This window comes from Rutidosis leptorrhynchoides, chromosome 4, assembly GCF_046630445.1.
Source record: "Rutidosis leptorrhynchoides isolate AG116_Rl617_1_P2 chromosome 4, CSIRO_AGI_Rlap_v1, whole genome shotgun sequence".
NCBI lineage: Eukaryota > Viridiplantae > Streptophyta > Magnoliopsida > Asterales > Asteraceae > Rutidosis > Rutidosis leptorrhynchoides.
Genome location: NC_092336.1, coordinates 58,784,968 through 58,857,056, shown reverse-complemented (window position 1 = coordinate 58,857,056; position 72,089 = coordinate 58,784,968). Strand labels below are relative to the sequence as shown.

Genomic DNA, 72,089 nt, shown 5'->3' with positions numbered 1-72,089 from the left:
TTGCAGCAACTATTCATGCAGGCGCAACAGTTTAACATGCCAAATGCAACAGAAAAAAAAAACAGGTACGGATGCAGCAACTAGGGTGACAGGTTGATTATAACAGAAACCAAATCGAGTAGTAATGGTTTCGAATTGTTGATGGTTTTCACGGAGGTGGTGATCATGGTTCTCGAACAAAACAAAGGTAAAAATAAGTTAAAAGTAGCAATTGAGTAACCCGGTTCCGGTTATGGTGTTCATGGTGTTTGAAGGTGATAATGGGGAGGATTTTGAGGGTGTTGAAGGTGGCGAATGGAAGTGGTGTGGTCCTTGTAGAAGATGAACCGAAAATGAAGTGTATTAGATGGTTGTAAGCGTGATAATCTTGGTGATTGAATAAGTGGGTTTCATGATTTAGGAGTGGGGGTTTGTGTTGGTTGATGAAAGATAATTTGTGACGGTTTGCAGTTCCATCGAAAACAGAAAACAGATACAATCAGTGGTTGGCGATTTGATTAAGAGTCAGAAAAAGAAATCCGTAACTGCGTTGGATTGTTCTTGGTTGTCGATGAGAATGAGAGAGATTTTACGAGTGGTGGTGGTTTGGTTAAGGGATTCTTGCATGTAACATGTGTGTGTGTATATATATATATATATATATAGAGAGAGAGAATTAGACGATTGGATTACAAGGTGACTCGTGGTGTTTGATACTCGGACAGGGAACAGAAAATTAGCGTAGTTGTAGCGGGGTTCATGGGTGGTTCTTGGTGGTAAACTCTTTCGATGGTGGAAGATGATGGTGGTTCGGCGTTGTTAAACAATATAGTGAAGTGGTTAAGGGATAGATGTTTTAAGGGTGGTGAGTGTTGTGATATCTCTGCAATGTGTACATATAATATAAATTGAAGTGGTTGCAAAGAATTCAAAAAGCAAAACAGTAATCAACATATAAAATAATTCAGTGATTACTTAAATCACGGATGACATGGGATAAAAGTGGAGATTTTGTTTACTTTTAATTCACGGATGTTTACTATTATAATGATATTAATAATATAATAATAGTAATAATAAACTTGTGAATTGAAAATATATCTACCGAAAGTTTTGGTTTTAATATTATAGGTACGGTGTATCGTGCGAAATCAGTGCCGGATATAAGTGTTCAGAAAAATCCCATATTTTTAAATTAACTATATTTATTTATTTTTTTGGGCATTATGGTATAAAATTTGGTCATTAATTTAATAATTAAAAATTACATCAACTGTCCCTCTCATTTATGGGTAAAATATAAAAAGTTTTAAAATTAAATAATTAGATCCTAAATATACTTTTAATAAGCCTATAATTTATATAACTCATTTTTGGATTACCTTTTATTTTAAAATTACATAAGTTCGAATTTAACTTGCTTAATATCAATCGAAACATCAAACGAGTATTAAAATCATTTAATATTTATTTTTAATATACTTTATTTATATATAGAGATATATTTTAAATAATAATTATTATAATATCCTATTTTTATTTTATTAATTTTTAATAGCAACAACATATAATACTTCAAATCATATTTCGAATTATTATATATATATACTTTACACACATATCTATTTACAATTAATTATTCGTGAATCGTCGAGAGCAGTCGAAGGTCAATTGCATATATGAAACAGTTCAAAATTTTTGAGACTCAACCTTACAGACTTTGCTTAACGTGTCAGAATTATAATAAGATTATGTTTAAATTTGGTCGGAAATTGCCGGGTCGTCACACACAATTTGCAAGCACTAGCAGTATCATCAACACCAATAACATCACCAGCCTCAGCACCAACAGCACTAGTACCACCAACAACAACATCCGCGTCACCAGCTTCGACATTTCATTCTGTACCTCGAGTATAATCATCGTTCTACATGACGTTCTACATCATTTATCTTAGTTCGACATAGTGATTATGTAACCTCTAATGTTTTAGAGATTATATATTCTTGTTCTAATGGTAAATCAGATGAGTTAATATCATATTAACTCATTAAATCCATGATTGCATCTGAAGAAAATATATATGTATATTTGTTTTCATAAAGATTGTAATTAAAAATTCTTTCGTACAAAGTGTTAATTGAGAAAATATTTTAACGGGTAGGTAATACCCGAGGAATATTTATATTTCACATTAATAAGTTACACTGTACATTCTTTGAATCTGATTCAACAGTCATTTACTATCCTACTTACATTCATCGATATACAGATCCGTTCACCACAGAATAACCATTTTCATTCAATTTCATATTTGAATTTTGACCTATCAAAATTCAACAAGTGGCATAATGAAGAAAACATTTGACAAAAATAAAATTTGTTAGAAACAAATGAATTAACTAATTGTAATATTGTTAAGAATCCACGCTAACTGTTCCTAGCTAACTGTTCCTAGCTAACTGGTTACATTTTATTTATCACAATTTAATTATCGCAATTTATATTCTCGCAATTTTATTTATCGTCATTTAATTTCTGTTATTTATTTTACGCACTTTAAAATTGGGACACATGTACACAATACGTCGGATTAATTCTGAGACAATACGTTGTACACGGGTCATGATACGTATTTATTAATTCGAATATTTAGTACATCCTAACACAATAAGTATACAATACGTTTTGATAAATTCTAAGACAATACGTCTACAATACGTCTCTGGGTTGATGCAAAGACAATACGTATACAATACGTCGTAGGATAATTCTAACATTTTATATATATAAACTGATTATGGGACTATCAACATTGAACAATTAAAAATGAATTAAAATATTGATTATAACATATGAAATTAAACAATTCTTCAAGTTGCCACTTGATTTCATCTTAAACCTCATTTGTATCTTGACGATTTCAATCTACGTTCAAACCTTTCATTATTCTTGAAAACACCTCAATCAAGAGGATGACCCAACCGCACTTCATCTACGGAAGGAAGGATTTATGCATATAGTTATGCATCTGAAAAACTCTCGGAAAGTGAGTAAACGTTTAACACGTAGCTGTGCTAATTCCTTGGCGTTGTTATTACCGAAAATAACTTTGCAATCTCTTTACAGATTGGTCAGTTTTGTCACAGCTCCAGCAAGTCAACTTCGACCTTTCGTTCGAATCAACCTTATTATAACTTTGATATATACGTTTGTCATTGATATTGTTACCAGGAAACCTTTTATATTCTTCAATATTACCAACAGACGATTCAGTACCTAACGAAATCTCTAGCGAATATCTTGCTCCCTTACTTATTCTAAATCCTTGCGGAAAAGTTCTGCAACACTCTTTAATTCTAGATATTTTAAAATTCTAAGATATCATCGTATCTTTCAGTATAAATATCCTCAACATTTCTGAAGATATTTTCATAACTCTCCTCATCCGAAATTATCTATTTCCTCGTGCTATCTATGTTACATCATAAAAGAAAATGTTATAGTTTCTATCTTTCTATAAAATTTGAGTTTAAATTATGAATGATTACTGGAGAAGTGTTGGGTATTGAAGCATGAGTTAGTATAATATAATGACATCAGGCCAACGTGGTTATATTACAGTAAGTCATGCTAAATTTCTAATGTAACGTGATGATGATTCACAGACCTTATCCTCATCATGTGCCATGTTACACGACTCTTTTATTCTACTTAAGCTCTAAGCATATCAAGGAATTATTTCCTTTGATATTCATGTTCTTCCATAATTCTAACAGTTTGCTAATAAATCGTGCTATTTCATTTTCTTTCTGAATAGAAGATTTTCTTAAATTCCTTGAATTCCGGAAATTCACTATGACTACGTCAAAAGTTAAATCTCTATCTCGATCTTTTGTGATAGCTCCACTCATACGCTTCAAGTAATCGAATTGTTTTATCCATATTACCCAAGGATGATAAAACTCTATCAACTCATATTCGTCATGAAAACATTTTTATTATTAACCATGACGATCTTTATCAAATTTCGAGGACGAAATTTCTTTAACGGGTAGGTACTGTGACGACCCAGAAAATTTCGACTAATTTTAAACCAAACTCTCGATAGGATATTGTATTTTCAACACGATAAGCAAAGTCTGTTAGGTTGGATCTCAAAAATTTTGAACTGTTTCATTTATTCGATTGACCTTCGACCAATCCCGACGATTCACGAACCACTATTTGTAAATAGATATATGTGTGTATATATATATAAATAATAATTGAAAATATAATTTGAAATATTATATGTTGTTATTTATGTAAAATAAAACAAAAATATGATATTACAATAATTATCATTTAAAACATATTTATATATAACTAAAAATATATTAAAAATAAATGTTAACTGATTGTAATACTCGTTTGACGTTTCGTTGATTTTAATATAGACCTATATATATCTATGAGTGTTTAAATAAAAGTTGGTCCGAATATTGATTAAAGAGAGTATGGGCTCGATAAAAATATTTTTAACCCTTTTAGTTTAAATTTTAGTACTCCGTACATGTTAATTGGAACACAGAATAAATAATTATCGAACCTTTTTTATCAGGTTCCCAATAGTTAATGAGTGAAATAATTAAGTATAATTAATCTAAAAGTTTGGGATTTTTAGGAACACATTTATACATTAACTGTTTAGCAATGGACACGATATAGTACTTGGTGTTAAAATTGTCGGCACAAACATACAAGTAATTGGCAGCTATACTGTTGGAAATATCTTAAAATCTTGAATTATGCACTTGGCAGTGTTTTTGTTTTAATTCTATACATTAGATTCGATTAAATATTTTAGATTATTATATATATATATATATATATATATATATATATATATATATATATATATATATATATATATATATATATATATATATATATATATATATATATTACATTCATAAACATATTCATATGATCACTACCATCAAACCCACAACCAAAACAATCCCGTACACCCTCCTCTTCTTCAGACCACAACCATACAACCATCATAAACCACCATTTAAAACCACCATTACACAACTCATCCAACTGCTGCTGAGCAGCTTCTGTGAACGTTTCTGTTTTAAAACCATCGCAACACACCATTTAAAACCCACCATCTTCATCACTACCACCTTAACCCATTTCTCTCTCTCCTCTCTCTCTCTTAATTCTTGTAACCGAAACTCTCTCATTCTCTATTTTCTATGAACAATTGGAACTCATCAAACACAAACGATCAAACTTACCACGGTTTCTGTTTCTGGGTCTGTCTTTGTTGAACACCAAACAACAACCGTAAACCAAACTATTGCACATCGGATGTTATTTTTTTTCTTATCTTTTCTATCGTTAACACCCTCATATCATGAAACCACCACCGTAAGTTACTGTGCAGCTTCTATAATCTTGTTGTTCAACCATCACACGTCATCCATCAACCATGGTTAACTGCTACCTCGCTGTTACTATTTAATTTCTGTTTCTATCGCCATTACTTGCCACTGCTATGTTTCTTTTTCTTTTACTGTTGCACTACAACAATGATCACGGTAAAGATGAGGGAAGAACATGAACTGTTTGCTTTTAGAAAGCATATTAATCAAAAAAAAGAAATTGGTATGTGACAATACCTACAAGGGACCACCTCGTTCCTTTTGAGCCGTACACTTGTGAGTGTTGTTTTTATATATACTCCGTATTTGACTCACCATGCCAAAAACCGAAACAAACTTCTATTTAATCTTGGGCCTTGAATTGCCCAAATGAAATTGGGCCGTGTTCCTTCTTCTCTTGGGCCAGCGTTTTTCTTTGGGCCGTTGCATTTGTGACCCAGGAAAGTCCCTATGCCATTCGGAATGATATTAGCCTGGAAACCATTTAAATTTGAAGTAACAAAAATCTTGTTGTTGCTGTTAATGAACGAAACCCAAAACAAACCACAAGACCACTCTAACAACTTACTACCATGTTTCTGTATTCGAGAATGCAGCTGAAAATGTTGCTGCCGAATCTCTTGTTTCAATAATGATAAAGATAATGATGTTAATGGGATTAGGAAATGATGATATTAGGATACCGTATGAGAATGATAAGGAATAACGAGGGATGATAAGTTTATGTTATGTTAGTTTTTATGGAGAAATGGATGAGAAATGTGATGATGTTATATTATGATAGCAACGAGGATGATTAGGGTGAAATCATAAATGATATAGATGATAATTATGATGTGACGATGAACACGATTATAATTATGATTAGGGTTATGAAAATATAAGAATGATGATGATGATGATAAGAAGATAATGAGATGATAGATGATGATAATAATAGGAAAACAAAGATGATGATAATAAACGAATTATTATGATGATGATGTTATAAGAATGATGATGAATGATAGTATTAGTTAAAAATAATGATGATGGAAATATGAACTAGATGATAAACGTTCCATACGGGTTAAACAACAAAAAGGACGCGAGTTATTACAATAAATAACTGGCAGATCATTGGTATGGGAGTATGTTCGGGTTAGCGGGATGTCGTGGGTTCAAACCCGGGCTTGGGCATTTTTTAAGGGCTACTCCCATGAGGTAGTTATTTATCCATTATTATTATTATTATTATTATTGTTATTATTATTAACTGTGATGACCCGGAAATTTCTGACCAAATTTAAACTTAATCTTTGTATGATTAACATTTCCGACACGATAAGCAAATTCTGTAAAACTGAATCTCAAAATTTTTGAACTACTTTTATATATTTAAATACCCTTCGGTTGTTTTCGACGATTCGCGAACAATTATATGTAAATAGATACATATATAAAATAACTTGAAAAAAAATAACAATGTATTAATTGTTTGATACCGTATAATTTCAAGTTATTTAGTAAACGATAGTAACATTCGTTTGTTAATTCGATTGATATTTAGATAAGTGAACTAAAACATTTAAGATGAACCAGTAAAACACTAATTTGCTACAGTATTTTCAAATTGCTACAGTACCCAAAATGCTATAGTGTTTTCAAAAATCACTATTTGCTACAGTGAAATTGACTTTGCTACAGTGAATTGCTACAGTAAAAATTGATTTGCTACAGTAAACACTATTTCAAAAATGAAAATGTATGTATTATATATATATATTAACAAATAGCGAGACGATGATTTATAGAAGTAAATGACCAAAACACTCAAGTGTATAAGTTACAATTCTAGTGATATAGTTTATAGATAATTTAAGGTTATATTTAGACAAAGGTACGTGTCACGAAACATAAAAAACGAGTTTTCTAAGCGTACGAAAATACATTCGAAAAATCGGAACCGGGACATAAGTCGAGTGATGACGTACGACTTATCGGAACAAAAATTACAAGTCAACTATGCACATGAATTTAATATAATATATAATTAATTATATAAATTATATATATTATATTTATATTAATTTAATATTATGTCAACAAACAAGAAAACAAAAATTTGTGAGCTGGAATCTGAGGCCATGCGATCGCATGGCCACAAGCCTATAAATCCATGCGATCGCATGGAGGTAAAAGTCTGGCCTGATGCTATAAAATGGCATTTTGCTCGACACATTAACACACACACATGCATATTACTCCGTATTTATTTTATTATTATTATTATTATTATTATTATTATTATTATTATTATTATTATTATTAAGATTAATATTATTAATAATCTTATTATTATTATTAATTAGTATTATACATAAAATACTACGACGAGGTTATGAGCTTGTCACTTTCAAAATGGTTTCCAAGCGAGCTAGAGCTAAGAAAATTATGGGTTATTCCCAAGAAAATTATGGGTAATGTTCGGGGGTATTTTTGTGAATCAAACCTCGTGTTTATCATCTCCAATGCGTCTACGTGCTTTCCTACAATATTGTATATCAATATTAAAAAGTGAGTTTCATATGATCCCTTTTACTCTCTACATTTTTGGGCTGAGAATACATGCAAATGCTTTATTAACTGATTTACAATATTTATATGTGTGAGTTTCATATGATCCCTTTTACCCTTTACATTTTTGGGCTGAGAATACATGCAAATGCTTTATTAACTGTTTTACAATAATTATATGCGTGAGTTTCATTTGCTCCCTTTTTAATTGCCTTTGCAATCTATATTTTTGGGCTGAGAATACATGCACTTTATTTTAAACGCAATGGATACAAGTACATACTAAATTCTATACCGAGTTTGAACCGAAAATCCCTTAGCTTTGGTAACTAGTAACTGCCGGTTATAAGAACTGGTGGGCGCGAGTAGTTATATATGGATCCATAGGGCTTGATATCCCCGTTCGAGCTAGAGCACTAGCCTTTTAACGGACGTATGCTATTTGAGAAGCGTACACGTTGGTTTGTGTGTATTATTAAGATGATTATACAAAGGGTATAAATTATATATACGTTAAGTTTAGTTACCAGGGTGCTCAATTTCGTAGAATATTTTGATAAACGTTTCTGGATGAAACAACTGAAATCTTGTGATCCATCTTTATATACAGATTATACGAAACATTAAAACTATGAACTCACCAACCTTTGTGTTGACACTTGTTAGCATGTTTATTCTCAGGTTTCCTAGAAGTCTTCCGCTGTTTGCTTAGATGTTAGACAAGCTATGTGCATGGAGTCTTACATGACATATTTTTCAAGGAAACGCTGCATTCACTAAATCATCACCATGTATTTTATTTTTACTGCATTGTCAACGGAAATACTGTTGTAAACTATTATTTATGGTGATTGTCTATATGTAGAAATCATCAGATGTCGAAAACCTTTGATTTAAATATTCATTTATGGTGTGCCTTTTCAAAAGAATGCAATGTTTACAAAATGTATCATATAGAGGTCAAATACCTCGCAATGAAATCAAAGAATGACGTGTTCGTCCATATGGATTTGGAGCGATCGTCACAGTTGGTATCAGAGCGTTGGTCTTAGCGAACCAGAATTTACATTAGTGTGTCTAACTGGTTATTGTTAGGATACATTAGTGAGTCTGGACTTCGATCATGTCTGCATGATAAAAGTTGTTGCTTATAATTTTTTTGTTAGAAATTACCTGCTTATCATTCCTTGTGTGGAAAATTACCTGCTTATCATTTGTAGTCTAGACACACCTTATTGCATGGATTGCATGACTAGTGTATAGACAAAATGAATATCTTAGCGTATCTGTTACTGTTACATTTACTTGACAGTTTCTGAAAGTTTCTCCGTAATTCGCGGATCCTTTGTACTATATAAAGGTATTATATGTAATTAGAATATCATCCGATATCCGAAAATCATTTCACATCGAAAATTATTTATCTAACCGTGTAAGATGAATTCTATAAGTAATTCGAGTTCTTCGGATTCCGATATGAATTTCCACCTGAGTTCCGAAAGCAGTGTAACCGGAATGAATCAACCAATCAGTCATCACCAATTCTGGATGAATTAGGGATGGGTTCGTAATCAACTTAATCAATGGAGACAAGAGGAAGGCGATCCTTTCCACCAACCGAATTCACCTCTTAGTGAGGAACCTGAGGCACTTACCGGCGAACCCGTTCGAAACACTATCTTTACCCTCATTTCCAGGATATTTCGCAACGATTATATGATAACTAGAATTTTAAACTTTATTCATCCTCTCGTACCAACCGCCAATCATCCCGGAATAATAGAAGAAGTTAACGAGCTTCGCGCTCGAGTTGTGGCTTTGGAGAATATGATGCACAATTTGCAGGCATCACAGGCAGCACCGGTAGCACCACCAGAACCAGCAGCACAACCAACAACGGTACCAGTACCACCAACAACAACATCCGCACCGTAAACCTTAACCTCACAATCTGTCCCACGAGTATCAACCTCATACGCACCGTAGACACCGAAGAATACTAATAGCCATAAACGATGAAGTATTAATTCATAACTTCATTGGAGAAATATCCTGCGACGATTATGTAATCTTTAATATAGAAGAGATTATTCGTTTCTAGTTCCAATCAAAAATCAAATGAGTTTAATAACTCATTAAATCTATATTACATCTGAAGGAAATATACATACATATATTTTCATAAAGATTGTAATTGAAAATCCTTTTGTACAAACTGTTAATGATGAGAATATTTTAACGGGTAGGTAATACCCTAGAAATATATAAATTCCACATTAATATGTTACACTATACATTCTTCAATTCTGATTCAGCAATCATTAACTATACTGCTCAAACCTATAGATATACGTATCTGTTCATCGCAGAATAACCATTTTCATTCAATTTCATATTCTGATTTCGATAGATCAGAATCCAAGTCAAGATTAAACGAAAAACATCACTCTTAGATTCCTACATCTTTCAAAACCATGCTTCGAAAACCATGCTTTGAATTCAGAACAGTACTAGAACATCATATGATTACATTTTGCGTTCAAACCCATCGAAATTCTTGGAAACACTTCAACTAATGAACAAACGAGAAGACAAACCAACTACACGATATCTACGAGAAGAAAGATTTGTACTTATAATCATATATCTGGAAAGCTCTCGAAACCTAAGTAAAACTTTAACATGTATCTGTGATAAATCCTTCGACATTATTATTACTGAAAATAACCTTGCAATTCCTTTTTAAAAGTATCCAGTATTATCACCCATTCAACTAGTCAACGACCACCTTTCAGACTTATAACTTTGGCATATACGTTTTTGTTACTGGGGAACCTTTTATGTTCCACCATATCAGCAGTAAATGTACCAGCGACTCCGTCACTCTGCCACTTAAATCTCTCCGGAAATCACTATATATACATTGAAACCCTATCATGTACTCATCCACATCTTGTAACAATAGTTGCCGTTCCAACTATCGGGAATTTGCAATCAGTATTTTGAAATCTTGCAGCACGTCTACGCCAACAGATATATGTGTACATATAACGTCTACCTCCTCGAATTACATACTTCGAATGTGAAGTTTCCGAAAAACACCCCAAACTATGAAACTAGTTCTCTGAAATTGGAACAATGCTGATGAAGCAGCAAAAACTGTAAACGACCTTAACAGTCAAAAGTTTGATGATAAAGGATAGTGTGCTGGCAAAGCTCAGAAAAAGAGAAAGTTTGGAACTGAAAAACGGATTGAGTAAAGTATGAAAGAGGCTGTGGATAAATCACAAAGACTGAACCTGCCTTCAAAGAATCCAAATGACTCAGTGACTGCTGAAACCATTAGTAAGAACCTTACTTCTTATTCTAAACCTTCACAGACAGATTTTCCGCATCATCCTCTGATATTAGAAATTCTAAGATATCATCGTATCTTTCATTATAAATATCCTCCACATTTCTGGAGATAATTTCATAATCATTCTTATCGAAAATCAATTTTCTCTTTACGATATCTGTGTTACACCATAAAAGAAACTATTTTAGTTTCTAAATTCTGAAACTTTCAAGTTTAAAATATAAATGTTTTGAAGTAATGTTGGGAATTGAAGCATGAGTTAATATAATATAATGACACTTGATCAACGTGATTATATTACAGTAAGTCATGCTGAGTTTCTAATGGAACATGATAAAGGTTCACATATCATACCCTCATCATGAACCATGTTACATAACTCTTTCATTCTATATAATCTCTAAAAATATCAAGAAAATATTTTCTTAATGATTCGGTCTTTTTCGAGGTATTCTGGTAATTTGACAAGTCAGATTGTGCTATTACCATTTCTTTCTTAGAACATTAGTTATGTTCATCTGAAACTTCATACCTACGAATTCTAGACCATTATCCGCTTGACTTAAGGTCAGGAAGAGAAAACGAAAGCATGAAGCTCCGAAATATAATGGAGAATATGAAGCCCGAAAACAACCCCGAAATTACAAACCGTGTATATCAATGCGTATAGCAATATAAAGACACGGGAGAATGAAAAACAATATAACCCCAAGGTAATAGTAGAAGAAGATAACCTCCTCTGGTGGCAGATGAAAAAGGAGAATGAATGATATGATAGCCAAGAAAATATCAAGAATCAGAACTGGATGAAGCATTTTTACAAATCTTTTGTAAGTATGAAATAAGGAAGAAGATTATAGGAATGGTGAAAATAAATGAAACGGAAGTGGTCAATTTATAAGTGAAATATCAGACATAGCAATCGAGGCAGATTACGCATTTAATCAAAGAAAGTCCTAATTTCCTCAAATTCTGAAGAATCAAATCTTATTTAGATTATGAAGATTTTCTATTCCTTAAAATCCGAAAATCAATTGTTACTACATCAAGAGATAAGACGCATCTCTATTCTCCATTTCACTTGATTACGATAACTTCTCTCATACGCTTCGAGTAATTGGATTATTTTATCCATATTATTCAAACATAGATAAAACTCTATTATCAACTCATATTCGTCATTAAAACATTTTTATTGTTAGCCATGACGACCTCACTCAAATTTCGGGACGAAATTTCTTTAACGGGTAGGTACTGTGATGACCCGGAAATTTCTGACCAAATTTAAACTTAATCTTTGTATGATTAACATTTCCGACACGATAAGCAAATTCTGTAAAACTGAATCTCAAAATTTTTGAACTACTTTTATATATTTAAATACCCTTCGGTTGTTTTCGACGATTCGCGAACAATTATATGTAAATAGATACATATATAAAATAACTTGAAAAAAAAATAACAATGTATTAATTGTTTGATACCGTATAATTTCAAGTTATTTAGTAAACGATAGTAACATTCGTTTGTTAATTTGATTGATATTTAGATAAGTGAACTAAAACATTTAAGATGAACCAGTAAAACACTAATTTGCTACAGTATTTTCAAATTGCTACAGTACCCAAAATGCTATAGTGTTTTCAAAAATCACTATTTGCTACAGTGAAATTGACTTTGCTACAGTAAATTGCTACAGTAAAAATTGACTTTGCTACAGTAAACACTATTTCAAAATGAAAATGTATGTATTATATATATATATATTAACAAATAGCGAGACGATGATTTATAGAAGTAAATGACCAAAACACTCAAGTGTATAAGTTACAATTCTAGTGATATAGTTTATAGATAATTTAAGGTTATATTTAGACAAAGGTACGTGTCACGAAACATAAAAAACGAGTTTTCTAAGCGTACGAAAATACATTCGAAAAATCGGAACCGGGACATAAGTCGAGTGATGACGTACGACTTATCGGAACAAAAATTACAAGTCAACTATGCACATGAATTTAATATAATATATAATTAATTATATAAATTATATATATTATATTTATATTAATTTAATATTATGTCGACAAACAAGAAAACAAAAATTTGTGAGCTGGAATCTGAGGCCATGCGATCGTATGGCCACAAGCCTATAAATCCATGCGATCGCATGGAGGCAAAAGTCTGGCCTGATGCTATAAAATGGCATTTTGCTCGACACATTAACACACACACATGCATATTACTCCGTATTTATTTTATTATTATTATTATTATTATTATTATTATTATTATTAAAATTAATATTATTAATAATCTTATTATTATTATTAATTAGTATTATACATAAAATTCTACGACGAGGTTATGAGCTTGTCACTTTCAAAATGGTTTCCAAGCGAGCTAGAGCTAAGAAAATTATGGGTTATTCCCAAGAAAATTATGGATAATGTTCGGGGGTATTTTTGTGAATCAAACCTCGTGTTTATCATCTCCAATGCGTCTACGTGCTTTCCTACAATATTGTATATCAATATTAAAAAGTGAGTTTCATATGATCCCTTTTACTCTCTACATTTTTGGGCTGAGAATACATGCAAATGCTTTATTAACTAATTTACAATATGTATATGTGTGAGTTTCATATGATCCCTTTTACCCTTTACATTTTTGGGCTGAGAATACATGCAAATGCTTTATTAACTGTTTTACAATAATTATATGCGTGAGTTTCATTTGCTCCCTTTTTAATTGCCTTTGCAATCTATATTTTTGGGCTGAGAATACATGCACTTTATTTTAAACGCAATGGATACAAGTACATACTAAATTCTATACCGAGTTTGAACCGAAAATCCCTTAGCTTTGGTAACTAGTAACTGCCGGTTATAAGAACTGGTGGGCGCGAGTAGTTATATATGGATCCATAGGGCTTGATATCCCCGTTCGAGCTAGAGCACTAGCCTTTTAACGGATGTATGCTATTTGAGAAGCGTACACGTTGGTTTGCGTGTATTATTAAGATGATTATACAAAGGGTATAAATTATATATACGTTAAGTTTAGTTACTAGGGTGCTCAATTTCGTAGAATATTTTGATAAACGTTTCTGGATGAAACAACTGAAATCTTGTGATCCATCTTTATATACAGATTATACGAAACATTAAAACTATGAACTCACCAACCTTTGTGTTGACACTTGTTAGCATGTTTATTCTCAGGTTTCCTAGAAGTCTTCCGCTGTTTGCTTAGATGTTAGACAAGCTATGTGCATGGAGTCTTACATGACATATTTTTCAAGGAAACGCTGCATTCACCAAATCATCACCATGTATTTTATTTTGACTGCATTGTCAACGGAAATACTGTTGTAAACTATTATTTATGGTGATTATCTATATGTAGAAATCATCAGATGTCGAAAACCTTTGATTTAAATATTCATTTATGGTGTGCCTTTTCAAAAGAATGCAATGTTTACAAAATGTATCATATAGAGGTCAAATACCTCGCAATGAAATCAATGAATGACGTGTTCGTCCATATGGATTTGGAGCGATCGTCACAGTTGGTATCAGAGCGTTGGTCTTAGCGACCAGAATTTGCATTAGTGTGTCTAACTGGTTATTGTTAGGATACATTAGTGAGTCTGGACTTCGATCATGTCTGCATGATAAAAGTTGTTGCTTATAATTTTTTTGTTAGAAATTACCTGCTTATCATTCCTTGTGTGGAAAATTACCTGCTTATCATTTGTAGTCTAGACACACCTTATTGCATGGATTGCATGACTAGTGTATAGACAAAATGAATATCTTAGCGTATCTGTTACTGTTACATTTACTTGACAGTTTCCGAAAGTTTCTCCGTAATTCGCGGATCCTTTGTACTATATAAAGGTATTCTATGTAATTAGAATATCATCCGATATCCGAAAATCATTTCACATCGAAAATTATTTATCTAACCGTGTAAGATGAATTCTGTAAGTAATTCGAGTTCTTCGGATTCCGATATGAATTTCCACCTGAGTTCCGAAAGCAGTGTAACCGGAATGAATCAACCAATCAGTCATCACCAATTCTGGATGAATTGGGGATGGGTTCGTAATCAACTTAATCAATGGAGACAAGAGGAAGGCGATCCTTTCCACCAACCGAATTCACCTCTTAGTGAGGAACCTGAGGCACTTACCGGCGAACCCTTTCGAAACACTATCTTTACCCTCATTTCCAGGATATTTCGCAACGATTATATGATAACTAGAATTTTAAACTTTATTCATCCTCTCGTACCAACCGCCAATCATCCCGGAATAATAGAAGAAGTTAACGAGCTTCGCGCTCGAGTTGTGGCTTTGGAGAATATGATGCACAATTTGCAGGCATCACAGGCAGCACCGGTAGCACCACCAGAACCAGCAGCACAACCAACAACGGTACCAGTACCACCAACAACAACATCCACACCGTAAACCTTAACCTCACAATCTGTCCCACGAGTATCAACCTCATACGCACCGTAGACACCGAAGAATACTAATAACCATAAACGATGAAGTATTAATTCATAACTTCATTGGAGAAATATCCTGCGACGATTATGTAATCTTTAATATAGAAGAGATTATTCGTTTCTAGTTCCAACCAAAAATCAAATGAGTTTAATAACTCATTAAATCTATATTACATCTGAAGGAAATATACATACATATATTTTCATAAAGATTGTAATTGAAAATCCTTTTGTACAAACTGTTAATGATGAGAATATTTTAACGGGTAGGTAATACCCTAGAAATATATAAATTCCACATTAATATGTTACACTATACATTCTTCAATTCTGATTCAGCAATCATTAACTATACTGCTTAAACCTATAGATATACGTATCTGTTCATCGCAGAATAACCATTTTCATTCAATTTCATATTCTGATTTCGATAGATCAGAATCCAAGTCAAGATTAAACGAAAAACATCACTCTTAGATTCCTACATCTTTCAAAACCATGCTTCGAAAACCATGCTTTGAATTCAGAACAGTACTAGAACATCATATGATTACATTTTGCGTTCAAACCCATCGAAATTCTTGGAAACACTTCAACTAATGAACAAACGAGAAGACAAACCAACTACACGATATCTACGAGAAGAAAGATTTGTACTTATAATCATATATATGGAAAGCTCTCGAAACCTAAGTAAAACTTTAACACGTATCTGTGATAAATCCTTCGGCATTATTATTACTGAAAATAACCTTGCAATTCCTTTTTAAAAGTATCCAGTATTATCACCCATTCAACTAGTCAACGACCACCTTTCAGACTTATAACTTTGGCATATACGTTTTTGTTACTGGGGAACCTTTTATGTTCCACCATATCAGCAGTAAATGTACCAGCGACTCCGTCACTCTGCTATTTAAATCTCTCCGGAAATCACTATATATACATTGAAACCCTATCATGTACTCATCCACATCTTGTAACAATAGTTGCCGTTCCAACTATCGGGAATTTGCAATCAGTATTTTGAAATCTTGCAGCACGTCTACGCCAACAGATATATGTGTACATATAACGTCTACCTCCTCGAATTACATACTTTGAATGTGAAGTTTCCGAAAAACACCCCAAACTATGAAACTAGTTCTCTGAAATTGGAACCATGCTGATGAAGCAGCAAAAACTGTAAACGACCTTAACAGTCAAAAGTTTGATGATAAAGGATAGTGTGCTGGCAAAGCTCAGAAAAAGAGAAAGTTTGGAACTGAAAAACGGATTGAGTAAAGTATGAAAGAGGCTGTGGATAAATCACAAAGACTGAACCTGCCTTCAAAGAATCCAAATGACTCAGTGACTGCTGAAACCATTAGTAAGAACCTTACTTCTTATTCTAAACCTTCACAGACAGATTTTCCGTATCATCCTCTGATATTAGAAATTCTAAGATATCATCGTATCTTTCATTATAAATATCCTCCACATTTCTGGAGATAATTTCATAATCATTCTTATCGAAAATCAATTTTCTCTTTACGATATCTGTGTTACACCATAAAAGAAACTATTTTAGTTTCTAAATTCTGAAACTTTCAAGTTTAAAATATAAATGTTTTGAAGTAATGTTGGGAATTGAAGCATGAGTTAATATAATATAATGACACTTGATCAACGTGATTATATTACAGTAAGTCATGCTGAGTTTCTAATGGAACGTGATAAAGGTTCACATATCATACCCTCATCATGAACCATGTTACATAACTCTTTCATTCTATATAATCTCTAAAAATATCAAGAAAATATTTTCTTAATGATTCGGTCTTTTTCGAGGTATTCTGGTAATTTGACAAGTCAGATTGTGCTATTACCATTTCTTTCTTAGAACATTAGTTATGTTCATCTGAAACTTCATACCTACGAATTCTGGGCCATTATCCGCTTGACTTAAGGTCAGGAAGAGAAAACGAAAGCATGAAGCTCCGAAATATAATGGAGAATATGAAGCCCGAAAACAACCCCGAAATTACAAACCGTGTATATCAATGCGTATAGCAATATAAAGACACGGGAGAATGAAAAACAATATAACCCCAAGGTAATAGTAGAAGAAGATAACCTCCTCTGGTGGCAGATGAAAAAGGAGAATGAATGATATGATAGCCAAGAAAATATCAAGAATCAGAACTGGATGAAGCATTTTTACAAATCTTTTGTAAGTATGAAATAAGGAAGAAGATTATAGGAATGGAGAAAATAAATGAAACGGAAGTGGTCAATTTATAAGTGAAATATCAGACATAGCAATCGAGGCAGATTACGCATTTAATCAAAGAAAATCCTAATTTCCGCAAATTCTGAAGAATCAAATCTTATTTAGATTATGAAGATTTTCTATTCCTTAAAATCCGAAAATCAATTGTTACTACATCAAGAGATAAGACGCATCTCTATTCTCCATTTCACTTGATTACGATAACTTCTCTCATACGCTTCGAGTAATTGGATTATTTTATCCATATTATTCAAACATAGATAAAACTCTATTATCAACTCATATTCGTCATTAAAACATTTTTATTGTTAGCCATGACGACCTCACTCAAATTTCGGGACGAAATTTCTTTAACGGGTAGGTACTGTGATGACCCGGAAATTTCTGACCAAATTTAAACTTAATCTTTGTATGATTAACATTTCCGACACGATAAGCAAATTCTGTAAAACTGAATCTCAAAATTTTTGAACTACTTTTATATATTTAAATACCCTTCGGTTGTTTTCGACGATTCGCGAACAATTATATGTAAATAGATACATATATAAAATAACTTGAAAAAAAAAATAACAATGTATTAATTGTTTGATACCGTATAATTTCAAGTTATTTAGTAAACGATAGTAACATTCGTTTGTTAATTCGATTGATATTTAGATAAGTGAACTAAAACATTTAAGATGAACCAGTAAAACACTAATTTGCTACAGTATTTTCAAATTGCTACAGTACCCAAAATGCTATAGTGTTTTCAAAAATCACTATTTGCTAATGTGAAATTGACTTGCTACAGTGAATTGCTACAGTAAAAATTGATTTGCTACAGTAAACACTATTTCAAAATGAAAATGTATGTATTATATATATATATATTAACAAATAGCGAGACGATGATTTATAGAAGTAAATGACCAAAACACTCAAGTGTATAAGTTACAATTCTAGTGATATAGTTTATAGATAATTTAAGGTTATATTTAGACAAAGGTACGTGTCACGAAACATAAAAAACGAATTTTCTAAGCGTACGAAAATACATTCGAAAAATCGGAACCGGGACATAAGTCGAGTGATGACGTACGACTTATCGGAACAAAAATTACAAGTCAACTATGCACATGAATTTAATATAATATATAATTAATTATATAAATTATATATATTATATTTATATTAATTTAATATTATGTCGACAAACAAGAAAACAAAAATTTGTGAGCTGGAATCTGAGGCCATGCGATCGCATGGCCACAAGCCTATAAATCCATGCGATCGCATGGAGGCAAAAGTCTGGCCTGATGCTATAAAATGGCATTTTGCTCGACACATTAACACACACACATGCATATTACTCCGTATTTATTTTATTATTATTATTATTATTATTATTATTATTATTATTATTATTATTATTATTATTATTATTATTAAGATTAATATTATTAATAATCTTATTATTATTATTAATTAGTATTATACATAAAATACTACGACGAGGTTATGAGCTTGTCACTTTCAAAATGGTTTCCAAGCGAGCTAGAGCTAAGAAAATTATGGGTTATTCCCAAGAAAATTATGGGTAATGTTCGGGGGTATTTTTGTGAATCAAACCTCGTGTTTATCATCTCCAATGCGTCTACGTGCTTTCCTACAATATTGTATATCAATATTAAAAAGTGAGTTTCATATGATCCCTTTTACTCTCTACATTTTTGGGCTGAGAATACATGCAAATGCTTTATTAACTAATTTACAATATTTATATGTGTGAGTTTCATATGATCCCTTTTACCCTTTACATTTTTGGGCTGAGAATACATACAAATGCTTTATTAACTGTTTTACAATAATTATATGCGTGAGTTTCATTTGCTCCCTTTTTAATTGCCTTTGCAATCTATATTTTTGGGCTGAGAATACATGCACTTTATTTTAAACGCAATGGATACAAGTACATACTAAATTCTATACCGAGTTTGAACCGAAAATCCCTTAGCTTTGGTAACTAGTAACTGCCGGTTATAAGAACTGGTGGGCGCGAGTAGTTATATATGGATCCATAGGGCTTGATATCCCCGTTCGAGCTAGAGCACTAGCCTTTTAACGGACGTATGCTATTTGAGAAGCGTACACGTTGGTTTGCGTGTATTATTAAGATGATTATACAAAGGGTATAAATTATATATACGTTAAGTTTAGTTACCAGGGTGCTCAATTTCGTAGAATATTTTGATAAACGTTTCTGGATGAAACAACTGAAATCTTGTGATCCATCTTTATATACAGATTATACGAAACATTAAAACTATGAACTCACCAACCTTTGTGTTGACACTTGTTAGCATGTTTATTCTCAGGTTTCCTAGAAGTCTTCCGCTGTTTAATTAGATGTTAGACAAGCTATGTGCATGGAGTCTTACATGACATATTTTTCAAGGAAACGCTGCATTCACCAAATCATCACCATGTATTTTATTTTGACTGCATTGTCAACGGAAATACTGTTGTAAACTATTATTTATGGTGATTGTCTATATGTAGAAATCATCAGATGTCGAAAACCTTTGATTTAAATATTCATTTATGGTGTGCCTTTTCAAAAGAATGCAATGTTTACAAAATGTATCATATAGAGGTCAAATACCTCGCAATGAAATCAATGAATGACGTGTTCGTCCATATGGATTTGGAGCGATCGTCACATTAGCATTATCAAAATTATTATTAATACTATCATTATTATTATTTCGAAATTAATATTATTATTTTCATATTATCAATATTATTATCATAATAACTATTATTATTATTATTGTGAAATAAAACAACTTTTAGTTATTATTATTATCAATATTATTTTGTCTAATAACTATTAGTTATATAAAGCTATATTTACTACATATAACAAAACTATATTAATATTTTAATAATAAATATTAATAAATGTAACTTATTAGGGTTTTAATGAAACACTTAATTAAGATAACAATTATATCACTATTAATATGTAAATTCGTTCGATTACAGTTATATGTGTTAATATGTATATATATAAATGATATAGGTTCGTGAATCCAAGATCAACCCTACACTTGTTAAATTTCGTCATATGTATTTTTACTACAAAATACAATAGGTGAGTTTCATTTGCTCCCTTTTTAATTGCATTTGCAATATATATTTTTGGGCTGAGAATACATGCGCTGCTTTTATAAATGTTTACGAAATAGACACAAGTACTTAAAATACATTCTACGTTGAGTTGTACCACTGGCATATTTCCCTGTAGCTTGGTAACTACTATTTACATGGGTATTGTAAACGCGAATCCTGTTGATAGATCTATCGGGCCTGACAACCCCAACCGGACTGGACGACCAGTATTCAACGATTGCATAGTACTTCGTTTCGTGACTACATTTGGTACGGTGTAGTGAGATTTCATAATAAAGGGAATATACGACGTTGATTAAATGTTAAGTATGGTTACCAAGTGCTCAACCACTTAGAATGCTTTACATACACTTGCGAGTGTATTATGTTTATGATTATGAAATCTTGTGGTCTATTAATAAATTGAAAAGATTGTTATGATAAACCTATGAACTCACCAACCTTTTGGTTGACACTTTTAAGCATGTTTATTCTCAGGTACGAATTAATCTTCCGTTGTGCATTTGCTCATTTTAAGGACATTACTTGGAGTCGATCATCGTAATGGGACCAAATCTTGATGACTTCGTCCAGGTGGATAAGGACGGGTTGTTAAATAAGTGATCAAGGTATTAAAGTCGATCCATCAAAAATCGAAGCCATTAGTAAATGGGAGACTCCTACTACTCCTACTCACATACGTCAATTCTTGGGTCTCGCCGGATACTATCGTAGATTCATCAAGGATTTCTCTTTGGTTGCTCGTCCTCTAACCGCGTTAACTCACAAGGGAAAGAAATTCGTTTGGTCGACCGAACAAGAATCCGCATTTCAAATCTTGAAAACAAAGCTAACCACCGCTCCTATCTTGTCACTTCCCGAAGGCAACGATGATTTTGTTTTGTATTGCGACGCCTCGAAACATTGTTTTGGGTGTGTGTTGATGCAACGAACGAAAGTCATTTCTTATGCTTCTCGACAACTCAAAATCCATGAACGAAACTACACGACACATGATCTCGAACTAGGAGCCGTTGTCTTTGCACTTAAAATGTGGAGACACTATCTTTATGGAACCAAGAGTACCATCTTCACCGATCACAAAAGTCTCCAACACATCTTTGATTAAAAAGCAACTAAACATGAGACAACGACGGTGGATTGAAACTTTAAACGATTATGATTATGAGCTTCGTTACCATCCCGGAAAGGCAAACGTAGTGGCCGATGCCTTAAGTTGAAAAGAAAGAGCGGTGCCTCTTCGTGTCCGAGCCTTAAACATCACCATCCACACAAACCTTAATAGCCAAATTCGGGTAGCCCAAGATGAAGCTCTCAAGGATGAAAACGTTTCACACGAGCTCTTGAACATTCTCGTCTCTCGATTCGAAACTAAGGAAACCGGACTCCGATATTTCACCGGAAGGATTTGGGTGCCTAGTTATGGGGACCTACGAAGTCTTATTTTAGATGAAGCCCATAAGTCACGATACTCGATTCACCCTGGTGCCAATAAGATGTACCACGACCTTAAAGAACAATATTGGTGGCCGAACATCAAAAGGGACGTAGCTACTTATGTTTTCCAGTGTTTGACATGTTCCAAAGTCAAAGCCGAACACCAAAGACCGTCCGGACTACTTCAACAACCCGAGATCCCGCAATGGAAGTGGGAAAGGATAACGATGGATTTTATCACCAAACTACCAAAAATGACGGGCGGTTATGATACCATTTGGGTTATTGTTGACCGTCTCACCAAATCCGCACACTTTCTCGCCATGAAGGAGACCGACAAAATGGAGAAACTTTCACAACTTTACATCAAGGAGATCGTAGCCTGACACGGTATACCTTTATCGATTATCTCCGACCGAGATGGCCGTTTTGTTTCTAGATTTTGGCGTACCTTGCAAGAAGCGTTGGGAACGTGTTTAGACATGAGCACCGCATATCATCCTCAAACCGATGGGCAAAGCGAACGCACAATTCAAACCTTAGAGGACATGTTACGGGCTTACGTGGTTGATTTTGGAAAAGCTTGAGACAAGCACTTACCTCTCGCCGAGTTCTCTTACAACAATAGTTATCACGCGAGTATTAAAGCCGCACCTTTTGAAGCGCTATATGGCCAAAAATTCCGTTCACCTCTTTGTTGGGCCGAGGTAGGCGACGTGCAAATCACCGGACCCGAACTCATTCACGAAACCACCGAGAAGATCGTACAAATCCGAGATAGGCTTCGGACGGCCCGGAGTCGTCAAAAGTGCTATACCGACAAAAGACGCAACGACCTCGAATTTCAAGTCGGTGACCGAGTAATGTTAAAAGTCGCGCCTTGGAAAGGTATAATCCATTTTGGGAAACGCGGGAAGCTAAATCCAAGGTATATTGGTCCTTTCGAAATCTTGGAGCGTATTGGAACCGTTGCTTATCGTTTAGATCTTCCGCCACAATTGAGCTCCGTTCATCCAACCTTCCATGTATCTAACTTGAAAAAGTGTCTTGCCGAACCCGATATCGTCATCCCTCTCGAGGAACTTATTATTGATGAAAAACTTCATTTTGTGGAGGAACCGGTTGAAATTGTGGACACCTCCGTCAAGACATTGAAACAAAGCCGAATTCCGATTGTTAAAGTCCGTTGGAACGCCAAAAGAGGACCCGAGTTTACTTGGGAAAGGCAAGATCAAATGCAAAGGAAATACCCTCATCTATTCCCGGTTCCGGAAACGCAAGATTCCGAGGAAAAAACAACGACTACTACGCCTACTTAAATTTCGGGACGAAATTTCTTTTAAGGAGTAGGTAATGTAACACCCCGCCTTTTTCCGTTTACTTTTTCATTTAAATATTTAAATTCCGTTATATGTTTATAACATCTCCCGTTGATACGCGTTTTAAAAATATCTCGTTTAGGTAATTCACGCACCCGTAACCAAACTCGAGGGACTAGTTTCGCCAAAGATCCAAAGAGGTGACTAGCATTTGACTAGTCAACCCCACCTCCTTTCTTTTTTCATTTTCATTTTCATTTTCCTTTTCTTTCACTACTTCTCCATTTTCTTTCAATTATCCATTTCAAAGAATCATCATCTAAATCCAAGCTAGCGAGTGTCTTGCAAAACAAATTACATATTTGGAATCCTTGCAACTTCCCCTTCGATTCCATACCGATTTCATCAAGTTTGGGTAACTTTCTAAAATCACTAGATTTTGTGTTCTTGATGTTTTTAACTTATAAAGTTGTTAATTAGTGTCTATGGCTCAAGTCTAACATGAATATATGATTTATATGTTCGATTTTGTTATTTGAAGTAACTAGCATGAACATGAACTTTGGTATGTTTGATTTGGTGATTTGGTTGCTTGAATGTTGTTAAATGTTATAAATGCATGTATTAAATGTGTTCCTAGTATCACTAGCTTCAATTTGATGTGTAGGTTGCTTGAGAAAACTCCATAAACTTGATTAGTGATTTTGGTGAATTTGGGTTAGGGTTTGATAAGCTTGAAATGAATATTTGATGCATTGAATACCATGAATTATTGTTAGTAAGTAGTTAGTTGTATTGTATGCTTGATTATCTATAAAACGGCGTGTTTTATGTATGCATTAAATGCCCGAATCATAAATGTGCACTTGTAAAAGTTGAAGCATTAAGTGTGTGCATTGATTGATCATTTAACTTGAAAAGTCGATTGTTGCAAATGATGTCTTTGGTTAGTGAAATGTATTTAGTTGTGTTCTTTGTTAAATTACCTTTCTAACGATATAAGATACGAGTCCTAAGTGTTAGCGGTTTGTGATTTATGCTTGAAAGAGTTTTGATTTAAGACTTGGACATTTGAGACTGACCAGGTACCAGCACCCGTTATATGCCGCGGCGCGGCAGTCTTGGGTCGCGGCGCGACCTAAGGCGTGTTCAGCTTCTGACCTCCTTGGTCAAAATAAGAAAAATGTTTGGCACGCTATGGACCTCCGATTCACATGAGACTTGTTCTAAGATGCTTATATATGAATAAAAACCTCAGAAAAATAGTTCGGGACCCGACCCGAACGTGTTGACTTTTTCGTTGACTTTGACCGACCAAAGTTTGACTTTTTGTCAAACTTAACCAAATGATTATGCAACCTTCCTAGCTTGTTTCTATACTTGTATCTTGCATGAAACTTGACAAATTGATTCACATGCTACATAATCGAGTCGTAACGAGCCATAGGACTAATTGAACATCTTTGACCAATCGTGACTATCGTTATTGATACAACCTATTTGTTTATGTCGAGACTAGCATTGTTCTTGCACACGTTACTTGTGAGAGTAAATTTACATTCATACACTCAAGGTGAGATCATAGCCCCACTTTTCAAATACTTTTATACTTTTAAAATCGTGGGATGAGAAAACATATACATTACATACTTATATATACTTTTCATGTATATATATACTTTTCATACTTTGATACTTTGAATACTATACGAAAGCAAAGATACATACGAGTTAGAACGAAAATCCTCAAGTCCAATTATCATTAGTTACACTTGTAGGGTGTAAGCGAGAAATTATGTTGTGTGGCCATGCGGGTTTGACGAACCCTCATTCAGATGAATGAAACGTACTTTCGATGTATAGTGTAGGTTCTAACACTATTATGCAGAGGTAAGATTCAGTTAAGCTTGATAATTGGGTGCTCGTGATACAAACACATCTTTGAGATGTATACGCTTGATAAACGATTTATACTAAACCTTGTGATACAAATGTACTTTATGCATACAACTACGATTTCACCAACGTTTTCGTTGACAGATTCTTTTATGTTTTCTCAGGTCCTTGAATGCTTAATGATACATGCTTCCGCTCATTTCTTTTGATACTTGCTTGGATGTCGAGTATACATGCATACATGGAGCGTCTTTTGACTACTTTCAAATTGTGTCGCATATGTTTCATTTGTACTTTAAACTTTGTTATGTAACTAGTTGTCGAACTATTTTGTAAACCTTGAAACATCTCTACTTTTGAAATGAATACGACATACTTTTGGTCAAACGTTGTTTTAAAGACTTATGACCATGTAACGGGACCTAAGTAGACGGCGCCGTCAAACATGATTTGGTCGGGTCGCTACAGATGGTATCAGAGCATTGGTTGTAGGGATTTAGAGTTCATTGGTGTCAACCCCGAGTCAGAGGGTACATTGGTGAGTCTAGACTACAACCGGCATATAGACTTGAAGTAGAAATTACTTGACTACTTGTGCATTATACTCGAACTCTTCTATCATATCTAATTCTTATTCAATCTAAATCTTACGTTATTTAATTTAATTGACACGCCACCTTGACTTAGTGAAATAATGTCGAATGCAGATATGAATTAGGGTAATATAATTTCCGGGATTATATTACGGTGACTCATATGAACGTTCCGACATTGTGGCATAAAGAATTTAAGGCGAGTCAAGGAAAATTTTTCTACCTATCCTTATTCCATATCATGATTAGTATTATTGAAAATACTAATCAACGGTATTCTTGTGTTTTGAAGGAACAATGCCTCCTCGTCGCGTGCCACGCCATGAGACTCCCGAACAAGCACTACAACGAATGGTGACCACCGCCGTAGAGGCGTCCATGGCCGGTCACTCCTCCAACAACAACAATAACAACAACCACAACAACAACCAAGGAGCCGGTAACTCTAGCAAAGGGTGCTCCTACAAGGCTTTTATGTAGTGACCCGAACTTTTCCATGTTTATATATATTAATTGAGATTGATATTTACATGATTAAATGTTTCCAACATGTTAAGCAATCAAACTTGTTAAGACTTGATTAATTGAAATATGTTTCATATAGACAATTGACCACCCAAGTTGATCGGTGATTCACGAATGTTAAAACTTGTAAAAACTATATGATGACATATATATGGATATATATATATATAGTTAACATGATACTATGATAAGAAAACATATCATAAAGTATATTAACAATGAACTACATATGTAAAAACAAGACTACTAACTTAATGATTTTTAAACTAGACATATATGTAACGATTATCGTTGTAAAGACATTTAATGTATATATATCATATTAAGAGATATTCATACATGATAATATCATGATAATATAATAATTTAAAATCTCATTTGATATTATAAACATTGGGTTAACAACATTTAACAAGATCGTTAACCTAAAGGTTTCAAAACAACACTTACATGTAACGACTAACGATGACTTAACGACTCAGTTAAAATGTATATACATGTAGTGTTTTAATATGTATTTATACACTTTTGAAAGACTTCAATACACTTATCAAAATACTTCTACTTAACAAAAATGCTTACAATTACATCCTCGTTCAGTTTCATCAACAATTCTACTCGTATGCACCCGTATTCGTACTCGTACAATACACAGCTTTTAGATGTATGTACTATTGGTATATACACTCCAATGATCAGCTCTTAGCAGCCCATGTGAGTCACCTAACACATGTGGGAACCATCATTTGGCAACTAGCATGAAATATCTCATAAAATTACAAAAATATGAGTAATCATTCATGACTTATTTACATGAAAACAAAATTACATATCCTTTATATCTAATCCATACACCAACGACCAAAAACACCTACAAACACTTTCATTCTTCAATTTTCTTCATCTAATTGATCTCTCTCAAGTTCTATCTTCAAGTTCTAAGTGTTCTTCATAAATTCCAAAAGTTCTAGTTTCATAAAATCAAGAATACTTTCAAGTTTGCTAGCTCACTTCCAATCTTGTAAGGTGATCATCCAACCTCAAGAAATCTTTTTTTCTTACAGTAGGTTATCATTCTAATACAAGGTAATAATCATATTCAAACTTTGGTTCAATTTCTATAACTATAACAATCTTATTTCAAGTGATGATCTTACTTGAACTTGTTTTCGTGTCATGATTCTGCTTCAAGAACTTCGAGCCATCCAAGGATCCATTGAAGCTAGATCCATTTTTCTCTTTTCCAGTAGGTTTATCCAAGGAAATTAAGTTAGTAATGATGTTCATAACATCATTCGATTCATACATATAAAGCTATCTTATTCGAAGGTTTAAACTTGTAATCACTAGAACATAGTTTAGTTAATTCTAAACTTGTTCGCAAACAAAAGTTAATCCTTCTAACTTGACTTTTAAAATCAACTAAACACATGTTCTATATCTATATGATATGCTAACTTAATGATTTAAAACCTGGAAACACGAAAAACACCGTAAAACCGGATTTACGCCGTCGTAGTAACACCGCGGGCTGTTTTGGGTTAGTTAATTAAAAACTATGATAAACTTTGATTTAAAAGTTGTTATTCTGAGAAAATGATTTTTATTATGAACATGAAACTATATCCAAAAATTATGGTTAAACTCAAAGTGGAAGTATGTTTTCTAAAATGGTCATCTAGACGTCGTTCTTTCGACTGAAATGACTACCTTTACAAAAACGACTTGTAACTTATTTTTCCGACTATAAACCTATACTTTTTCTGTTTAGATTCATAAAATAGAGTTCAATATGAAACCATAGCAATTTGATTCACTCAAAACGGATTTAAAATGAAGAAGTTATGGGTAAAACAAGATTGGATAATTTTTCTCATTTTAGCTACGTGAAAATTGGTAACAAATCTATTCCAACCATAACTTAATCAACTTGTATTGTATATTATGTAATCTTGAGATACCATAGACACGTATACAATGTTTCGACCTATCATGTCGACACATCTATATATATTTCGGAACAACCATAGACACTCTATATGTGAATGTTGGAGTTAGCTATACAGGGTTGAGGTTGATTCCAAAATATATATAGTTTGAGTTGTGATCAATACTGAGATACGTATACACTGGGTCGTGGATTGATTCAAGATAATATTTATCGATTTATTTCTGTACATCTAACTGTGGACGACTAGTTATAGGTTACTAACGAGGACAGCTGACTTAATAAACTTAAAACATCAAAATATATTAAAAGTGTTGTAAATATATTTTGAACATACTTTAATATATATGTATATATTGTTATAGGTTCGTGAATCAACAGTGGCCAAGTCTTACTTCCCGACGAAGTAAAAATCTGTGAAAGTGAGTTATAGTCCCACTTTTAAAATCTAATATTTTTGGGATGAGAATACATGCAGGTTTTATAAATGATTTACAAAATAGACACAAGTACGTGAAACTACATTCTATGGTTGAATTATCGAAATCGAATATGCCCCTTATTATTAAGTCTGGTAATCTAAGAATTAGGGAACAGAAACCCTAATTGACGCGAATCCTAAAGATAGATCTATTGGGCCTAACAAACCCCATCCAAAGTACCGGATGCTTTAGTACTTCGAAATTTATATCATATCCGAAGGGTGTCCCGGAATGATGGGGATATTCTTATATATGCATCTTGTTAAATGTCGGTTACCAGGTGTTCACCATATGAATGATTTTTATCTCTATGTATGGGATGTGTATTGAAATATGAAATCTTGTGGTCTATTGTTACGATTTGATATATATAGGTTAAACCTATAACTCACCAACATTTTTGTTGACGTTTAAAGCATGTTTATTCTCAGGTGAATATTAAGAGCTTCCGCTGTTGCATACTAAAATAAGGACAAGATTTGGAGTCCATGTTTGTATGATATTGTGTAAAAACTGCATTCAAGAAACTGATTTCGATGTAACATATTTGTATTGTAAACCATTATGTAATGGTCGTGTGTAAACAGGATATTTTATATTATCATTATTTGATAATCTATGTAAAGCTTTTTAAACCTTTATTTATAAAATAAAGGTTATGGTTTGTTTTAAAAATGAATGCAGTCTTTGAAAAACGTCTCATATAGAGGTCAAAACCTCGCAACGAAATCAATTAATATGGAACGTTTTTAATCAATAAGAGCGGGACATTTCAGTTGGTATCCGAGCGTTGGTCTTAGAGAACCAGAATTTTGCATTAGTGTGTCTTATCGAGTTTGTTAGGATGCATTAGTGAGTCTGGACTTCGACCGTGTTTACTTGAAAAATGATTGCTTAACAAATTTTGTTGGAAACTATATATTTTTAACATGTGAATATTATGTGATATATTAATCTCTTAACGTGTTTGATATTATGTGATAGATGTCTACCTCTAGAACAAGTCCCATTGACTCACCTAATAATAATGAAGAGTCAAATGTAAATTGGAATGATTCGTGGACTGATTCACAAGTTCCCGAAGAGGAACCGGAAGAAGAGTCGGAACCGGAAGAAGAATCGGAACCGGAAGAAGAATCGGAACCGGATGAAGAAATAGAACCGGTGGGGGAAATAATAAAACGGTTAAGTAAAAGAAAATCCTCAACCAACCGACCAAGGTTAATTATGGTCAATGGTGTTTCCGCCAAGGAAGCAAAATATTGGGAGGATTACCAATTCTCCGATGAATCGGATTCCGACGAGAATTCCGATGATGTTATAGAAATTACCCCAACTGAATTTAAAAACGGCAAAAGAAAATAATAAGGGAAAGGGCATAAAAATAGAGAAATCTAATTCCAACCCCGATGAACTTTATATGTATCGTCAACCCCCGAAGTCCTTAAGTTGTAACAATGACCCGGGAACCTCTAAACCACCAGGTTTTTCTAAACCAATGTGGATCACGACGGCTCGTATTAGGGGAACATCATATATCCCTAGAAACTTGGCAAAACGAACTAAAACCGAAGAAGAAGAAACAAGCGAGTCGGAATAAGATAGTTGTATTCGTGTAGTGTAATATATGTAATATAGTGTGCTTATGCTTTATGATATATGTAAAAATTGCTTGTATTAATAAGTATTTTTTTTTATGAATCTAACTCTTGTCTATTTTACAGTATAAAAACACAAAATGGATAGACAACCCAATATTTTAAGAGACCTACCCGGAGACATGATTGATGAAATCTTGTCTAGAGTCGGTCAGAATTCTTCGGCACAACTATTTAAGGCGAGATCAGTTTGTAAGACATTCGAAGAACGTTCCAAGAATGTCTTGGTTTATAAGAGACTTTCGTTTGAAAGATGGGGGATATCACATTGGGAAACCAATAAGTTACGATGTGTTTACTTTGACGCATATATTGCGGGGAACCCAAATGCTATTTTACACAATGGGTTAAGAAATTATTTTGACTCAATATATCCGAATATTGGACTTCGTGATTTAGAAAAAGCGGCTAACATGCAACATAAAGAAGCATGTTATGCTTACGGATTAGTAATGTTCGCTTCTCACCAAAGTGAGAACAAGAACATCGGGCTACAACTATTAAACAAAACGTTTCCACAAGTGACGGAGTCGGTAATTGGGGTAAGAAATGAGGTATTTAGATTATTACGGGACTGTTGGACATTACGTAACCCTCGTCCCTTTGATGACGTTACAACACGCTGTCTTATCAACGGCCATAACGGTTATGTTGCACAAGACCAAGGATGGGAAGTAGTCCTAGTAAAACCAGAATGCATGACTTGTTTCTGGACGTATGAATTACGTGTCTTTATTGCCTTTGCTGAACGACTTGTGTACTAGCTAGAATTGTCTTCACAACTATCTTGTATCAAAGTTAATGTGTGCTATATTTCATGCTTTATGTAAAATAAGCGGTATTGTAAGTTTGTAAAATATTGTATAAAAGTTTGAACGCGAAATATTACTATAATCAGTTTTTCATATAGAATTGTAGTAGTTGAATTGTATATTAGCTACTAAGTATGAACTTAACGGGTAGGTACTACCCGAATTTAAACTTATAAAACGCTAATATGAAGAAAAAGCTTTTATAAATGAGTTCATATTATGCTACGAAATACTATTAACTACTCTTAATATTCTGTATGATTAACTTGTTCCATTTGACTATTTTGAAGGAAATGGCACCGACTACTCGACACACCGTGAATATGAATGAAGAGGAATTCCGTACTTTTCTAGCTTCAAACATAGCCGCAGTACAGGCTGCGCTACATACCAACAATAACCTTGGATCTAGCAGTACAGAAAATCGTGTAGGATGCACCTACAAAGAATTCACTGCCTGCAAACCTTTGGAATTTGATGGAACCGAAGGACCGATCGGATTGAAACGATGGACCGAGAAGGTCGAATCGGTGTTTGCCATAAGTAAGTGTACTGAAGAGGACAAAGTAAAGTACGCTATGCATACCTTCACAGGTTCTGCGTTAACATGGTGGAATACCTATCTAGAGCAAGTGGGACAAGACGATGCGTACGCACTACCGTGGTCAGCATTCAAGCACTTGATGAACGAGAAGTACCGTCCCAGAACCGAGGTCAATAAGCTCAAGACAGAACTTAGAGGGTTACGAACCCAAGGATTTGATATTACCACGTACGAAAGACGATTCACAGAATTGTGCCTATTGTGTCCGGGAGCATTCGAAGATGAGGAAGAGAAGATCGACGCGTTTGTGAAAGGATTACCGGAAAGAATCCAAGAAGATATAAGTTCACACGAGCCCGCCTCCATACAACAGGCATGTAGAATGGCTCACAAACTCGTGAACCAGATTGAAGAAAGAATTAAAGAACAAACTGCTGAAGAGGCCAATGTGAAGCAAGTCAAAAGAAAGTGGGAGGAAAACGGTGATAAGAATCACCAATACAACAACAACAGCAATTACAACAATAATCGCAACAATTATCCCAACAATCGCAACATCAATCGAAACTACAACAAACGGCCCAACAACAACAACAACAACAACAACAACAGCAACTACAATAATCATCCCAACAACAATAATAACCGCAACAACAACAACAACAATCAGAAGCAGCTATGCCAAAGGTGTGAAAAGAATCACTCGGGGTTCTGCACCAAATTTTGCAACAAGTGTAAAAGAAATGGTCATAGCGCGGCGAAGTGTGAGGTCTACGGACCAGGGGTTAATAGAACGAAAGGAACAAATGGTGTCGGAACGAGTAATGGCGGAGCAAGTAGTGTCGGAGCAAGTTATGCCAATGTAGTTTGTTATAAATGTGGAAAACCGGGCCACATTATTAGAAATTGCCCGAACCAGGAGAACACGAATGGACAAGGCCGTGGAAGAGTTTTCAATATTAATGCGGCAGAGGCACAGGAAGACCCGGAGCTTGTTACGGGTACGTTTCTTATTGACAATAAATCTGCTTACGTTTTATTTGATTCGGGTGCGGATAGAAGCTATATGAGTAGAGATTTTTGTGTTAAATTAAGTTGTCCATTGACGCCTTTGGATAGTAAATTTTTACTCGAATTAGCAAATGGTAAATTAATTTCAGCAGATAATATATGTCGGAATCGAGAAATTAAACTGGTTAGCGAAACATTTAAGATTGATTTGATACCAGTAGAGTTAGGGAGTTTTGATGTGATAATCGGTATGGACTGGTTGAAAGAAGTGAAAGCGGAGATCGTTTGTTACAAAAATGCAATTCGCATTATACGAGAAAAAGGAAAACCCTTAATGGTGTACGGAGAAAAGGGCAACACGAAGCTACATCTTATTAGTAATTTGAAGGCACAAAAACTAATAAGAAAAGGTTGCTATGCTGTTCTAGCACACGTCGAGAAAGTACAAAATGAAGAAAAGAGCATCAATGATGTTCCCGTCGCAAAAGAATTTCCTGATGTATTTCCGAAAGAATTACCGGGATTACCCCCACATCGATCCGTTGAATTTCAAATAGATCTTGTACCAGGAGCTGCACCAATAGCTCGTGCTCCTTACAGACTCGCACCCAGCGAGATGAAAGAACTGCAAAGCCAATTACAAGAACTTTTAGAGCGTGGTTTCATTCGACCAAGCACATCACCGTGGGGAGCTCCTGTTTTGTTTGTCAAGAAGAAAGATGGTACATTCAGGTTGTGTATCGACTACCGAGAGTTGAACAAACTTACCATCAAGAACCGCTACCCACTACCGAGAATCGACGACTTATTTGATCAACTACAAGGCTCGTCTGTTTATTCAAAGATTGACTTACGTTCCGGGTATCATCAAATGCGGGTGAAAGAAGATGATATTCCAAAGACTGCTTTCAGAACACGTTACGGTCATTACGAGTTTATGGTCATGCCGTTTGGTTTAACTAATGCACCAGCTGTGTTCATGGACCTTATGAACCGAGTGTGTGGACCATACCTTGACAAGTTTGTCATTGTTTTCATTGATGACATACTTATTTACTCAAAGAATGACCAAGAACACGGTGAACATTTGAGAAAGGTGTTAGAAGTATTGAGGAAGGAAGAATTGTACGCTAAGTTTTCAAAGTGTGCATTTTGGTTGGAAGAAGTTCAATTCCTCGGTCACATAGTGAACAAAGAAGGTATTAAGGTGGATCCGGCAAAGATAGAAACTGTTGAAAAGTGGGAAACCCCGAAAACTCCGAAACACATATGCCAGTTATTAGGACTAGCTGGTTACTACAGAAGGTTCATCCAAGACTTTTCCAGAATAGCAAAACCCTTGACTGCATTAACGCATAAAGGGAAGAAATTTGAATGGAATGATGAACAAGAGAAAGCGTTTCAGTTATTGAAGAAAAAGCTAACTACGGCACCTATATTGTCATTGCCTGAAGGGAATGATGATTTTGTGATTTATTGTGATGCATCAAAGCAAGGTCTCGGTTGTGTATTAATGCAACGAATGAAGGTGATTGCTTATGCGTCTAGACAATTGAAGATTCACGAACAAAATTATACGACGCATGATTTGGAATTAGGCGCGGTTGTTTTTGCATTAAAGACTTGGAGGCACTACTTATATGGGGTCAAAAGTATTATATATACCGACCACAAAAGTCTTCAACACATATTTAATCAGAAACAACTGAATATGAGGCAGCGTAGGTGGATTGAATTATTGAATGATTACGACTTTGAGATTCGTTACCACCCGGGGAAGGCAAATGTGGTAGCCGATGCCTTGAGCAAGAAGGACAGAGAACCCATTCGAGTAAAATCTATGAATATAATGATTCATAATAAAATTACTACTCAAATAAAGGAGGCGCAACAAGGAGTTTTAAAAGAGGGAAATTTAAAGGATGAAATACCCAAAGGATCGGAGAAGCATCTTAATATTCGGGAAGACGGAACCCGGTATAGGGCTGAAAGGATTTGGGTACCAAAATTTGGAGATATGAGAGAAATGGTACTTAGAGAAGCTCATAAAACCAGATACTCAATACATCCTGGAACGGGGAAGATGTACAAGGATCTCAAGAAACATTTTTGGTGGCCGGGTATGAAAGCCGATGTTGCTAAATACGTAGGAGAATGTTTGACGTGTTCTAAGGTCAAAGCTGAGCATCAGAAACCATCAGGTCTACTTCAACAACCCGAAATCCCAGAATGGAAATGGGAAAACATTACCATGGATTTCATCACTAAATTGCCAAGGACTGCAAGTGGTTTTGATACTATTTGGGTAATAGTTGATCGTCTCACCAAATCAGCATACTTCCTGCCAATAAGAGAAGATGACAAGATGGAGAAGTTAGCACGACTGTATTTGAAGGAAGTCGTATCCAGACATGGAATACCAATCTCTATTATCTCTGATAGGGATGGCAGATTTATTTCAAGATTCTGGCAGACATTACAGCAAGCATTAGGAACTCGTCTAGACATGAGTACTGCCTATCATCCACAAACTGATGGGCAGAGTGAAAGGACGATACAAATGCTTGAAGACATGCTACGAGCATGTGTTATTGATTTCAGAAACAGTTGGGATCGACATCTACCGTTAGCAGAATTTTCCTACAACAACAGCTACCATTCAAGCATTGAGATGGCGCCGTTTGAAGCACTTTATGGTAGAAAGTGCAGGTCTCTGATTTGTTGGAGTGAAGTGGGGGATAGACAGATTACGGGTCCGGAGATTATACAAGAAACTACCGAGAAGATCATCCAAATTCAACAACGGTTGAAAACCGCCCAAAGTCGACAAAAGAGCTACGCTGACATTAAAAGAAAATATATAGAATTTGAAATTGGAGAGATGGTCATGCTTAAAGTTGCACCTTGGAAAGGCGTTGTTCGATTTGGTAAACGAGGGAAATTAAATCCAAGGTATATTGGACCATTCAAGATTATTGATCGTGTCGGACCAGTAGCTTACCGACTAGAGTTACCTCAACAACTCGCGGCTGTACATAACACTTTCCACGTCTCGAATTTAAAGAAATGTTTTGCTAAAGAAGATCTCACTATTCCGTTAGATGAAATCCAAATCAACGAAAAACTTCAATTCATCGAAGAACCCGTCGAAATAATGGATCGTGAGGTTAAAAGACTTAAGCAAAACAAGATACCAATTGTTAAGGTTCGATGGAATGCTCGTAGAGGACCCGAGTTCACCTGGGAGCGTGAAGATCAGATGAAGAAGAAATACCCGCATCTATTTCCAGAAGATTCGTCAACACCTTCAACAGCTTAAAATTTCGGGACGAAATTTATTTAACGGGTAGGTACTGTAGTGACCCGAACTTTTCCATGTTTATATATATTAATTGAGATTGATATTTACATGATTAAATGTTTCCAACATGTTAAGCAATCAAACTTGTTAAGACTTGATTAATTGAAATATGTTTCATATAGACAATTGACCACCCAAGTTGATCGGTGATTCACGAACGTTAAAACTTGTAAAAACTATATGATGACATATATATGGATATATATATATAGTTAACATGATACTATGATAAGAAAACATATCATAAAGTATATTAACAATGAACTACATATGTAAAAACAAGACTACTAACTTAATGATTTTTAAACTAGACATATATGTAACGATTATCGTTGTAAAGACATTTAATGTATATATATCATATTAAGAGATATTCATACATGATAATATCATGATAATATAATAATTTAAAATCTCATTTGATATTATAAACATTGGGTTAACAACATTTAACAAGATCGTTAACCTAAAGGTTTCAAAACAACACTTACATGTAACGACTAACGATGACTTAACGACTCAGTTAAAATGTATATACATGTAGTGTTTTAATATGTATTTATACACTTTTGAAAGACTTCAATACACTTATCAAAATACTTCTACTTAACAAAAATGCTTACAATTACATCCTCGTTCAGTTTCATCAACAATTCTACTCGTATGCACCCGTATTCGTACTCGTACAATACACAGCTTTTAGATGTATGTACTATTGGTATATACACTCCAATGATCAGCTCTTAGCAGCCCATGTGAGTCACCTAACACATGTGGGAACCATCATTTGGCAACTAGCATGAAATATCTCATAAAATTACAAAAATATGAGTAATCATTCATGACTTATTTACATGAAAACAAAATTACATATCCTTTATATCTAATCCATACACCAACGACCAAAAACACCTACAAACACTTTCATTCTTCAATTTTCTTCATCTAATTGATCTCTCTCAAGTTCTATCTTCAAGTTCTAAGTGTTCTTCATAAATTCCAAAAGTTCTAGTTTCATAAAATCAAGAATACTTTCAAGTTTGCTAGCTCACTTCCAATCTTGTAAGGTGATCATCCAACCTCAAGAAATCTTTGTTTCTTACAGTAGGTTATCATTCTAATACAAGGTAATAATCATATTCAAACTTTGGTTCAATTTCTATAACTATAACAATCTTATTTCAAGTGATGATCTTACTTGAACTTGTTTTCGTGTCATGATTCTGCTTCAAGAACTTCGAGCCATCCAAGGATCCATTGAAGCTAGATCCATTTTTCTATTTTCCAGTAGGTTTATCCAAGGAAATTAAGGTAGTAATGATGTTCATAACATCATTCGATTCATACATATAAAGCTATCTTATTCGAAGGTTTAAACTTGTAATCACTAGAACATAGTTTAGTTAATTCTAAACTTGTTCGCAAACAAAAGTTAATCCTTCTAACTTGACTTTTAAAATCAACTAAACACATGTTCTATATCTATATGATATGCTAACTTAATGATTTAAAACCTGGAAACACGAAAAACACCGTAAAACCGGATTTACGCCGTCGTAGTAACACCGCGGGCTGTTTTGGGTTAGTTAATTAAAAACTATGATAAACTTTGATTTAAAAGTTGTTATTCTGAGAAAATGATTTTTATTATGAACATGAAACTATATCCAAAAATTATGGTTAAACTCAAAGTGGAAGTATGTTTTCTAAAATGGTCATCTAGACGTCGTTCTTTCGACTGAAATGACTACCTTTACAAAAACGACTTGTAACTTATTTTTCCGACTATAAACCTATACTTTTTCTGTTTAGATTCATAAAATAGAGTTCAATATGAAACCATAGCAATTTGATTCACTCAAAACGGATTTAAAATGAAGAAGTTATGGGTAAAACAAGATTGGATAATTTTTCTCATTTTAGCTACGTGAAAATTGGTAACAAATCTATTCCAACCATAACTTAATCAACTTGTATTGTATATTATGTAATCTTGAGATACCATAGACACGTATACAATGTTTCGACCTATCATGTCGACACATCTATATATATTTCGGAACAACCATAGACACTCTATATGTGAATGTTGGAGTTAGCTATACAGGGTTGAGGTTGATTCCAAAATATATATAGTTTGAGTTGTGATCAATACTGAGATACGTATACACTGGGTCGTGGATTGATTCAAGATAATATTTATCGATTTATTTCTGTACATCTAACTGTGGACGACTAGTTATAGGTTACTAACGAGGACAGCTGACTTAATAAACTTAAAACATCAAAATATATTAAAAGTGTTGTAAATATATTTTGAACATACTTTAATATATATGTATATATTGTTATAGGTTCGTGAATCAACAGTGGCCAAGTCTTACTTCCCGACGAAGTAAAAATCTGTGAAAGTGAGTTATAGTCCCACTTTTAAAATCTAATATTTTTGGGATGAGAATACATGCAGGTTTTATAAATGATTTACAAAATAGACACAAGTACGTGAAACTACATTCTATGGTTGAATTATCGAAATCGAATATGCCCCTTATTATTAAGTCTGGTAATCTAAGAATTAGGGAACAGAAACCCTAATTGACGCGAATCCTAAAGATAGATCTATTGGGCCTAACAAACCCCATCCAAAGTACCGGATGCTTTAGTACTTCGAAATTTATATCATATCCGAAGGGTGTCCCGGAATGATGGGGATATTCTTATATATGCATCTTGTTAAATGTCGGTTACCAGGTGTTCACCATATGAATGATTTTTATCTCTATGTATGGGATGTGTATTGAAATATGAAATCTTGTGGTCTATTGTTACGATTTGATATATATAGGTTAAACCTATAACTCACCAACATTTTTGTTGACGTTTAAAGCATGTTTATTCTCAGGTGAATATTAAGAGCTTCCGCTATTGCATACTAAAATAAGGACAAGATTTGGAGTCCATGTTTGTATGATATTGTGTAAAAACTGCATTCAAGAAACTGATTTCGATGTAACATATTTGTATTGTAAACCATTATGTAATGGTCGTGTGTAAACAGGATATTTTAGATTATCATTATTTGATAATCTATGTAAAGCTTTTTAAACCTTTATTTATAAAATAAAGGTTATGGTTTGTTTTAAAAATGAATGCAGTCTTTGAAAAACGTCTCATATAGAGGTCAAAACCTCGCAACGAAATCAATTAATATGGAACGTTTTTAATCAATAAGAGCGGGACATTTCATTTTATGGGGTGCAAACCTCACACTTATGATGGAACCGGGGGACCGGTTACACTCACTCGATGTTTCGAACAAACGGAGGCCGTCTTTAGCATAAGCGGTTGTCGGGACCAAGACAAGGTCAAATACTCCACTCACACTTTCGCCGGTGTCGCCCTCACGTGGTGGAACACCTATGTTCAATCGGTGGGTACCGATGAAGCTCATGCCCTTTCTTGGGCCGAATTAAGGGAAAAGATGATTGTTGAATACTTCCCTCGTGAAGAAACCCGAAAGCTCGAACAAGAGCTAAGAACTTTGAAGGCGGTCGAAAACGATCTCAAGACCTATAACCAACACTTCGCCGAGCTATCCTTGATGTGTCCTAATCTCGTGAACTCCGAATCTCAAAGGGTTGAACTCTATATGGATGGTCTTCCAAAGAGCATCAAACAAGGTGTGATGTCCTCCAAACCCGCTAATCACCAAGCCGCTTTGAACATGGCCCGCCAATTGATAGAAACGATGGATGAAGTAGTAGTGCCGGCTCCTAAGGCCGAGGATAAAACGGGAGGCAACAAAAGAAAGTGGGAACCCTCTCAATCAAGCAACTACAACAACAACCCCGCCAAGAAGCCTTTCACTCCCGACAGTAAGAAAGGTTATGCCGGAACTTTACCGTTTTGCAACAAGTGCCACAAACATCATTTGGGTGAATGTGGAAGGCCGTATTGCATCAAGTGTCAAAAGAGTGTCCATTTGGCCCACGAATGTAGAAACACCGCTCCCGTTGCTCAAAAGGGGCCCAATGCACCAAGATCGGGTGTTTGTTATGAATGTGGCCAACCGGGTCACTATAGAGATGCATGCCCAAAGAAGAAAGCCAACCCCAACACATGCGGCCGGGCTTTCAACATCAACACCGAGGAAGCCCGAGATGACAATGAATTATTCACGGGTACGTTTCTTCTCAACAACACTTATGTTACTTGTTTATTCGATTCGGGTGCCGATAAATGCTTTGTATCCAAGACTTTGACTCATTCTTTTAGCACTCCACCACTTCCACTGGATACCACTTATACCATTGAAGTGGCCAACGGGAAACTATTGAGTGCCGACACATATTACCGGGGGTGTACGTTAAACATTTTGGGTAATGAGTTTGAAATTGACTTGATACCCATGGAACTAGGAAGCTTCGATGTAATAATCGGTATGAATTGGCTAGCCAAAACGAAATCTCACATTCTTTGTGATCTTAACGCAATCCGAATTCCTATCGAGAATGGTGAACCTTTGATTGTTTATGGCGATAAGAGTCGCACCGGACTCAACCTCGTTTCGTGCATTAAAGTTAGAAAACGACTCCGTAAGGGCTGTTTTGCGATCTTTGCTCACGTTAAGAAAGTCGAGTCCGATGAGAAGCATATCGATGATGTGCCAATTGTTAGCGACTTTTCCGATGTATTTCCCGACGAATTACCGGGTCTTCCACCCCATCGACCGGTTGAATTCCAAATCGATCTTATTCCGGGAGTTGTACCCGTAGCACGTGCACCATATAGACTCGCTCCATCCGAAATGCAAGAATTACAAAGTCAAATCCAAGAACTACTTGATCGTGGTTTTATCCAACCTAGCCATTCACCCTGGGGCGCTCCGATTTTGTTTGTTAAAAAGAAAGACGGAACCCTACGAATGTGCATTGATTATCGTAAACTAAACAAATTGACGGTTAAGAACCGATATCCTCTTCCTCGCATCGATGACCTCTTTGATCACTACAAGGGTCTTGTGTATATTCGAAAATCGATCGCCGCTCGGGTTATCATCAATTAAGGGTTAAGGGGGAAGATGTCTCCAAAACCGCTTTCCGAACTCGTTATGGTAGTTATGAATTCCTTGTCATGCCATTTGGTCTCACTAACGCACCGGCGGTGTTCATGGATCTTATGAACCGCGTGTGCAAACCGTATCTTGACAAATTCGTTATCGTGTTCATCGATGATATTTTGGTTTATTCTAAAAGCAAAGAAGAACACGAGGAACATCTCCGTCTTGTGCTTGAACTTTTAAGACAAGAACGAATCTATGCCAAATTCTCCAAGTGTGAATTTTGGTTGAAGGAAGTTCAATTTCTTGGTCATGTTGTAAGTGATCAAGGTATTAAAGTCGATCCATCAAAAATCGAAGCCATTAGTAAATGGGAGACTCCTACTACTCCTACTCACATACGTCAATTCTTGGGTCTCGCCGGATACTATCGTAGATTCATCAAGGATTTCTCTTTGGTTGCTCGTCCTCTAACCGCGTTAACTCATAAGGGAAAGAAATTCGTTTGGTCGACCGAACAAGAATCCGCATTTCAAATCTTGAAAACAAAGCTAACCACCGCTCCTATCTTGTCACTTCCCAAAGGCAACGATGATTTTGTTTTGTATTGCGACGCCTCGAAACATGGTTTTGGGTGTGTGTTGATGCAACGAACGAAAGTCATTTCTCATGCTTCTTGACAACTCAAAATCCATGAACGAAACAACACGACACATGATCTCGAACTCGGAGTCGTTGTCTTTGCACTTAAAATGTGGAGACACTATCTTTATGGAACCAAGAGTACCATCTTCACCGATCACAAAAGTCTCCAACACATCTTTGATTAAAAAGCAACTAAACATGAGACAACGACGGTGGATTGAAACTTTAAACGATTATGATTGTGAGCTTCGTTACCATCCCGGAAAGGCAAACGTAGTGGCCGATGCCTTAAGTTGAAAAGAAAGAGCGGTGCCTCTTCGTGTCCGAGCCTTAAACATCACCATCCACACAAACCTTAATAGCCAAATTCGGGTAGCCCAAGATGAAGCTCTCAAGGATGAAAACGTTTCACACGAGCTCTTGAACATTCTCGTCTCTCGATTCGAAACTAAAGAAACCGGACTCCGATATTTCGCCGGAAGGATTTGGGTGCCTAGTTATGGGGACCTACGAAGTCTTATTTTAGATGAAGCCCATAAGTCACGATACTCGATTCACCCCGGTGCCAATAAGATGTACCACGACCTTAAACAACAATATTGGTGGCCGAACATCAAAAGGGACGTAGCTACTTATGTTTCCAAGTGTTTGACATGTTCCAAAGTCAAAGTCGAACACCAAAGACCGTCCGGACTACTTCAACAACCCGAGATCCCGCAATGGAAGTGGGAAAGGATAACGATGGATTTTATCACCAAACTACCAAAAACGACGGGCGGTTATGATACCATTTGGGTTATTGTTGACCGTCTCACCAAATCCGCACACATTCTCGCCATGAAGGAGACCGAAAAAATAGAGAAACTTGCACAACTTTACATCAAGGAGATCGTAGCCTGACATGGTATACCTTTATCGATTATCTCCGACCGATATGGCCATTTTGTTTCTAGATTTTGGCGTACCTTGCAAGAAGCATTGGGAACGCGTTTAGACATGAGCACCGCATATCATCCTCAAACCGATGGGCAAAGCGAACGCACAATTCAAACCTTAGAGGACATGTTACGGGCTTGCGTGGTTGATTTTAGAAAAGCTTGAGACAAGCACTTACCTCTCGCCGAGTTCTCTTACAACAATAGTTATCACGCGAGTATTAAAGCTGCACCTTTTGAAGCGCTATATGGCCAAAAATTCCGTTCACCTCTTTGTTGGGCCGAGGTAGGCGACGTGCAAATCACCGGACCCGAACTCATTCACGAAACCACCGAGAAGATCGTACAAATCCGAGATAGGCTTCGGACGGCCCGGAGTCGTCAAAAGTGCTATACCGACAAAAGACGCAACGACCTCGAATTTCAAGTCGGTGACCGAGTAATGTTAAAAGTCGCGCCTTGAAAAGGTGTAATCCGTTTTGGGAAACGCGAGAAGCTAAATCCAAGGTATATTGGTCCTTTTGAAATCTTGGAGAGCATTGGAACCGTTGCTTATCGTTTAGATCTTCCGCCTCAATTGAGCTCCGTTCATCCTACCTTCCATGTATCTAACTTGAAAAAGTGTCTTGCCAAACCCGATATCGTCATCCCTCTCGAGGAACTTACTATTGATGACAAACATCATTTTGTGGAGGAACCGGTTGAAATTGTGGACACCTCCGTCAAGACATTGAAACAAAGCCGAATTCCGATTGTTAAAGTCCGTTGGAACGCCAAAAGAGGACCCGAGTTTACTTGGGAAAGGCAAGATCAAATGCAAAGGAAATACCCTCATCTATTCCCGATTCCGGAAACGCAAGATTTCGAGGAAGAAACAACGACTACTACGCCTACTTAAATTTCGGGACAAAATTTCTTTTAAGGAGTAGGTAATGTAACACCCCGCCTTTTTCCGTTTACTTTTCCGTTTAACTATTTAAATTCCGTTATATGTTTATAACATCTCCCGTTGATACGCGTTTTAAAAATATCTCGTTTAGGTAATTCACTCACCCGCAACCGAACTCGAGGGACTAGTTTTGCCAAAGATCCAAAGAGGTGACTAGCATTTGACTAGTCAACCCCACCTCCTTTCTTTTTTCATTTTCATTTTCATTTTCCTTTTCTTTCACTACTTCTCCATTTTCTTTCAATTATCCATTTCAAAGAATCATCATCTAAATCCAAGCTAGCGGGTGTCTTGCAAAACAAATTACATATTTGGAATCCTTGCAACTTCCTCTTCGATTCCATACCGATTTCATCAAGTTTGGGTAACTTTCTAAAATCACTAGATTTTGTGTTCTTGATGTTTTTAACTTATAAAGTTGTTAATTAGTGTCTATGGCTCAAGTATAACATGAATATATGATTTATATGTTCGATTTTGTTATTTGAAGTAACTAGCATGAACATGAACTTTGGTATGTTTGATTTGGTGATTTGGTTGCTTGAATGTTGTTAAATGTTATAAATGCATGTATTAAATGTGTTCCTAGTATCACTAGCTTCAATTTGATGTGTAGGTTGCTTGAGAAAACTCCATAAACTTGATTAGTGATTTTGGTGAATTTGGGTTAGGGTTTGATAAGCTTGAAATGAATATTTGATGCATTGAATGCCATGAATTATTGTTAATAAGTAGTTAGTTGTATTGTATGCTTGATTATCTACAAAACGGCGTGTTTTATGTATGCATTAAATGCCCGAATCATAAATGTGCACTTGTAAAAGTTGAAGCATTAAGTGTGTGCATTGATTGATCATTTAACTTGAAAAGTCGATTGTTGCAAATGATATCTTTGGTTGGTGAAATGTATTTAGTTGTGTTCTTTGTCAAATTACCTTTCTAACGATATAAGATACGAGTCCTAAGTGTTAGCGGTTTGTGATTTATGCTTGAAAGAGTTTTGATTTGAGACTTGGACATTTGAGACTGACCAGGTACCAGCACCCGTTATATGCCGCGGCACGGCAGTCTTGGGTCGCGGCGCGACCTAAGGCGTGTTCAGCTTCTGACCTCTTCGGTCAAAATAAGAAAAATGTTTGGCACGCTATGGACCTCCGATTCACATGAGACTTGTTCTAACATGCTTACATATGAATAAAAACCTCAGAAAAATAGTTCGGGACCCGACCCAAACGTGTTGACTTTTTCGTTGACTTTGACCGACCAAAGTTTGACTTTTTGTCAAACTTAACCAAATGATTATGCAACCTTCCTAGCTTGTTTCTATACTTGTATCTTGCATGAAACTTGACAAATTGATTCACATGCTACATAATCGAGTCGTAACGAGCCATAGGACTAATTGAACATCTTTGACCAATCGTGACTATCGTTATTGATACAACCTATTTGTTTAGGTCGAGACTAGCATTGTTCTTGCACACGTTACTTGTGAGAGTAAATTTACATTCATACACTCAAGGTGAGATCATAGCCCCACTTTTCAAATACCTTTATACTTTTAAAATCGTGGGATGAGAAAACATATACATTACATACTTCTATATACTTTTCATGTATATATATACTTTTCATACTTTGATACTTTGAATACTATACGAAAGCAAAGATACATACGAGTTAGAACGAAAATCCTCAAGTCCAATTATCATTAGTTACACTTGTAGGGTGTAAGCGAGAAATTATGTTGTGTGGCCATGCGGGTTTGACGAACCCTCATTCAGATGAATGAAACGTACTTTCGATGTATAGTGTAGGTTCTAACACTATTATGTAGAGGTAAGATTCAGTTAAGCTTGATAATTGGGTGCTCGTGATACAAACACATCTTTGAGATGTATACGCTTGATAAACGATTTATACTAAACCTTGTGATACAAATGTACTTTATGCATACAACTACGATTTCACCAACGTTTTCGTTGACAGATTCTTTTATGTTTTCTCAGGTCCTTGAATGCTTAATGATACATGCTTCCGCTCATTTCTTTTGATACTTGCTTGGATGTCGAGTATACATGCATACGTGGAGCGTCTTTTGACTACTTTCAAATTGTGTCGCATATGTTTCATATGTACTTTAAACTTTGTTATGTAACTAGTTGTCGAACTATTTTGTAAACCTTGAAACATCTCTACTTTTGAAATGAATGCGACATACTTTTGGTCAAACGTTGTTTTAAAGACTTATGACCATGTAACGGGACCTAAGTAGACGGCGCCATCAAACATGATTTGGTCGGGTCGCTACATATATATTGCAAAAGCATTTAAAAAGGGAGCAAATGAAACTCACCATACTGTATTTCATAGTAAAAATACATATGACGTCATTGAACACGTGCAAAGTTGGCCTCGGATTCACGAACCTAAATTAAGTATATATATATTTGTATATTCGTCAATATCTGTTTAATAATTTAGGTCAAGTCGTAGTGTATCACAATCCTAATGCTCGAGACTAAATATGCAAAAGTCAACAAAAGTCATCTTGACCAAAAATGACTTCCAAAAAATTATACATGATTATTATATAGTTTGAATATAGTCGTTTTATATATTTAAATATTTTTAACAAATTTTATTAGAGTAAATAATATAATTCATTTATTAATAAATAAAATTTTATATTAAAATTTATATAATAAAAATATATTTTTATATATCTTAAGTAATAAAATTTATAAAATTCATTTAATATCATGAAAATATAATGCTAGGTATTATTAATGTATTTATATTATATGTAGTAAAATATCTTTGTATTACATATTTATTTGATAAAATAATATTAATAATAATAATAAGTAAAAGTTGTATTATTTTGTAATAATAATTATTATTATTCTATTAATAAAAATATCAATAGTTATATTTACTAAAAATGATATTATGATAAAATGATAATAATAATACTAAAATAATAACAATAATGATATTTTATAATAACAATGACATTTCTATTTAAAAATAATAATTTTTAGTAAAAATGATAGTTTTAATATTAATAATATTTTTAATAATAATAATGATAAAAATAATGAAAATGATATTTTTATCTAAATCAATACCTTTCAATATTTTAATTTTATCATGATACTTATACTCATTATTTCCTAATCAATTTGTTAATAGCTTTTAATCGTCTTTTATATCGCGTTCATAATAATGATAATAATAGTAATCATAATAATTAGGTGTTACTACTATTAGTTTTAATTATAATAATACTAATAAAAAATATTATAATAATATTAATGATAATGATAATGATAATAATAATAATAATAATAATAATAATAATAATAATAATAATAATAATAATAATAATAATAATAATAATAATAATAATAATAATAATAATAATAATAATAATAAGATAAAAACAATAACGACGATAATAATAATCATTTTTAATAATAATACAAAAATTCAATTGACTATAACTTCTAATCCGTTCATCGAAACCATTCGATATCTAAATGAAAAGTTCTTAATTTTTCACTAGCTTTCCAACGACATGCATATCATATACCTTATCTCAACCGCATATGTAACTAACTTATGATTCATCAAAACTTTCTAACGACTAAATTAAACATACATGCATGCATAATCATATCTACTCGAGCACTAGTTATGGATACACTAATAATATGTAAAAGTTAAGTTATGAGTGCTCACGTATCAATATTGAGATTCAATATTGCAGGAAAGTACGTAGACGCAACGGAGATGATAAACACTAGTTTGACCTCGCGAGCATACCCTTGATTCATACCCATATCCTCCATAGCTATAACCCATAATTTCCTTAGCCCTATCCTACTCGAAAAACCCGTCTTGAAATATCTCGCTCAAAACTTCGCCGTAGTATTTTATGTGAATAATACTAATACTAATAATTATAATAAGATTAATAATAATAATAATCTTAATAATAATAATAATAATAATAATAATAATAATAATAATAATAATAATAATAATAATAATAATAATAATAATAATAATAATAATAATAATAATAATAATATAAATAAATATTACGGAGTAGATCAGAGAGATTGATGGATTGAATCGAACAGCAAAATGATCGAGCTTTATACACAAATTCTGAAACAGACACCTCCGCAATCGCGGAGGTTTTGTGCCTAAATGCTCCGCGATCGCGGAGCTTTGCTGTCCAGCTCATTCCAAATGATTTCAAGGCTGCCGACGGTTTATATAATAATATATATATATATATATATATATATATATATATATATATATATATATATATATATATATATATATATATATATATATATATATATATATATATATATATATATATATATATATAATATTTTAATTTATATAATTAATTATATATTATATTATATTCACGTGCACAGTTGACTTGTAAAATTAGTTCCGATAACTTGTACGTTGACGCTCGACTTATGTCTCAGTTCCAGTTTCTCGAACTTATTTTCGTACGCTTAGAAAACTAGCATTTTACATTACGCGACGTGTACCATTATTGATAACTAGACTTAAATTAATGAAAAATAATCCCACTCAAGGTGTAACTTATTCATTTAAATGTTTTGGTCATTTGCTTCTATAAACTATCGTCTCGTTATATCTACATGATAATATTAATCAAAACGTTTTGTATCTATTTAGTATTATAATTAATCATTTTGTAGAATATACAACTATATACATATGTATATATATATATATATATATATATATATATATATATATATATATATCTATATATCTATATATTTCTTTTTAAAATATAATTTAGACATACTATATATAACCAAAATATTTATTTAATAATATAATATGTAGTTTTTTTCAAAGACAATTATATTTCCAAATATAATATAGATCGTTTACGTAATAGAAATATTATATCATACAACGTTTTTATTTTAAAATCTAAATAGATATAATTCATTTATGTACTAACGTTTTATATATCAATCGCATCACTAAGCGAGTGTTACTATCGTGTATTTAACTAATTTGAAAACATATATATTTAATGAACATGTTTTAAATACACGTTGTAAGTTATTTATATATATTTAGTTCTATCCATTAACATTTTCGACTTATTGTATATATTCAAATCCATTCTTAAAAGATTTCAACTATGTCATAAAACGTTTTCAATATTATGAAAACTAATAATTATCTTATCAAAAGACTCGAGGCAATCATTGTGTTGAAAGTGATTCTCTACTGCCCTTTGTCCAGTTATCGTTAATTGACCTATTTGTTCTTACTTGTAAATCACTTTACCATCTTCCGAATATCGTTAAAATAGGAAGATTTCTCAAATCAATGTGGACCTCTCAACAGAGACTCGTAATCATAATTCAATGTATCTGATGATTCAATCATTTGATATTATCTTTTAATTCCGTCGATAATTATTTTAAATATACTTTGAAACAAATACGTTTATGTAAAGTATTATACGCCTAATACTTTGTTAACGTTTTCAAGTTATAATATATACACATATACATATATAATTGTATCCGTTCATATAATGGTTCGTGAATCATTGGAATTTGGTCGAGGTTAAATGAATGTATGAACATATTTTAAAATCCTTGAGATTCAACTTAACAAACTTTGTTTATTGTGTACGAATAATATAAAGATTAAGTTTAAATTTGGTCGGATATTTTCGGGTCGTCACAAGGGATACTTGAACATGGTCGCTTGATTCAAGTGGAGTTTTTATCACCAAAAAACTTACTAATATTATTGACTTTCAACTTTTTCTATCCACAATCAATCAACACATTGCGTAATACATCGATTCCCCTTAAAGGTGGTATTTTGTGTGGAGAGTACGGCTTCAAAGATTACCGGTCCGAATGGAATTGGACAAACGTGGATTCGATCTTGACACCGTAAGATGTCCGCTATGCGATAATGACTTGGAATCTGTAGAACACATTCTCATTAAATGTATACGTTCGAAATCACTATGGGATGCTTTCTGTCGTTAGTGGGGCTTTACGAATGATATCACCTCCAACATCGAAAACATATTTAATGATCAACAACAAAATATATATATAAAGTCAGTCTCGGGGAGAAAATTTTGGCAAGATTCAAAATGGGTATGCACATATTTTATTTAGAAGAATCGAAATTGTAAAGCAAACGCATATGGGATACAACAAAAATCCTTAACGATGTTTAATTAAAAAGCTTCCAATGGATATCAAAGAGATTGAAAAGTTCGATGCTAGAGTGCTATCAATGGCTAATAATCCCGAAATTTTTCGTGCTACACTCTAATACTCGTATGGGTGTGGGTTAAATATTTGATACTTCTCAATCATTTTTAGTACAACCTCGATAAATCGGTTTGTATATAGAAATAGGCTAAATTTCGTATGGATCTCTTATAATTGACTCCTCTGATGTATATTGTGCCGTCGTTGGCTGAGTTTTAATAAAAATTTGCTTTTTTTGAAAAAAAAAATAATCGATGTAAATAATGTTATGAAAGATGCATTTCAAAAAACGCCTTTTAAAGGTACAAAGTCTTATGTACATATTCTCATAAATCAATTTTCTTGATCAGTTTGCAACACGTCAAAACATAGTGTATAAATTCTATTCTATTATATTCTAATTTCTAATTTGAGTTATATAATAATAATAATATCTTTATGAAAAATGGAGTCAAATAATGACCTAGCTTTAGTGAGCTATTGGTCTAATAAAAAAAGGCAATAAATATGTCACCTGCATGTACCCAAATGTTCCCCACCCCTCACATGCATTAGTTGACACACTCTACCAACTCCACAATTTTACTCTCCAAATCCCTTGCTCATCATAAGTTACATAATTCATAAAGCTAGTGTTTTCAGTTAAATAACTTACTTTCTTGAAAAGGGTAAAGAAAGATAAATATTCCACTTTCAAGAATCATATTCTTGATTTTTGATAATGGGAAATTTTATGGAAGCATGCATACAAAAGAAACAAACAGAGGAAAAGCCACAAATACTGCAGATGGTGGAACAAGAAAAAGAAGAATATGTGAAAACAAGGAGTAGTTATGGAATGGAGAGCGGTAAAATGAGGGTAAAATTGGTATTAGCAAAAGATGAACTTGAGTGGCTGTTATTGCAGTTGAAGAACACAAAAGGTAAAAGATTAGAAGATGTTTTGAGTGAAATTGAAAAGAGTAGAATGAATGGGAAAAGTACCGTTGCAGGATGGAAACCTTCTTTAGAAAGTATTATGGAGACCCCTGAGGTTCATCATGAGATGAACAGATCATGATCTGTTTCTTGGCTAAATTACCATTTCACCCTTACCTCAATTCTCCTCTTTTTCAAGATCATATGTTTTCCTCTTTAAGATGGAATCATGCCCAGATTTATGATTACTCCGTAATTGTTTTGATTTGGGATTTTTATATGATTGGTATACCTCTCAAAGGGAAAAAAAGATATTTTTATTTCATCTTAGCAGTAATTAAATAATTATGCCTTTACTAGATATGCGTGTTCTTGTTAATAATGTTGTAACTCAGACTCTTAAATAATCTGATTCTTTTTTGTGGTTACTCCAATTATCTAGCTGATATGCATACTTAATTTACTCGGATATAATATTGTGACTTAAAGATTTGGTTTTCTCCAATATATATGATATTTGATTATGATTGTTATTATGATTATGATTATGATTATGCAGGTATCACTAATGTGTAGATCTTGTTTTCTGTAACATACGACGATTATTATAACTTGAATCCGTAATAAACTATTTAGATTACGATTTCTAGTAAAAATTGCATATCCAAACTTTCCATAAAATAAGTCCCAAAGATGCTATGAAACTAATTTTGTTAATTAGATGGTCCTAATGACTACTACTTACTGTATTATTTTTACTTGGTCCATCATTATTGTATGTTTTTTTTCTGGCCACATTTGGGATTTAATGGACACTTGCACAGTTAATCAAGTATAATAATCATTGAGATAATTATAGGTTGAAAATGGTACAATATTTAATTGGAAAGTTAAACCAATGGAACAAATTGGTCTACGTTGGCAATTTATTTTTTTCTCGCGTCAAATGCTATTCAGATTGATGAGGACAACAGAAGAAAAGTAGATATTATAAAATGTAAAAAGTAGACTAACATGCATGTAATTGACTGACCGTTTCAAACGATTTAAGAAAAATCATTGTCGGTGAATAAACAACATAACGGTTTAGTTCACCGGTAGACATATTTCGTCCGCGTTTTCTATGAAAACACCGATAACCGGCATTTTTCACTTTGCGTCGGTGTTTTTCATTTTTTTTTTTTTTTTTTTTTTTTTTTTGAAAGGCTGGTTATGTATTATATATATATATATATATATAGAAACTGTACAAGGTTGTTTTTGCAGTCAACATTCAACTGCAAGACAGATTCACACATAAAGCACACTACCAATGCTATGAATACACAAGCTATACAATATACAATTTACACGAAGCACATAATTTCGACATTCAGCCCGGATCGATGTTGAAGGAATCCGGATATCCTAAACTCCTCGGATTTGATAGCCACGGTAGCCAAGAGAGGGGATGTTTCTTCGATCGGTTAGAAATCCACTCGTACGTTTTAACTTGAATTTCGCATATGACCTTTGAAGGTGCCCATGAATCTTTGCCAAAGACTTTGAAGTTCCTATTCTTCCAAATGAGGTATCCGGTGACCCATTGAACCGCTTGCCAAGCCCTCTTTACGGGATCCAACATGAGACTATCACCATCACCTAGGAATGCGTTTGAGATATTCATGTTACCCGGAACGGCTAGATTCCACCAACTATGGATACCTTGCCAAACATCTTTAGCGAGCCTACAAGATGTAATAGCGTGATTCACAGATTCTTCTTCATTGTTGCAACACGGACATAAAAGTGTATCGAGGTCGATGCCACGCTTATTCAGCTCATCCCTTGTAGGAATCCTCTCACGCATAGCCCGCCAAACAAAAATGCCAACTTTTTGTGGAAGCAGGTTATTTTTTAGAGTCCCAAGTGGTGAGGTGCAAGATGGAAGGATAGCTGCATCGATTTTGACAGCAACTATATGCGTATTATAAGTGCACTTATTGTCCAACACCCACTTCCACGTCGAGTTACCATTTCCGAGAGGCGGCCCATTCGCGGTTAATGAAGAGAGCTGCTCCAATTCGCCACCAAGCCTGCCTGTAAGGTTTCTGACCCAGTTCCATTCGAACGTCCATGACCCGTTTGAAAACTTCACCCTATTATATACCGAGACTAGTTGCTCCTGCTCCAACCTGTATAACCTTGGGAAACGATCTTTAAAGCAACTCGAACCTGTCCAGACATCATGCCAAAACAGCACATCTTTCCCATCACCTAGCTTTTTCTCAAAAAACGATTCAATATTCACGCCAATTTTCATTAGGTCGCGTCCAATCTCTATGATGTTATACCAAACAGACCCACGAAGATTAGCAGGAATAAAAGAGTTAAGACCCAAACCACCGTCCCGCCCATAGATACTTTTGATTATATTTACCCAAAAGGCATCGGTTTCGGAACGAAACCTCCACCACCATTTACCCAAAAGAACCCAATTTTTCGCTTTTAGTGACCCAATATTTAACCCTCCCTCCCCGTAAGAAAGTAGGATTGTATCCCATTTAACCCACGAACACTTTGATTCGTCACCCGTCCCGCCCCATAAAAACTTACGGCGAAGATTCTCGAGAAGGATGATGATGCCAGCGGGAGCACGGTACAACGAGAAGAAGTATAGAGGTAAACTACTAAGAACCGATTTTATGAGGGTTAACCTTCCCCCAAAAGACAACGTGCGTGCCTTCCAATCCGACAAGCGTTTTTTGAATTTTTCAATCACCGGAATCCAAGTGTCCTTTTTCCGAACCTTTTGCCCGATTGGCATCCCGAGGTAGTTGAACGGGAGGTTCCCCACTTTGCATCCAAAACTAGTAGCCATGCCTTTGACACTGTTATGAGATACCCCGATCCCGTATAAACAACTCTTGCTCAAATTTATTTTTAAAACCGACGTCTTTTCAAAGCAAGCAAGTGTTTTAAATACGTTTGAAATATTTCGTTTGCACCAATTACCAAAGAAAATAGTATCATCGGCGAACTGTAAGTGAGAAACAGAAACATTATTATTACCAATACTCACGCCCCTGAGAAGACCGTCACGAATAGCAATATTGGCCAGGATATTCAGCCCCTCACTAGCGATGATAAAAAGGTAGGGAGAAAGCGGGTCGCCTTGCCTGATCCCTTTCTCCATCCGAAACTCTTTTGTGGGGGACCCGTTTACCAAGACCGAGATAGAAGCCGATCGCAAACTGTTTTCAATCCATTTACACCACCGAGATCCAAACCCCATATTAGCTATAATATCTAAAAGAAATTTCCATCTAACATTATCAAAAGCCTTCTCAAAATCCGCCTTGAAGATAAAACATTTCGATTTCTTCCTTTTTGCATCATCAACAAGTTCATTGGCAATCAAGATACTGTCCAGGATTGATCTTCCTTTGATGAAAGCACTCTGTTCCACCCCAATAAGACCACTAATCAGCCCCCGAAGCCGGTTTGAGAGAACTTTAGCGATGATTTTATAGTAACACCCTATGAGACTAATCGGTCGGTAATCACGAAGTGATGCCGGATCTTTTACTTTAGGAATAAGCGTTAAGAAGGATGCATTACACCCATTTGAAATTTCCCCACACTCCCAGAACCAGTGCAACGCGCGCATTAGATCGTCCTTAATTAACCACCAAATTTCTTGAAAAATTTAAAATTAAAGCCATCTGGTCCCGGAGCTTTTGATCCCCCGCAATCTCTAATCGCGTTCCATACCTCTTCCTCCACAAATTGTTTTTCTAGATCAGCAGCCTCCTCGGGTGAAATTGTGGCCGTTTCAAAACCTGCAAAACTAAGACAATCTGCACCGTGTTGTTGGTAAAGAGAACTATAGAATCTGAAAATCTCGTTTTTAACTGCATCCGGATTCTCCTGCCAGTTACCGCTGATGTGAAGTCCACGGATGTTGTTTTTGTTATTACGCCTCTTTATTATCGAATGAAAGAATCTAGAGTTCTCGTCCCCTTCAGTAGCCCATTTAATTCTTGCCTTTTGTCAAAGCATGTTACGTTTATTGTTATCTTTCTCAATCCATTCCCCCCGACTAGCTAGCCATTTAGCACGTTCATCAGAGTCTAATTGTCTTTGTTCCGCTTCTAATTCTCAAAGTCTACTTTCTTCGGCTAGCTCTTTAATTTCTTCATCGAGCCTACTAAAATTCGCCTTGCTCCATACCTTTAGACATTCTTTGACGTTTTTCAATTTAAGCCGAAAGACAGAATCCGGTTTGCACCCAGTAAATGGCTTGGTCCAAGCTTCAGTAATAATATCTACAGCCATTTTGTCTTCGATCCAGGCATCAAAAACACGAACGGGTTTGGGGCCAAAATCATGTCTTCCATTCCTCATAAGTAGTGGCGTATGATCAGATAATTTTCTGTCTAAGGTTATGACAGACAAATCATCCCACATAGTTGCAAAGGCATTTGAAACAAGGAATCTGTCAAGTTTGCTGAACTTTACTCCGTCGTCGCTTATCCTAGTGAACTTTTTATCTAACAATGGCACGTCTATTAAACCGTTATTTTGAATAAAGTCATTGAACATCGTCGCCCTCCTCTCATAAAAAGCACAGTTTTGTCTTTCCCTATTGGATCGTACTTCATTAAAATCACCACACAAAACACACGCTATATTATTCGAAGTCCCAAGCAGGTCATCTAAGCTAGCCCAAAACCGTCTCTTTTTATCTTCTATGTGAGGACCGTACACATTGACAACCAAAATTTCATAATCATAACCGATTAAGTTACCTTTGATGGCGATGAAAAATTCACCTTCAAAAGCTTGACCAATCGAGAATGCACTTGAATCCCAAAAGAGCATCAATCCCCCTGACCTGCCATTAGATTCTTTTACACAATACCTGACATTTTATGAACCCCAAATAAATTCAACCCAGCTATCTTTTGCGGACCTGCACTTGGTTTCCTGGATGGCAGCAACTACAGGACAATTCGCAGCAACCAATTTTTTGAACCAATCCTCTTTTCCATCTTTTTTGAATCCCCGAATGTTGATAGATAATATCTTCATCAATAACCGGATTTACACGACACACAATACTCCTGCCAATACAAGTCAGGCGTCACCCCCATCTTGAAAGCCCAATAATTTAGCGTAGTCGCTCAAATTGATGCTATCCCCGGACTGAGATTGATTTTCCATCTTGTTGAAAGCAGAGTCACCAGATTTTTGTCTCTTAGAATAAGTCCCAAAGAGCTCATCTATGTCAGATACCAGTGGTCGTTTAGAACCTGCACATTGTTTCCTTAGTCGGGCCAATTTTTTCGCATTAATTATTCGTGACGAGTAATTCCATCTCCTAATTTTATCCCATGTAGATGGTGAAGATTTGCTAAAGCCGATGTTGATTTTGTGGAGCTTCGTCCTAACCCTAGGGTTCATAGAGATTGACGATTTGAGATTGCTGACGTCAACATCGACTTGGAATATATTAGCCTTGGTCGTCAGATTGTCAACAGAAGGCTCAATGGGTGGAAGGTCCACAGAAGGATAATACGGCCCAACTTGCTCTAGTGGCCCAAATGCACCCAAATTACTTGGATCCTGGATAGGGGAGGTGACAGGCCCAACAGAAGGTTCGGTATCATTCATGGGCTTGAGAGGCCCAATGGGCACATCACATTCAGAATCACTGTAATTTTCACCAACCCCTAAATCTTCAATAATAGGTTGCCATGTAAAAGGATCGTTGGAAATAGGGCATTGAGCTGCCACGTTTTCTTGTGTCTGGTCATTATTATTCTCGAGCCTATCATTAGCCACCCCCTCATTATTATTCTGCCCAACCATTACCTTGGAAGCTGTAGAGTTGGGTTGGGAATACGAAAAGGATTGTTCAGGGATAACCCTTTTGGATACCGTATTTTTCTTCGGCGAGTTAACCTGAAAAAACGGTCTGGGATCATCATCGTCGGAGGAATTTGCATTATCTTCCTCCATGTCATCTAACTCGTCTGATTTCGTCGGAGGAATTTGCATTTTCTCCGTCGGTGTTTTTCATTGTTGTTTCTTTCGGCATTGTCGTCCGAACGCCTTATATCTCTTTTTTTTTTCGTTAAAATTTATAATTAATTTGTGATCAATTTTAACTCCTAAAGACTTAACAAAACATTTACACCCACTCATTCATTTTTAGATCTCTAATACTCACTCATCACAAATTTATTATCGCTTGAAAAAACACACACACAAAAAGTAACTGACAAATGCACTTTTATGTTAACTTTGCAGTTCACCGGCTACTAATTTTAAATATACTTTTATCTTACATGTATAAAATACGGGCACAAAAGAACTTACCATATTTTTTTTATCCATTTATAAAAGTAAATAATTAATTTGGGACATTCAAAAAAATAGTGAACAATAGAATTTGGATGGAAGGAGTATTTCTCAAGAATAAAGAACAATGAAAATCTCAGTCACCGCTATTTGTGTCAAACAGATAAGGCATATATAGTACATATTCAAGTGCAATGGATATTGAGGTTTTGAGGACTATAGAATTTAACACTCGTGTCCGTAAACCGTGGATATCAATTTCTCAATAAGGAGGTTAAATATTATGTCTTTCTGTCGAATGATCGGAATCATGTGATGACCCGGGAAAAAACCTATACAGTAACCATACAGTAAAAATTCAAAAGTACCAACCATGTAGATGAACGTGGGGCAGGCCGTAGGCAGGGCCTGGCTTGATGCCGTGCGGTGTAGGGGACGGCACTGGGCAACAAAAATAAAGGGGCATCAATTTGGGAGTTCAATTTCATCATAGTTCTAGCTCACATAAACTCTTAAAAAAAAGGAGAAAAGCCCATATGCATACATGGATTTGGAAGAAAAAAAAAGCCCTTTTACAACAATCGATCATTGGGCATCTAAATGTCCATATACTCGTCAGTTCCCCAAATATAGATCAAAGTAGTTGTTGAGGTTGTTTTCTATCCTGCCGTCACCTGGCCACCCATCATCTAATGTACTCATCTTCAAGTTTTCAAGATTCAATAAACAATAAGAACTAAAAAACAAATAAAGACTTCTTATGTTCACTCTGTTTTTTGTGTGTGACATTAATAGAGCTTTGAAAAAAGAAAAAAAAAATAAGGAAAGAAGACAATCGTATGGTTTGATGACAATCGCGATGTTGGGGTTATTATGAATATAAATATAAATATATGAATAAAATAAAAGGTAGTTTGGTACCAAACAAGTGAATAAATAAAGTCATCTACTTTGTTCTTAGACAAAGTCAACAATTGTACTGTGAAAACAATCGTATGGTTTGTTGCCGAAGTGCCAATCACTCATTCAAAACCAACAAGGTTACTCTTTGTCCTATTCCTTATATAAATATAATATAATATTGATTAGAAGTTAAACTTTTAATTTTAATATATAAGGAGTATTTAATTCGATTGATAGTATTCTGTTTAAATATTATATTTCTTATAATTGTTTGCTTAGCACTCTTTAATTGTTTAAATTATCTATATGAAAATTTTCTTTTTAGATTGTTTTGTGTTTGTATAAATGTTGTTAAGAAATTAAACAAGTATGCCTCCTCGGATAAAATCATCCAGTGCCCGAAATAGAAAATGAAAAAAAACAACAACAAGAACTTACTCAACCTTTACAAGGATCTTTAAATATGTATTTTGTTAGACATGAAAGTAATGATAAAGAAAATATAGCTGAAGAAAAGTAGAAGTGTTGATATGTCTAGCTCGCCTATAATAGTAGAAGAGTTTTATCTAGAGTTTCGAGTCATAAAAGATACATCGGATTTAGGTCTTTTCAACGCATTACAAAAAGCTTTGAAATCCCTAGATTTAGATATTAAATATGTAAGGGGACAAAGCTACGATAACGGGTTTATGTGATTCGTTTGTTGTAACTTACATTTATTGTTTATATGTAAAATTGTAATGTGTTTATTGAATAAAAATCGGCGTAGGGATGAGCCGCATAGTTTGAATAAGTTTCTAACCTCTAAAATTGTGGTGTGCTATTTAAAATTTTGATAGAGGGCATATTTCGACCATCTCACACTGGGCATCCGAATTCTCACGCCCGGCCCTGGCCGTAGGCGTAGGAAATAAGGCGTACGAGGTGCAAGTGATGATTTTGATGTAGATTCATAACGTATATTGGCCCGACCCATAAACAAACCTTAATTAAATCGTGCATCATCACAAATTCATTATCAAGGTTGTTTTAAAACTGAAAACAAAAACAATGTTTTAGTTTTCTGTTAATCAATACTAATTGATTGATATCGATATTAGTACTCCGTTGTTTTAAACTGTTAGAAGTTTGGGCTTTAAATGGGCCGGTGGAACGGCCTACGAGACACAGTCCCAGCAGAAATATAAGAACATAATGGGTTATTTAGCTGCCAAAAACCTAGTAGGTCGTACGCAAAAAAAATAAAAACTTAAAACTGAAAAACCTAATCAGAACGAGAAATTGAAGCGAGGGTGAATGATACGTACCAAGCTCATTTGATATCTGATAAGCAAATCAAGTGTACTCTGATTCGTAATACGCTATAGATTGATTGAAGTGTTTAATAACGGAACTTTCATTAAATCCAATTCAACTCTTCCAATTTTTTCATCAGGTGCGATTTTAATTTTGAATGTATCTTAGGGTTTTGTCACCAATTCGTTTTGCCTTAATATTTTTCGAAATTTTGGTTCTATATCATTAGTTGTTGTTTTAAATTTAATTAAAGTATGTTGATTTAATAAGGGTTTTGTTCTATACCATAGAAGACTTGGGAAAGAAAAGAGCCACTGTACATAGAGCGTTTTTGATTAATTAATATGTCGAAGCATAATGTTGAACCTCATGTTAGTGTCCTTATGATAATATTCATATATCATATATAGTTATAGTTATATACTTGTCAGACATTAAACTAAATTACTCATTCTATAATCGCCGAATCAGCTATGAAATAAAGACTTTGTTTTGATGTCTGAAATTAGTTCATTCGACATTAAAAGTTGAAAGCTACTCATCGTTGAAACACATAATAAGAAATTAAGAATGGATGTATTTGACATCTTGTTTGCAAATTCGATTGTAGTTGTTTATCCTCATTTTAAGATTTTTTTTTCTCTCATTTTAGGCAAAAATATGGGTCTCGACCGAAACCCAACCCGACCCAACTCATTTGGGTTCGATCCGTTTGGAACGGTTAAAAAAGTTGACCCATTAGGATTTGACCTGTTTGGACCCAAGCCTGTTTGGTTTTGACCCAAACCTGACCCGAATGCCAGGTATAGTGGATATGTACAAGTTATTGCAATAGCTCTAGACTCATATTATGATTAAATCTGTTTTTGATGGTGTTTATCAGTTGATTTCATACAGCTATGCACTTGAAGATGGTTAATTGGTTATACAACATTATACATGTGTATTCATCATAATTAAATGGCGTTTTGCCAATTTCATGAATACTGGTCATTACATCTTTGTGTGTTCTATTTTTTCCTTCTTTATTGACATGATGATGAATTGTAATGGTACAAGTTTTGTTAACAAAAAACAAACAACCTTTTGAGCTCGACAAAGTGCTTTGATGGAATTTTTAGTAGAAGATGTGAGATAAGACTTGGACCTTTTTCTTCTTTGTAAAACAAATTGAAATCTCATTACTCGAGTCCGTTAGGTTATTTCAAATAACTTATTGTGCATTTTTCAATATTTGAAAGTTGTGAGCGTAATGTGACTATTAATGGTGGCTCTTTACCTTGCCAGGTATAAACAATGTTCAACTTAACCAAATTGGAGCATACATTGCGACTGCGGCCTGACCTTTTGAGCCGCCCTCTTCACGAGGCAGTTAAAGGAGAGCTCGAGGCTCTTTTTTTGGATAAGGTCATTGGTGATAGTTTTATCACATTATCCTATATTTACAAATCCATAAACCTATGGAATTTAATAATTCTTACTATTCTTTATACTATAGGTAATCGCAAAATTGGGGCTATGCGTATCAGTGTATGATATTGAGTCAATTAAAGATGGTGAAATCTTTGCTAACGAGGGTGCTCCGACTTACACAGTATGTCTTACTTTCCGTCTTTTACCCAATAAAAATTATGACATTGCTGATCACAGGTTTTTTTAGCTTTGATATGATAGACCAATAGCGTTATAATTTATACAAAAATGAAAAACTTACGCAGTGGAAGAGATTTTTTTTGATGTGGTAATACATGTTTGCGTAATGTGATATTGTGGTGTACATTTCCATAGTGTAATGAGGCATTTTAATACTTGTTGCCATGCTGTCTTAAGTGTAAATAGTGTAAATAAGTTCACTGAACTATATTAATGTTATTGATCTTTTACGTGAAAATTTTGTGTGTGGTGACCGATTATTTACCTTTTTGGCAGGTAATGTTTAGGTTGATAATATTTCGGCCGTTTGTAGGAGAAATTATTTCAGCTACACTTAGAGAGTCTAAAGCTGACGGTCTACGATGTGAGTTTTTTTTTAATTACAGTTGTCTTTAGAGTAAAATCTGACTAATAACATGTAAGCATTTCATCAAATTTGCCGAGCTTCTTTATTTTTTATTTAATCTTAAGTTTGTAAGCAATTATAAGAAGATACATTTGTGTTTTCCTGCTAAATGAACTTTATCTGCAATTTTTGCGTTGGCATCTAAATTATGAATTAAACGTACCATAAGAAATTGTTTGTCTTTATATAATTAAAACTACGGCTTATGTACTGATACAGATTGAACAAATTGCAGTATCACTTGGATTTTTCGACGACATATATGTACCGGAATTGCTAATGCCAGAGCCTTCCATTGCCGAGCCTGTCTCAGAAAATGCGTGAGTTCTTACTTATTTTTAGTGGCAGTTTTTAAGACGTGGTCGAATCTGTTTCTAATGTGGTCAAGTCTTTTTAGAAATAGTAAAAAATAGGCGGGCCAAGTAGGTAGGGTATCGGTTGGAATGAGATTTGTGGTGGGTCAAAACACCGTTTTATTAAGTGGTTTGACCCATCGGATGGAAACACATCACTAGTCGACATATTTATAATAAATGAGTCATGTAAGTTTTTGTATAAACATCTGGTTTATTTATTTTACCTTTTGTTTACCAGGAACCAAGTTTTATGGTCATGGACATTCAATGATGAGAAGTATTCTATAGATGGAGTTGACGAGGTAGGTATTTGTTAATAACTTTCACATTCTTATTCCGATTAATTCTGATTGCATTAAATCAAGTATGGACACGAGCCGTTTCAACACATAAGGGATAGCGTATTTCTTTATATATGTATGGGGACTTTGAAAATTATATGTTAACGTTGCAATTTTATTGCAGATTAGGTTTCGAGTTCAAAATGTAAAGTTTCCCGAGATCCCGAAGGAGCAAATCGAGGGGAAGCTATTTGCCCCTATGGAAGTCATTGTAAGTTGTTTGTATTAACTCCACAACAGATGTGGCAAAATGGGCTGGTTGGGTAATGGGTCAAAACTCAAAAAAGATTATTTTTTAGTGTACAATTGGATTGAATTGGCCACACTTGTCAATTATCCAAAGTGCATATTTTTAATGCATAAAACCTCCTAAATTGCTTTACCAAACAATACAGATAATTGTTGTAATAATGTTGTTTTTTGTAATCAATTAATCATATTAAGTGCATTAACAAAAAAAAGTTATAGCAGAAAGTGTTTCTACTCAACCCAGCCCGATTTGTAAAAACATCCTTTACATCTGGAACTTGTTAACCATTGTACCCATATTGCCACTTCCATTACATAATTTGAAATAAAGATCTGACTTGTGCATATAATATTACTTTGGCAGGGATCGCTTGTGTCGGAGGGTGGTTTGGGCCCGATTTCTTGGTGGGTTTAGTGTTGCGTGGCATCTTTATTACTGCCTACAAAGATGAAATAGATATCATGCAGATGAAACTGATCCTAATTAGAACGCACACCTCTATAAAGTTAAACATATTGAAATCTTTTAGAAAAGTGCAATTGAAGTTTTGATAATGTACAATGTACTAACTTAATTAGTACTATCAATGAATTAATATTATTAATTGTAGCTCTTTGTGTAGATCTTCTATCAATTTGATTTCATATTTTGGGGCTTTGAAGGCATTTTGGACCTCCTGGTGAACCCAGTCTCCCTTTTTTTTAATAACTCTATATACTAAATGTCAAAGCGCTCTCATCTTATTGGTCAAAAATGTTAGCTCCCTATTAAGTATCAGTTAGTGTTTTTTTTTTTTTTTTTTTCCTTTTCCTTTTTAATATGAAAAAATTATTTGTTAACTAATTGATGTTTCACATTAATATGGAGCGATTATGGTTATATTAACCATAAGAGCACTCGGTGTCCGTTGTCAGTCTTCGCCGTCGTCACCGACGTCGGGATCAATCGGCGGTCGACATCGAGCGTCGATTGCGCCGTCGGTTTTCGAAGTCGAGCAAGAGATGGTGGAAAAAATCACCGTTTCTACTTTGTTTTTGAAAAATTGATGGTGGGAAAAATTGATATATCCACCCATATCACTGACAACTCGTGCTCTAAATGAACACATCCCACCCACTTTGAACTTTGAAATAGACACTAAAAAATAACACGGACACCTCGTGCTCTAAGTGACACATTAAAGGAAGGAGTTAAAATGAAGTGACATTTTTATTGGATGTGATCAACATGAATAATAACCATAAGTCGCTTCTTTTTTAACCTTCAGTTTTTTACCGGCTTTAGTTTGTTCCTTTGTTTCTATTTTTTTTATCCATTTTGTCTATTAAGTTTAACAAATATTCCCTTGTCGTAACGCGCGGTGAATCTAACTCGTTACCGCTAAAAAGAAAAAAAAAACAATTCCTTTTACTTTTGTACGTAGTATATTTCAGTTTTGGGCTTTTGGCTATTAGAGTGAGGCCAAGTTTCATATATCATATATTTCCTTTTACCTTTAAAGTTTTAAAGTTCGAGTTTCATGATCAATTATTTGTAATTGTGTTTGACTCTTTTGGTTGTAGTCAAAATGTGCAAAAAGTGTATTGATTGAGTTATATTGGGTTCACTTGAACACCCATTCATTTTACATCTCCAATTAAAATGCCTAAACTAAATTCAATAGACTCTTATATCCCAAAACCAAACTCCAGATCTCATATTCACCCATTATTATTTCACTTAAATAATAATTAATTCTTTCAAATGCATAAATCAAAAAGTTAACGGCCATTGTACCCTTCCATTCTATTTAGCCATATATATTAGTAATACTACCAATGAATAAGAAAACGAGATTGACCTTAAAAATACTCTTAAGGCTTGCAAAAGGTACGAATCATTTTTACCTCGAGTGTTGCATATCTACTCCCTCCATCTTAAAAAAGCTTTCATTCTACAAAATTTTATTTTATTTAATTTAATATTTTTGACAAATATCAGTTTATATTCTTATATTAAAGGTAAGTTTGATTGAATATCTTATTACGATAAATGATATGATATGAAGTATTAAAATTAAGCTAAAGAATTTAGTTATATTTATAGATTATTCGTTTATAACTGAACAATAATTTTAGAGAAGATTTAAAAGTATCACTCTTAATTAAAAAGGATTGCAAATCATAGTAATATTTTGTTGCTATTATCCCGATATCCATAACGGTTAATTTGAATCTCCAATATAAACTCTCACTATAATTGGCATGAAATTTACCATCTACATTCTACGTGTGTTATCTTTATGGCTCCGTTATTATTATTTTATTATAAAAAATAACATATTATAATGAAAATATCCGTGAATACAGCTGTTTCAATAATTTAAAGGCCCTAGACGAAAATAAAAATGGCTCACATATACGTTAAAATTTTTTACTACGCATAAAAAATAATACTTCAATTTATCTATTTATTTAATTACATCGTACTTCATATTTAACTATTAAAATCAATGTATTTTAGCTTTAATTGAAATTTTTTTATTTGATTTAATTAAATATATTGAAAAAAATATTTACATATTCAAAAGTTCAGGACCTTTTAAACTTTTGAGCCCTAAGCGGTTGACTATCTTGCCTATGCTCACTGTTGTAAACGGCGTCCGTTGCGACGCCTGTTGCGGCGTTTTGGGGACTAAACCGTTTCGACCCCGTCCCGTTTTCTTATAAGCCAGTCAACGGTCAAAAGTCAGGTCAAATGCAGGAAAAATGGGCCAACGCCGGTCAAAAGTCAGAAATTCTGTTAAAATCGGTCATAAGTCGGTCTAGGGATGGCACCCGCGGGTCGCGGATGAGGATCCATTGGATCCATCGCCCGTACCCTTAGATTTTTTGTCAACCCGTCAACCCGCGGATCTTCATTATCGGATTTAATTTTGGATCCATCGCCCATACCCGCGGATATCCGCGGGCTATGGATTTACCCGCGGATCTTTTTCATAAATTAGTACTACATTCGTATCTAATTTTTTTTAAAAAAAAACTATAAATTTTATAAAGATAAACAATATTTACAACGTATGATGCGCATTACATACAAACAGGCCCTTAAATAACATTTAGGCTAATACTGGAAAATGAAGAATGCAGAAAAGAGACTAACGCACGAGCCTGACACATTTTAATGACTTAGCCAACCCCGGTTCTATTAGAAGCTACACCAATATAAGTTAAATTACTCAAAATACGTTATACTAGTAGTCTAGTACTACTTGCACGCATCAAACTACTGGAATTAAATAGTGATCGATCACCAAATTTCTATGTTATTGTTTGAAATTTTTTAAAGTCAATGAATATTACAATAATGTAAGGATCCGCGGATATTTAACGGATATTTAACGTGTATATCCGTGGATTCTTCAAACGGGTATATCGGATCCGCGGATCGAATTTTACCCGCGACGGATGTAATACATCCATCACCCGCCCGTGACCCGCAAGCGGGTACAAGATTAAATCCATCGCCCACCCGCGGTTAAAGATTTTTGATTTTATCCGTCCATCACGGGCGCGGGTACTCGCGGATCTCGAATTTTTTAGATCCATTGTCATCCCTAAGTCGGTCAAATAAATCAAAATTGACTTAGTTTAGTATTTCATTTTGTATTATATTAACGCTAATATCAATTATAGGTACAAACTTGTCAACCAAAGTTTTTTAGCTCTAAAATATGTATAAATATATATTTATATATACAAGTCAACATTAGTCAACAACCGTTTCGACCCCGTCTCGGCCCCGTTTTTTCCGTTGCGACGTTTTGAGGTCGGTACTGTTTCGGCCCCGTCTCGCGTCTTTTTCAACCTTATGCTCGAAGACACCTCTGGAATACAGTTTAATATGGTTATCACTGGTACGTACAATCTTATAAGTTGATTAAATTTATTTATTCTCTGCAAAATAATTCTTTGTAACATTGGAATTGTTCCATAGCTTATTAATGGAAAAACTATATAAAGTATATCCATATTGGATAATATAAATTATAAAGTATATTATCCATCCATATAAAGTATATAAAGTATCATATCATATAATTTTAATGCAAAATTCACAAGATCAAACATAAAAACAAATCACGACCAAGTTAAGTTATATGATAATCAAAATACGTTTTATAACACAGAATATTGCATTATTTTATAAAGATTGTATGAAATCCGTTTATATTTTAAGTTCCATAAGACCACTCTATATAATAACCAACCGTCCCTTCAACAACTTCAACCACCAAACAACTAACAAAGTAAAAAAGCTCTCATTTTGAAGATGATTAAGAACGGTTATGGAGGAAAAAAACAAACGGTTTTAATGTTTCCATGGTTAGGCCATGGTCACATTTCACCTTTCTTAGAACTAGCCAAAAAACTAACCAACACCAACCGCTTTAACATCCACCTTTGTTCGACTCCAACTAACCTGGATTCGATCAAGAAAACGTGTCCGCCATCGGTTAATCTCATCGAGCTTCATCTTCCTACGTTACCGGACCTTCCACCACACCTTCACACCACAAATGGCTTACCTCTCCAACTTATGTCCACTCTCAAACAAGCTTTTGACATGGCGAGCCCTAGGTTTTCAGACATCTTGATTAACCTTAAACCTGATCTGCTAATCTACGACATTATTCAACCGTGGGCCCCTATCGCTGCAGCCGGTTTAGGTATCCCATCTGTGGTGTTTATCACCACTAGTGCCTCTGCATCCATGGTTCACTTTCAACTAGGCACCTCTAAAAACATCCCGTTTCCGTTTTCTTCGACTTTTTACTATCATCCCTATGAAGATGGGCATGTTTCGAAGAGAACGGTTAACAAGGAGGCTGATCGTGTGACTGAATGTGTCCAAAGCTCGTCAAGTATCGTTCTTGTTAAGTCATGTAAGGAGATTGAAGCTAAGTATGCTCATCATCTTTCTCGTTTGATCGATAAACGTGTCGTGCCGGTTGGTCCACTTGTGGCAGAACCACCTAAACTGGAGACGAAACAGAACAATGTGATCGACTGGCTAGACACAAAATCTGTGGGGTCCACTGTTTTCGTGTCGTTTGGGAGCGAGTATTTTCTTTCTAATGCTGATTTGGCGGAAATAGCATATGGGTTGGAAATGAGTAATGTGAATTTTATTTGGGTTTTAAGGTTTCCAAAAGGTGAAAACAGAACAATTGATGAAGCTTTGCCACAAGGGTTTATTGAAAGGGTTAAAAGTAGGGGTTTAGTTATGGATGGGTGGGCTCCACAAGCAAGAATTTTGGGACACAAAAACATAGGTGGGTTTGTGAGTCATTGTGGTTGGAATTCGGTTCTTGAAGCTATGAAATTTGGTGTTCCAGTTATAGCTATGCCAATGCATCTTGACCAACCGATTAATGCGCGGTTGGCTGTGGCTGTTGGTGTTGGTGTGGAGGTTGTTAGGGACGATAATGGGAAGCTAAAGCGGGAGACGATATCATCAGTTTTAAAACGTGTGGTGATGAGCGAGTTAGGGAATGTTGTGAGGGAAAACGCGAAGAAATTGGGTGATGATTTACGGGTTAAAAAAGATGAAGAAATTGATGTGGTAACTAAAGAGTTGATTAAGCTATGCAAAAGTGCTAAGAAGCTTGAAAAGATCAAAATTGAAAAGATCAAAAGTGAAGTTATTCTTACCAACAAACTCCAAAAGACGAAAAGTGAATCATTTGGTGGTGACGATGGTGTTCGTGATGGTGTCCGTGGTGGCGGTACGAACAAACTTCAGAAGACGAAAAGTGAAGCATTTGCGATTTGTGCTCTTCATGCTATGAAGGGTGGAGTTTGAAATGATATAAATCTCCCCCTTTCTTTTTTTTTTATTTTTTTTTATTTTTATTTTTATGTTTGAAAAAGCTAACTAGATACCGAAGAGTGGAAATGATCTAAAAAGTTTCTCACTTTTTAGACGAACATCTTCAGAGTATAACTAGGTAGTTCGTAAGTAACAACTAATGTTTGTGTTTGAGAACATGCGTTTTTTAACATGTGTCTCAAAAGAAGCAAATATGTTTTTGGTTTATGTTTTTAGTTATTTGGTTGATGTTAGTTAGAGAGGGGAGATTTCTAAGAGGATGGCTACCCTCTTTTGTGTAGCCTATAACTATTAATTAATTATTTAATAAATAAATTCTATTAGGGAAAACTGTGAGTGAACTGCTTTTGGTTGTTAAGCTGGGTGTTAATTTTTAGTTTTACTTGTATTTGTGAAATTGGTTTTATTGTTTAATAAATGAAAAAAAAAATAGATTTATACATTAATTTATGTGTTTATTTTCATAGATAAATAAAAATAATAAGGCAAAGTTATATCCTTTTAATGTATGTATGTAATATGTAATATGTAATGTAATATAAATTTATCATCAAAAAGTAAGAGGTGCAATTAACAAAAAAAAAAATGTCATAAATTTAAGGTAAATTTAACAAAAACTACGAACCTTTAAGAATATTTTTTAAGCTATTATTTTTTAATCCGGATACAATAAAATTAAAATTATATATATTCGAGATATCTATATAGTTAATATTAAAATGCTATAATGATGATCATTAATCTAAATAATTTTGAATTATAATTAAATCTTATTAATTAATTATGATAAGGTATAAAAGCTAGGAATGTGGATTGTTTAATATGTGCATTTTAGGAGTTATATGTGAATTGTTTAATATGTGAATTTTAGGAGTTATTCAAAATAACACTTCGAAATCTACCACCATTAATCATAATTGTAGGATCCTTTTTACTAGCCCAATTAACCACACTCTAAAACCAATTGGTGATAAAAGGAGTAGTCCACTAATTTATATATTGCCCTTAGAATTTATCTCTCTCATATATAGTATTGAGTTTGCACCCCAACAATAATCAAGACTAATCAAATTGGTAATGATATGAAGTTATTGGGTATTTGATTTAGTTAGCTAATTTTCAGTCAAAATGATAGGTGACATTTGGAAGTGTAAATTGGATCAACGTGTGATTGGCTGACAAATTTCACTAAATCTAATTAAAAACAGTATCGGTTAATCATTATAATCATAATCATAACTATCATCATAATATCATAATATATATAATAAATTTCACAAAAATAAATAAATAAATTACTTTGTTTTAAGGAAAGAAAAAGAAAGATGTCGGAAAAGTCTATTACTCATCTTAAGCAATATACCACATCCTTTTACCTCATGGGCTGCGACGTAATGGACCCAAATTTGCTCAGTCAATAATCATTATGATTTATTATAAATTGAAATTGTCACTTTAGATTAAGACGGTAGAGGAGTTTTTTTGCGTGTCGGTGGGTGGGGTAAAGTAGTATCGAACGAGGTTTCCACTTCGGACACCTATAAGCTTAAAGAGAACGTTGATGCTTGAATTACGGTGACGCAATTCAAACCTTGTTTACGGGGATTCAAGATGGTAGAGATAGTGGTTCATCGGGAAACGGGAAAGGGAAAATGTCCGTGGAGGCTTTTGCGGCATTTGATGAAATGATGACACGTTTGGTCGGGAGAGCGAACCGGGTGATGAATCCGCCCATGTGTTATTTTACAAGATAGAGAATCAGTCTGGGAAGAACATTTTGAAAATGACGACTAGCGGCAAGTTGAAAAGGGCGAGATCTAGAGGTTGATTTCTCTTATAGATCGTTTGGTTTAGTTTCCGTCTTTATCGGGTAGTATTCGGTCTAGTAGTTGCTAGTTTGTTTTAATGTTTACCTGGTTGTTATGGAGGCTTGTTTATAGATAGTTTTCGTTTAGTTAGATGTTTTCTAGGTGCGAGCTCTCTCGTTTCCCCGTTTATTTGTATTTCTTATTGAGGGTGTTTTTCTTTGAAAAACGACCTCGTTTCTATATGAATTTTCATTATTTGTCAAAAAAATAATAATAATCAAATTGGTTGATCATCAAATAGTCGATGAATGTTACATATAACTAAGTCTAGATATTTAATTAATAAGGTAAAAAGCTTATGATATTCTAGTAAACCAAAGATATATGGTTCTAAAGTTCTTCGGGTATGGTTTCAAGCTTGACGTTGCGCTTAGGACTACATGGACTCATGACTGAAACACGACTAGCAGGAATTTGTGTGAGCTCGTTAGCGACATCTTGAAAGCTAAGAGTTCCTCTACTGTCACATTTCGAAAATAATACCATTGCTTCTTGTTTTGTCATCACCACTTTAACCTTCACTGCACTTGTAGTCTTGTCGTCATACGTGCTTTTATGCTTCTTATCACTATAAATTGGTTTTGTGGACCCTCTAACGACACTTTTTTTGTTTTTTAGGTCTAAATCATCTCTCATGATGTATCTTGAACCTTTAGCACTACTTTTGCGGATGTTTAGTTTTTTGAATTTTGAGTTCAAGAAGCTAAACATGGTTGAAGTGAAGTAAGTTGTAAAGGGGAAAGTTATAAAGTGGTTTAAGGATGATTGTGAGTATACAAAGCTAAGATTCTTTTATAGCTATATATAGATAGATATAGAAGTCATGGGTCTCATGGATGCTAGATGTAAGTGCTGTCTATTTCATGTTTAGAGTGGGATATGGGGTTAAATTTTGTGTTTGAACTGGTCTACTCTAATACTGAATCAAACACTAGTGGTCCCAATAATTAATGATAAAATTAATGGAATAAATAGGAAAGAAAGATAGTGACGTATAACTTTGAACTATAACTATTATTGAGGTCGGACTGGCTTGGGTAACGGGTCAAAATGGTTTTGAGTTAAAATGAAAACTGGCGTAAACGATTC

At 34.4% G+C, this 72,089-nt stretch overlaps 3 protein-coding genes across 3 annotated transcripts; all 3 read left to right on the top strand.

Moving 5' to 3' along the window:
* The first annotated feature begins 51,514 nt into the window (after positions 1-51,514).
* LOC139840661 (uncharacterized) lies at positions 51,515-51,853 on the top strand. Its single transcript, XM_071830913.1, has one exon. The coding sequence runs from the start codon at positions 51,515-51,517 to the stop codon at positions 51,851-51,853; it is 339 nt and encodes a 112-aa protein (XP_071687014.1).
* Positions 51,854-61,539: 9,686 nt separating this feature from the next.
* LOC139844966 (uncharacterized) lies at positions 61,540-63,878 on the top strand. The gene is made up of 7 exons (XM_071835183.1): positions 61,540-61,662; positions 61,754-61,849; positions 62,185-62,272; positions 62,550-62,634; positions 62,909-62,972; positions 63,136-63,222; positions 63,625-63,878. The coding sequence occupies exons 1-7, from the start codon at positions 61,552-61,554 to the stop codon at positions 63,673-63,675; spliced, it is 582 nt and encodes a 193-aa protein (XP_071691284.1). The 5' UTR covers positions 61,540-61,551; the 3' UTR covers positions 63,676-63,878.
* A 3,694-nt stretch (positions 63,879-67,572) lies between these two features.
* Positions 67,573-69,105, top strand: LOC139840660 (UDP-glucosyltransferase 29-like). Its single transcript, XM_071830912.1, has one exon. It carries the CDS (start codon positions 67,573-67,575, stop codon positions 69,103-69,105), a length of 1,533 nt encoding a protein of 510 aa, XP_071687013.1.
* The last annotated feature ends 2,984 nt before the right edge of the window (positions 69,106-72,089 follow it).

What these genes read in the sequence shown, in the direction of transcription:
- LOC139840661 (XM_071830913.1), top strand. Translation starts at nt 51,515, where the DNA reads ATGGGAAATTTTATGGAAGCATGCATACAAAAGAAACAAACAGAGGAA.
- LOC139844966 (XM_071835183.1), top strand. Translation starts at nt 61,552, where the DNA reads ATGTTCAACTTAACCAAATTGGAGCATACATTGCGACTGCGGCCTGAC. An exon ending in GAGCCTGTCTCAGAAAATGC is followed by an intron (nt 62,635 to 62,908) that starts GTGAGTTCTTAC and finishes TTTGTTTACCAG; the next exon opens with GAACCAAGTTTTATGGTCAT. An exon ending in TTGCCCCTATGGAAGTCATT is followed by an intron (nt 63,223 to 63,624) that starts GTAAGTTGTTTG and finishes TTACTTTGGCAG; the next exon opens with GGATCGCTTGTGTCGGAGGG.
- LOC139840660 (XM_071830912.1), top strand. Translation starts at nt 67,573, where the DNA reads ATGATTAAGAACGGTTATGGAGGAAAAAAACAAACGGTTTTAATGTTT.